The sequence below is a fragment of the Oncorhynchus mykiss genome, chromosome 24, assembly GCF_057628025.1.
Source record: "Oncorhynchus mykiss isolate SJ-2025 chromosome 24, ASM5762802v1, whole genome shotgun sequence".
Lineage (NCBI taxonomy): Eukaryota > Metazoa > Chordata > Actinopteri > Salmoniformes > Salmonidae > Oncorhynchus > Oncorhynchus mykiss.
In genome coordinates this window covers 18,186,454-18,247,401 of record NC_143045.1, presented here as the reverse complement: position 1 = coordinate 18,247,401, position 60,948 = coordinate 18,186,454, and the positions used below count along the sequence as shown (strand labels likewise).

The following is a 60,948-nucleotide window of genomic DNA, read 5'->3' as shown; positions in this document are numbered from 1 at the left end:
GATGGCGCATCCCTGCAGAATGCTGTGGTAGCTATGCTGGTTAAGTGTGCCTTGAATTCTAAATAAATCACTGACAGTGTCACCAGCAAAGCACTCCCACACCATCACACCTCTTCCTCCATGCTTGGCCCAAGCAAGTCTCCTCTCTTATTGGTGTCCAGCAATACGACTATGAAGGCCAGTTGATGTTGAGATGTGTCTGTTACTTGAACTCTGTGAAGCATTTATTTGGGCAGCAATTTCTGAGGCTGGTAACTCTAATGAACATGTACTCTGCAGCAGAGGTATCTCTGGGTCTTAATTTCCTGTGGCGGTCCTCATGAGAGACAGTTTCATCATAGCGCTTAATGGTTTTTGCGACTGCACTTGAAGAAACGTTCAAAGTTCTTGAAATGTTCCGGATTGACTGACAATCATTTTTTGAAGTAACAATGGACTGACCTTGGACCTTTCTCTTTGCCTATTTGATCTGTTCTTGCCATAATATGGATTTAGCCCTATTTGGTAAGACCATCTACTGTATACCACCCCTACCTTGTCACAACACAACTGATTGGCTCAAACGCATTAAGAGTGAAAGAAATTCCACAAATAAACTTTTAAGAAGGCACACCTGTTAATTGAAATGCATTCCAGGTGACTATCTCATGAAGCTGGTTGAGAGAATGCCAAGAGGCTCTGCCCCACCTGCCCTCAATGACGGGTCGCCACTGGCATGATCACACTGCGTGAACTACTGTAGTGTTCCTCGAGAGCTTGGACTGACGATGTAAACTTGTTATCCACTGGCTGTACAGATTGATAGCTACCATACACAACTGGAACAGGTGGATCTCTGGGGACCAGGAGAAATACAGATGGTGGAGGTAAGCTAAACTCGGCCATCCTCGTCGCCAAAATGTTACAAATGCCTGGAGGCTTGTTCTGCAATTAAACTGTCTTTGCAGTTTTACTTACTCCCTCACGCTTTACTTCAGATGAACATGTTAACAACTCGAACAAACACATTTTTCCAATCCTCACACATCAATACATGCACAACATGCCCGATACATTCTTAAAGTAACAGTATTCAACTTTGGTTTTAGAAGTGAGGGGAACAGTATTATTATAATTATTTTATCCAGTTGTATTAACACTCCAAACAGCCTACCCAACCGCTCGGTGGCTTCCGCATGGTCCTAAAGCACACTGTTGCCTTGATTTGTGTCTCATTCCAATGATAAAACTGAGGGGGACAAAATTGCAATTTCAGAATGTCCCCAGTGAAAGTTGCGCACCTGCTGAACACAACAGTGGGAAAAAGTTTTTAAAGACTACAATCTCCTACAAAATTCAAAGTGTGTCTTGGGTAAATGCCCAAAGTATTTATTGTCCATCACTGATTTATTGATTGGTTGATTGGCATTGCTCTGCAGGTCAGACAGCCCTGTATGTGGCCATAGAGAGGAGCTTAGACTTTGTGGAGTTTAATTGATCTGGAAGTGTTGGAGAGACTACAGAAAGATAGGGTGGGTGTTGATCCATCTGATTTGTTTAATATAGACGTCTGGATACTGTGTATCAGGATTTTGTGGCCATTTACACAAATGGTTCAAAAGATCCAAGACCAGAACGTACTGGGTCAGCATTTGTAGTGCAGGAACGTGGGATGGCGATCTGCAAATGTATTACAGATTATCTGGTTGTATATATGGCGGAGCTGATGGCCATACTGTTAGCCTTGCAATGTTTGGAGAAAGTATGCTCTGATTCATGTGCAGTGCTGATGAGTCTGCAGTCCTTTAGCTCACGTAGCAGACAAGACTTGCTTTATGATGTACTACAAACCCATGGCATAGAGAGATGGGTATATAGGTCAGATTTACTTGGGTACCAGCCCATGTGGGGTCGGTGGAGAATGAGGCAGTTGATGTCATGGCTAAACAAGCACTTAGTAGTGGGGATGTTGATGTTTCAATGAGCAAGGCCGAAGCCAAAAGCCTGATATTGACAGTGATGGTGCAGAGATGGCAGGAGAAGTGGAATAGAGATACTACGGGGCAGGCATTTATTTCAAGTACAGAGGAAAGTCGAGGAGGGGAGGACGTCATGTGTTGCTACAGTGTGGGCAGTATCAGAGGGAAAGAGAGAGGCTGAGATCTAGTATGAGGGACAAGGGGATACATGAGTATATTGAGTAGAACCTCATTAGATATAGTCTGGAATATTTTATATTTCTTAAGAGCAACGGGGCTGGCAGGTAGGATTTAGTTTCTCCCTGGGTCTGGTCCACACTCCAGTACAGTAAGTGGCGGTAATGCAAGATAATGTTGGATGCCTACCGCCAATAAACCCCACCGAAGAAGAATACTAAAAAACGTGGAGTTGCTGGTACAGAAAGAAGCAGACGTTCAGCCAACATGGGACCACAGGTTCTTTCTCTGGCCCTCGTCTGGATCAACTTGCTCTAATACTCTAGTGAAATAATTTCGACATGTAAATATTAGATTTTTAAGTTGTATTCAATGATTATATGATTCGTTCCACCAATTCAGTGCCTTTTGAGAAGTGTAACACGGTGAAACAAAAATGTTTGATTTCACCTAATTTTAACATAAAGAGCAAATGTTCAACTTCATAAAAAACATGTTTTCACATCTGAAGACATTAAATAAAAAAATATACAATAGTAAGTGCCTATTAAGTGCCAAATAAAGTAACAGGGTTGAAGATTTCTTCGTAAATCAGACATAAATCCTCTTGTGATGGGAATGTGGAAGTTTGTTGTGTGCAACCGGGACTGGCAATTGAATACAAGCTTCACCCCAAAAATGATATTGTTAAAACAATTCTAGTCTGTCTATCTATGGGTAACAGGGTTGATGTGTTTTCCTCGACCCGCTCAGTTTTCCACCACAAAACACCAGAAAATTGCCAAAAAGAGTAGAACCAGCTCACCTGTTTATACATAAAGAGTAGAACTAGCTCACCTGTTTATACATAAAGAGTAGAACCAGCTCACCTGTTTATACATAAAGAGTAGAACCAGCTCACCTGTTTATACATAAAGAGTAGAACCAGCTCACCTGTTTATACATAAAGAGTAGAACCAGCTCACCTGTTTATACATAAAGAGTAGAACCAGCTCACCTGTTTATACATAAAGAGTAGAACCAGCTCACCTGCTTATACATAAAGAGTAGAACCAGCTCACCTGTTTATACATAAAGAGTAGAACCAGCTCACCTGTTTATACATAAAGAGTAGAACTAGCTCACCTGTTTATACATAAAGAGTAGAACCAGCTCACCTGTTTATACATAAAGAGTAGAACCAGCTCACCTGTTTATACATAAAGAGTAGAACTAGCTCACCTGTTTATACATAAAGAGTAGAACCAGCTCACCTGTTTATACATAAAGAGTAGAACCAGCTCACCTGTTTATACATAAAGAGTAGAACCAGCTCACCTGTTTATACATAAAGAGTAGAACCAGCTCACCTGTTTATACATAAAGAGTAGAACCAGCTCACCTGTTTATACATAAAGAGTAGAACCAGCTCACCTGTTTATACATAAAGAGTAGAACCAGCTCACCTGCTTATACATAAAGAGTAGAACCAGCTCACCTGCTTATACATAAAGAGTAGAACTAGCTCACCTGCTTATACATAAAGAGTAGAACCAGCTCACCTACTTATACATAAAGAGTAGAACCAGCTCACCTGTTTATACATAAAGAGTAGAACCAGCTCACCTGTTTATACATAAAGAGTAGAACCAGCTCACCTGTTTATACATAAAGAGTAGAACCAGCTCACCTGTTTATACATAAAGAGTAGAAACAGCTCACCTGTTTATACATAAAGAGTAGAACCAGCTCACCTGTTTATACATAAAGAGTAGAACCAGCTCACCTGCTTATACATAAAGAGTAGAACCAGCTCACCTGCTTATACATAAAGAGTAGAACTAGCTCACCTGCTTATACATAAAGAGTAGAACCAGCTCACCTGTTTATACATAAAGAGTAGAACCAGCTCACCTGTTTATACATATAGAGTAGAACCAGCTCACCTGTTTATACATAAAGAGTAGAACCAGCTCACCTGTTTATACATAAAGAGTAGAACTAGCTCACCTGCTTATACATAAAGAGTAGAACTAGCTCACCTGTTTATACATAAAGAGTAGAACCAGCTCACCTGCTTATACATAAAGAGTAGAACCAGCTCACCTGTTTATACATAAAGAGTAGAACTAGCTCACCTGTTTATACATAAAGAGTAGAACCAGCTCACCTGTTTATACATAAAGAGTAGAACCAGCTCACCTGTTTATACATAAAGAGTAGAACCAGCTCACCTGTTTATACATAAAGAGTAGAACTAGCTCACCTGCTTTAACTTTATGATTTGACTATTTGATGTTCAATGTTTCTTTTGAAAAAAATGTCACCATATTAAAATGACTGTTCGAACAGGTCACGTAACAGGGTTGACCTTAAAATGAGGGACAGATATGAATAAATCACTAATCACATTATTATAATTATTTTTATTTAATTAACCTTTATTTAACTAGGCAAGTCAGTTAAGAACAAATTATTATTTATAATGACAGCCTACCAAAAGGCTTCCTTTGGGGATGGGGGCCTGGTATTAAATATACAAAATAAATACTATATAAATATTGGACAAAACACACAGCACAACAAGAGAGACAACACAACACTACATAAAGAGAGACCTAAGACAACAACATAGCAAGGCAGCAACACAACATGACAACAACATGGTAGCAACACAACATAACACCAACATGGTTAAATATAACGTATTATTTAAATAATAGTCTTCAGAAATGACTTTGTCAAAGCAACAAAATAACTAAGGCTTTTCAGTAATGGTGAAACTTGGATACATTTTGGGATTGAGTGTGTTCAAATCTTCCTAGAAGTGACACAGTTGACGGCGGAAGGTGTCAATATGCTGCATTTTGGCACTTTAGCAAGCCTTTATTCATATAGAAAATCTGATTTATTGGATTCTCCATGTGGTCTATATTAAATGGCACTTGATTTAATATGACAGGCTTTTAAAATTCAAAATTGGTGCACAATTTCTACTTAAAATATCAAAGGGGTACAAAAAAACACTCATTTCGTGGAACGACCCATATACAGTATAGTATAGGTGTGTTCTCAGAGTGACTTTCTTTAAATGTCCTACCCTGCTTGCACTAGAATCATCTTGACATGCTGATCCTCTTCACAGACTTCTCGAGGAGAAGTGGTACAAGTTTGCCAGTAAGATAAAGGTAACATTTTTATTTATTTTTTATTAAAAATATATTCTTGATGAACTTCCTGACTTACGTGGTATACCTGGGCATCTTCACCAGTGGGCTCCTACAGAAAGGAAGGACAATTGAGTCTCTTACTGACCAAAAATTCCCCAAATATGTATACACCTAATATACATACACCTTACCCCCCCCCCCCCAAACAAATTCTATAACATTTATTTTCTGACAGATACACAATTTCTTTATGCATTGTCTTTGCCAAATTATATATTTATCAAAGACTTCAATGGTTTCACCAAATCCCAAATATAACAGAAGCTGACATTTGATCTATCTGATTTGCAAGCCTATATTTCCTGTTGAGTATACAACACCTGACTACCTGTGTTTCGTTGGCGAGTTCATCAGTGTCATAAGAGCAGTCTACTTCTTCTGGAGAGGGGCGAGAATGTGTGATTTCTAAGCATTACAAAATGAATGCACTAAGTGTAAGTGCCTCTGGATAACAGCAATCATTTTAAATTATTAAAATGTAACGTAAATGGGACAAACTATTTTGAATGCAAAAGCTCCCTGTAGGAAACTATAGGAGAAGATGCCAAGTGATGTTCTCGGTTCTCCTATAGTTTCCTACAGGGAGCGCTCCTCATGGTGTGTGTAGTGTTGTGTGAGTGTAGGGAGTATGTGGGGCCCCTGGTGCTCTCTCTGGCCCTTGCCTGGATCAGCCTCCTCTACTACTCCAGATGCTCCAAACTCATGGGAAGTACAAGGAGTCCCCGTCATGGGAATTGAACGCCGGCCAGAAATACACCACCACATTCACATAGTGGGTCGGTGATTCAAGAAAACACAACAAGAAACCACCCTTCAACAACCTCCAGTTTACCACCCTGGCACTGTTCAAGTTCACCACTGGCATGGGAGACCTGGAGTTCACAGAGCAGATCCAGTACAAAGAGGTGTGTACATGGGACCTGTATTGTGAGACTTCTATTTTGATAGTGAGACTTTTATTACATTTTTTATGGCTCTGGAGTAAAGAGCACTGTTTGTGCTCATTTTGTTATTTTATTTTTGTACTTAATTTTTTTTTATTGAAGACATTGAGTAATCATTCACAGTGCAGGCTGTAAAAGTAAGTGAACCTCTGTGTTGACGACTTCTCCCAAAGCTATTTGGAGTCAGTTGTTTCAATTAAGGAGATGAGATTGGAGGTGTGGGTTTCACAGGTGCCCTGCCCTTTAAATAAAGGCACACAAAGCCAGGTTACTGACAAATCTGTTCTTCTCTAGAAAGATTGGTTAGTGTGAACCATGCCTCGATCCCAACAACCTTTACAGGACCTTAGAAGACGCATTATAGAGATGCACAAAGCTGGAGAAGGTTACAAAAGTATTGCTAAAGACCTTGGTGTTCATCAATCCACGGTAAGACAAATTGTCTACAAATGGAGAAGATTCAGGACTGTTGCTCCTTTCCCTGAAAGTGGGCATCCTGTGAAGATCACTCCAAGAGCACAAAGGGCAATCCTGAAAGAGGTGAGAAAGAACCCAAGGGTAACAGCAAAATACCTCCAGAAAACTCTACAAACAACGAAAGTCTGTGTTCATGTGTCCACTATCAGAAAAACACTGAACAACAATGGTGTTCATGGAAGGACACCACAAAGGAAATCACTGCTGTCTAAAAAAAAAACATTGCGGCACGTCTCAAGTTTTCCCAAGACCACCTGGATGTCCCACAACGCCTCTGGGAAAATGTGCTGTGGACAGATGAGAAAAAAGTTTAACTTCTTGGGAAAAATGCACAACGCTATGTGGGTTTGGCCATCATTGTAAATAAGAATTTGTTCCTAACTGACTTGCCTAGTTAAATAAAGGTTAAATAATTATTTTTTTTAAATACTCTTTACTCAGCACTTTTTTAAGCACTTTTGGCAGCGATTACAGTCTTGAGTATTCTTGGGTATGACACTACAAGCTTGGCAAACCTGTATTTGGCGAGTTTCTCCCATTCTTCTCTGCAGATCCTCTGCCAAAGGTGCTTCAACAAAGCACTGAGTAAAGCATCTGAATACTTATGTAAATGTGATATCAGTTTGTTTTTACTTTGTCATTATGGGGTATTGTGTGTAGATTGAGGGTGGGGGGTACAATGTTTACATTTTAGAATAAGACGTAACAAAATGTGGAAAAAGACAAGGCTGAGTACTTTCAGAATTTTTTTTAACCTTTATTTAACTAGGCAAGTCAGTTAAGAACAAATTCTTATTTTCAATGACGGCCTAGGAACAGTTAACTGCCTGTTCAGGGGCAGAAAGACAGATTTGTACCTTGTCAGCTCTGGGATTTGAACTTGCAACCTTTCGGTTACTAGTCCAACGCTCTAACCACTAGGCTACCCTGCCGCCCCGAATGCACTGTACATGTTTAGAATGACTCATTGTTTGTATATCCTTTGAAAATTCAATACGTTTCAACCTCAAGCCTTGCTGTTACAAATAAAATAAACAGAATCGGTTTTGCAAATGCAAACTTTATTTTGGTTAGGGGAGAATGTTTGTGCAAGGCATAGTTTCTGAAGGATAGGCAAACTGGAATAACACAATTCTACAAAGTAGAGAAACATGAGCTTCCCCAACCACTGCCATTCATGTCACATTTCCACTTATGTGGAGCAGAAACTCTCACAAGCACAATTTAGTCATCACAGTCCCACATGCTGTTCTTACAACTGTCTAGAGGGCAGTAGACAACTTTTGTCACCACCTTAAAATAGCATGAGTCATTAAACTTAATTCAATCCAACCTGCCTAAAGAATGTTTGCGTCCAAAATGGCCCCCTATTTTCTAAATAGTACCCTAGGTCAAGTCATACACTATAGAGCGAATAGAGTGCCATTTTGTACACAGTCTGTATCTAGGCTTTGGGCCATGGTGGTGGGGAAAGTTTGGTGACTTTGGTCAGTGGTTCAGTAGCAATCATTCAGACTCCTAACAGTGTCTGGAAACATTGTGGCACGTGAGAACGGACTTCTGTCTAGTATCAGTAGTTACAGTTAGAAGCTTGGGCCCCCAACAATGGATAGAAGTGCACCACTGTGTAGTGTGCACAAGCACCTAGGCTATGCTTCACACTCTCTCTCTCGGACACACATTCCATATTAAGTCCAGTGGAGGTACTTCATATGAAATAGTAACTGTAAACCTGATTTTCTCGAGCTGTACAACATTATAAAACAGGTCAAATCAGCTAAAATGGAACGACAGGTACATTGCTTGGTTCACTGTAGCAACAGTTGGTCCATTTCCACTGCAAAGATTTACCATCTCACATTTCTAAAATCCATGACAACACAGTATAAATAGTAACCTTTATTCCACTAGTACAACCCATACATCATTACTATACATACACACACACACACACCACACACACACACACACACTATTGTGTGTTCAGACTTGAATTCATTAGCAGCTTCAAGGGCCAGGCACACAACAGTAGTAAGAGCCAAACAACAGAATCTAGCTACCGCCCTCAGGGAAGAAAGCTCAATCCATAAGATTAAAAGGTGCTACAAAGGGGACAAGTTATATCAGGAAGCTTGGTGAATTGCAACAGCATTAGGCTACTTCCAAAACAAAATCTACCCTCTCCCGCAACCCATTTCCCCGTAACGTGGAGGAGACTCACTCTTGAGCCTTTTAGTTTCGGTTTTGGTCCACCAGCTTCGTAACAGCTGTTAAAACGATATTTGTTGTTATTGAAAATATATTTCACTGAGATTTAGATGGTACAATGATTCCCTACACTATTCAGTGCTTATTTTCTCACATACAACTGAAATTGAGGGAACCGTGTGGAATTTTAGCAACCAGGAAATTACGGAGCGATTTTTACATTGGCCGCTTGACCCGATTTCCACTAAATAACACCGCCAAAGTCAAAACAGCTTTCCCATTTCAACAACATGTTGCTCTGGCGGGAGACGAATATCACAGCTAATTGGGCAGGTATGTAATACTATGAAACGATATCATTCCACTATTACTTCAGATATATTATGGCCATTTTATGAAATGACAATGCAAAATCATATGTAGCACCTTTAAGGCTACATAAAATGACTTATGACTTTTCCATCTCTTACTGAATGCAGCTAATTGTGAGACGTCGGTTTGCATTGTTTTGTGTCTGATGATATGCTTTACCTATGGCACCTATGAAGAAAAACCTATGGCTTCAGAATGCAGTGATCAAGGAAATAAATTAGCTAAGATCTAAATTACTGAAGGCTATTTGTCACATAGAAACAACTAAAGAAACGTAGTCTGAAGACCATAGTTACAGCCCAGTGCCACACACACCTATAAAACTCTGCTAAATATTATTCATACTTTTCATCCATTAAAATGAGGATTTTTACTTAGCAATTTAAGTGTCCTTAAATGAAAACATATGCAGAAACAATTGCTAGTATCATAACTATTTGATATCGGACTCTACACCATGCAGTTTGAGGAAATCCAGCATGGTGTATGTAGTAAGTCATACAACATTTAAGGTGTCGAGGGTAACTAATATAACATTTTAAGGCTTTTTTTCAAGAGTTATCAGGGAGGAGGAATGTGGGGCCATCACAAGAGTAAGCCGTTACCCAAGCTAAACTGAGGAAAAAAATGCAGCATGCTAGACCCATAGAAATACAATTACTAGAATAACAGAAGTAAATCTATTTCTATGGCTAGACCCATCTACTAGCATGAGGTAACCTGCATTTAAAAGAACTGGACCTCAGTTCTTCTTTCTAGGTAGTACAGAGACAATATACAATCAGGGTTAGGCTAGCAAGAGAAGGACAGGCGTATCCTACGAAGCAAGCTAGATCTACTCAGGGTTTTCTAAAGCTAGCCAGATTCTGTTAGCGTCACAATCCAGCTCTTATTCGTACTGCGACAGTGGATATTGCTCAGCCGCAGGGTAGGGTAGTAACTGCACATGTATGTCGCACATGGCTGAAACATCAATCCATGGGCGAGTCAGTGCCACATTTTCATTTGTTGTGAAATCAAAAATAAAATCTTTCAAATACCAGACTATGGAATGAAATGGGCTTTTAGAAGCACCATCTTTATTACTTATCGTTGATGCCAACTTGGTGTGCTTATCAATGAACAACCACAAGGACCTTCCCCCCCCACTCCTATCGATAACATTTTATTAAGTTATTAAAAGTGTTACTGGGTGTGAAGTATAAAATCCATTGTCATGACCAAATATGTCATGTTATTAACATTAACATTACTCTTTAGGACAAACAAAAATGTATTAAATATTTAAATCACTAATCTTCCTCAAATGAAAGGGATCATGACGCCATCTTTGCAAGAGGGTGGAAATCTAACTCAGTTGGTCCTCCACTCGTGGCTCAGTCATTTCATTCAGTGTAAGTGGAGTTAGCCTTCCCCAGAGCAGGTTAGTTCTGAAGGATTTGTTGCCAGAAATTTACCTGGCTAAAAAGGTGAGCCACTTTCATATGACCGGTTAACCCGAGTTGAACTCAGTTGATCAAAGTTACCTCTCTAACTCCTCAAACCTGCTTCGTAGGATACCCCTCAGCTTACCAAAACCCCCACAGACAGGCAAAGATCCACAAGGAATTGTTTACAGTAGTGTATAATGGTGAAACAAAGTAGCAAATAACATTAACCCTCTGGTATGTTCAGTTGTACTTGCAAGTGATCAATTTGGTCTTTGCGCACACAGACAATCCCTTTCAAGATCAGGGGATTGATTCTACAGGGTTCACATTATTCTAAGACATTTCATGTTTTTCCAGAAGTGAGCTTTTGTTCCTTTTGTAAATGTTTAGCATAACATCTTGATTCTCCAAGTCTTCATACTGAAAACATCACCGGTGAAATTCAAGTAGAGACAATTAAAGTAACAGCACACGGTAGGGATAAAATAAACCATTAAAAATGACTTCAAAAGCACTCCGTCTTAAGGCCTTACCATATACAAGAGGACAGGACACAATGGCTGTAGCATTACCTTACTGTATATCGGGAGAGATTGAAGTAAGAATATACTTAGACATTGACCTGATTCATATTAGCATACACAAATACCCCTTCAGCAAATTAGTCCCATTGGGGCATTAAAAAGCATGTATCCTCCATCATGTCTATATGGATTTTTTTAGATGCATAATTGTAAATGTAAACATAGGACAGGAAAGAAAACCCCATTTTCAGCCACTGTAAAAGGGAGTGGTTGGTTCCATGACAACCTGGGCATAACTGGCACTTATTATGTGGAAAGGAAGTAGACCTACTATGTTCTCTAACTAGTCCTAGATCACAATAGCGTATCCCAGAAAATACTACAATCAGCAGATGTCGATGTTGTGGTATGAGTAAGTATTCCTCATCACCAGAATAACAATATAAAACCTCTCATCTGGCACTAAGGTTTAACAGATACCATTTTAAAGGGCCGAGGACGCATTAAAAAAAAACTAGATAAGTCAGCGATTGAACACTGAGAGCAGGAGCAACCGACTAGGGAGAACATTCAATTGATCACTTGCAAGATATCTACATGTTTACACCTGATTGTAACCTTGAATCATTCACCAACCATAACACACGACTGGTGAGGTGAAGAGAGATATCTATCTATCTATAGCCTGGGTGGTGAGCATGGATATTTCTACTGTTACCTAGCTCTGGGCTCTGGGCTGGAGCTCTACTCATGGGGGGCCTGTGCATCTTCCCCATGGCGCCTGGGTTCTGCTGGAACGCCTGGAAATCCCCAGACAGGTAATCAGACACATTCTGCTGCATCAGCTTGGTCTGACCCAGGTCTGGGACCCCGGGTCTGGCTCCAGGTCGGTACTGTGATCCTGGTGTGCTGCAGTCTATGGAGGCCCCTGCCGGGCCCCCCTGGAAGGCCATGGGCAAATCCTGTGGGCCTAGACCGTCACTTTTGGCTGCTTGTAGGACACTGCCCCATGGAACCTGCAAGTAACGCCCGTTGGTGTAGCTTGGCATGGTGCCGCCCGCTGGGCCGGTGACGGGTGGCGAGGGGGTTGTCTTGTCTGATGGGTGTTTAATGGGGAAAGATTGTGGCTGCGGGGCCAACAGCTTTTGGGGGTAATTGTGGGTCTTGGCAGGGAAGCCAGGCCCAGAGGGGGCTTCCCTCCTGGGGTTTTTGCAAGGTTGGGCTCCATCAGGCAGATGCTGCATGTGAGCCAGCTGGTGCTGGTTCCAGGAGCGCTGCTGTTGGATTTGCTGCTGTTGGAGCTGATGTTGCTGCTGTAACTGATGATGTTGTTGCTGCTGCTGGTGAACCTGTTGGATCTGCTGTAACTGATGTTGATGCTGGTGAGCCTGTTGTAATTGCTGCTGCTGTAATTGCTGCTGCTGTAATTGCTGCTGCTGTAATTGCTGCTGCTGTAACTGCTGCTGCTGTAACTGCTGCTGCTGTAACTGCTGCTTCGTGTCAGTGTGGAAAGTAGGTGGCATCCGATTCATGACAGCCATGTTGGGCTGTAGGCCATTAGCACCAGCAGGGCCCTGGGACCCTCCAGGGGCTTTCTCTGTGTGGCCCAGCAGGGACGAGGGAAGGAGGCCAAAGTTGTGGGGTGTGTTGACCCTGGAACTGGCATTGATGAGGAGGTTACGGCTGATGGGACTGGGGTTGGCGATCTGGCCCTCGCACACCGAGGTGGCGCCGAGTCCAGCCCGAGCCTGGCAGAACTGGTTGATCTGGTGCACGATGCTGCTCAGGTCGGTGCCCGGCCGGTTGTGGTGCAGGCCGGCCGCCATGGACAGTGGGATGGTGGAGGTAGATACGGTTACGTTTGGTGGAGCGTCTGCATCTGGCAGCTTCCTGGGGCCATAGGGGGGGCCTGGCTGGGGTTGCAGGGCAATGGAAGCAGAGGGGGAGCCAGGGCCAGCACTGGAGGCCTGGGGGAGAGGCTGAGATGGGGGGAGGCCCTGGGAATGTTGCAGACTGGGTTGCTGGGCCTGGGCCACATCAGACAGGTGTCGCAGGCCCTGGGGGAGAGGCTGTGACAGGGGCAGGCAGTGGGGGTGCTGCAGGCCCTGGGAAAGTTGCAGACTAGGTGGAGGCTGGGCCTGGGCTACGTCAGGCAGGTGCCGGAGACCTTGAGCCCGAGCCTGCTGTAGTAAAGCTTGTTGGTGGGGAAGAGTCTGGTGCTGCAGAGTCGGAGGATGAAGAATATGCTGCTGTTGTTGCTGCTGTTGTTGCAAAGTCTGCGTGTGAGGCAAACTCTGCTGCCGCTGGACATTCTGCGGGTGCGCCAGATTCTGCTGTACCGTTTGCAGCTGGGACAAGCTTTGTTGCAGCTGTAAAGTTTGAGGGTGGGCCATGTTCTGTTGCTGTAAAGTTTGCGGCATATTCGGTGGCTGTGAAGTCATGGGGTGAGCCATGTTGTGCTGCACAGCATGCTGTGGATGGCCCTGTTTCTGTGCCAATGCCTGGGGCTGGGTTTGAGACATGCCCTGGAGGTGGGGGACAGGCTGGGGGAGGTTTAAAGTGCTCTGAGCAACGTATGGCCCGCTGTGGAGGTTCATGGATGGTTTGGGAAGCAGATGGGCTCGGCTGCTGTCCGTGTCTGTGAGGACGCCTTTGCCAGGCGAAGTGCGGAGGACGGCCAGGAGGCCCGCTCTGGTGCTGCTGACTTGAGACGGGTAAGAACTCTGGCGCTGGCTGGAGCTGGATGTGTCCAACCCGTTCACAGTGCGGCGGATGTGCTTCCTCTGTGGTACTTTGACACTGTTGGGGAAGATCTTTATGGTCAGAGGATTGTTGGCGACTTTCTTAGCAAAGGCATCCAATTCTGCTGGGGTTGGATAGTTGGCAGATTTCATCTTCTGTGTAGTATCCCCTAGGATGGGAACAAGGATAGAGGGAGGGAACAATACATTTTAGCCTAACCAAAGTTAATTCATTCAACTAATGACTGGAACAGATATACAACTCATTAAGTAGAAATATGAAGAGGAAACTGATTTCTCTGATATTATAGTACTCAACTATATCAAATAAAAACACTTACATTGCTGAAGTCCAGTGTTCATCTGCGTGTGGGAGAGAAATCGGGGGGTAGGTTCACCTGATGATGCTGGCAGACAGGCCAGCATGTCACACTTCCACTAATGCAACATGGGAAACGCTCTCCTCACCATGCTGAGAGAGACACACACATCAGCAGTCAAACACCACATTGACCATGTAAAATGACTCAGCCATGAGGCTATTTATTTACTGTACATTATGTGACCGTTCTAAAATGGCAGTCAGTAGTCAGCAGGCATTTGCACCCCAGCCTTCAACAGCAAACACACTGCCTGCAGCTAGACAGAGATAGCAGCGGGCTTAATATGGAGACGCCTTTTCTCCTTTCTCAGGGCACAGCAGGACAGACTGCATGATGGCTACCGGCTAGAGAGCCTCCAGCTGCCTTCACCAATCTCTGTGTGTGCATCCCAAATTACACCAAATTCCCTATATAGTGTACTACTTTGACCAAGGCCCATAGGGTGGTGACGAGGAAGAGGCACTCCAAAGACCATTAGTGTCCGGAAGTAATTTAGCCATTCATTATAGTCATTGTGATCTGTAGAGCTGATATTTTCCTGTGCCAATTACCTCATGACGTTTCTGGATAGCTCATTATATTAATAAAGTCTTTAATCAACAACTACAATAGTCAGTTGAAAAAAAGGATACAGTACTGTACATATCTGGCTGTGCTGTTAGAATCACAATTAAGGGTGCAGTATTTTAAAACTAGCATTCAGTTAGCCAGCTAGTTTAGCCAGGGAAAACGAGCTTGGGCCAACAGTAGTGTGCATGTGTACCAGCTGGGCGCACATGCACACTAGGCTAATTCAGGAAACAGATAGTAGTTTTTATGCCCTGATATAAGGAACCGGCTGCGAAAAGTTTGATTAAACAATTCAGACTGAAAAGAATAAGTCAGATGACTTATATTTAAGGAGCAAGTCGATATACAATCTCAAAATCAGCTGTAACTGTCAACAGTAGAACAAAACTCAAAAGGATGTTTGAGTGAACCCTGAATACAGAAAATGAATGGTGAATTTCCTTCCGAACACAATAAACTCCTCACCACTCTATAGGGCTCTGGTCAAAAGAAGTACACTATATAGGGAATAGGGTACCATTTAGGTATGTGTGTCAATAGTTTACAATACTAAGCAATGCAGAACAGCTTTGTGTTATGTATGTAATGGTGCCTTGTCACCCAGAACCCTTTTCAGTTCCGAAGCTAAATGTGACAGAATTCAGAAGTCCCAATGACTCAAGCATGATACGTCTTACACTGTAGCTGGTTAGTGTATCCAGCTGACCAGTTCTTGAAAATTATGGGCATGTAGTTAGCTACTAGTTACAATAAATATATTCAGTCAGATGACTGGGTCTACCAGAAATGTTACTGCATCATTGCGTAAATATCAATAACACTAGTCATTCAACGTGGTTGTAGCCTAGGTAGGGCTTCTCTGATCTAGAATACCAGGACATGCATATAACTAGCTCGCTAGTTATGAACAAAGAATTCTTAAATATTATCTAGCTGGTGTCATCTTTGAGCAGCATTGTCTAGTAGTCAATAGACCATTCAAAATGTAAATGAACACTAGCTAGCTACTTAGCTACTGTACTGACAATATTTGCGTGCCAAAAAGTATATATTTTTTCAAATGTATAATATAACCCTGGAATTGTAGTTCTAAATCTGTAACGTTACTTAACTAGCTACCTTCTCGTGTAACTGTAGCCTAAGTTAACCGGTTAATAAAGAAGCAAGCCAATGATGAATGCTAACAAGCTAGTGTTAAATACCTCGAGTCATAGCACCACAAAGCATTGAACACTTCTTTGTACTGCTAGCGATCAGCTAGGCTAACTAGCTAACGTTAGCCAGCTACTGAAGTAACACTTTTGCTAAAGGAAACACCAAAAACAAATAATACGCTAAATACTTACTCCCCGCGAAGTCAAGAGAAAGGCATTTGCGAAAACGTCATTTTAGCGAGATGATCGAACATAGATATTTTGGTTATGTTGTTAGCTCACCGATGCCTTATTTCTGGTATTTGCTTTCTGCAACAGCAACTTTGAGAACACATGCGCAGTGGGCACTCTGTGGGTTTTAGGACCTTTATTACGCATATTTTAGGTGTGCATACTCAATGCCTGACTAATATTCCTTGAGATTCCTGATGAGATGAAAGTCCTGAGATTCTTCCTGCAAGATGCATTAAAAACGAATTATGATAAGGATTGATTGAATGAGTGACAGGCTTTGGCTCAAATTAATAAAGTATCGCAGGACTAACTGGGGCGGTAACCGAAAAGCGTTGGGCCCGTAACCGAAAAATTGCTGTATCGAATCCCCGAGCTGACAAGGTCAAAATCTGTCGTTCTGCGCCTGAACAAGGCAGTTAACCAACTGTTCCCCGGTAGGCCGTCATTGTAAATCGGAATTTCTTAACTGACTTGCCTAGTTAAATAAAAATCGGGATTTACATGCCACGAATGTTGCAGCTGTCCACATCGATGGAAGATACTGAATTATTAGAAAAAGAGCACAACTATTTGTTGTAATTTTATTAGCATGACAGATGAAGACTGAAATATGGTAATATTGTGTAACATTCACAAATATCTAGTCCTGTTGAAAAATAAAAACATCTACATTGACTCAAAAAGATGGGAGTGCATATTTGACACAACAGTAAAGTGATAATTATTTTCACAAAAAGTATCCAAAAAGTAAAAAAGTATCTTTAGTGGATTGTCAAAAAAATAAAAGCTTAGCCAGAACAATGCATTTGGTCATGAAGCCACAATGTAACTCAAAAATCCAAATTACAGCTGTTACACAACTGAAACCTTTTCACAGTATTGGCAAAATTACTTAGATTACAATGGCTGCAATGAAGTAGAGTCAAATCAACTTGAGGGCAGACAAAAATAAACATTACAGTAACAGTCCTTCACAAGTCGTTTTCATTTGACTAATTAAAACGAACATTATGATATGTCTGGGAGGGGGAAAGGACAAGGAAATATTTTTCCAATCCAAACATCATTTGAGCAATTATATTCTTTATAATTTGCTCAGTGCTTTTTTGTAATCTGTCCACTTACATGATAGCTGGGAGTTTTCCCATCTTGATTTACCATTTCCATGATCTCATGTTGAATAGTGCAAGTCTCCAAATCAGTGATGATGGCATCCACATATATATAAATAAATGACCAAGATCTGCCGTTTCCCTGTCCTTGTACAAAGGGCTACTCTCCACCTCGGTTAAGATTACAACGTAAATAGTGATACTAAACAACAAGCAGAAAGTTAGTCTTTTACCTCTACGATGACTAACCACAATACAACAAAAAGCCAATATAAATCAGAGATTGTGATTCAGTCTTGGAATGAGCTCAACAAACAGATCATAAACATGGAGGTCATGTGGAATGACAATAGTGTAGCAGTACATATACCCATTTTCACAATTATAGATGATTAAAAGACAGATAAATGACTAAATACATTGAACAGCATTGTCTAAACGGGAGTGATATCTTTCTCTGACAAGTGTATGATATACAGAGGTATCGTTAACAAAGATTACATCGTGGACAGAACCTGAAGAGCTGTCTTACATGGCTTAAAATGTACTTATATTACTATATAAAACTGCAACAAGTGTCTGTCAATGTTATAATCAAGTCACACTAATCAATTGAAACATGAAATTAAGAAATCAACAGAATAAACAAAATTACTTCTTAAAAACATATCACAGCTCATATTATTTTAAAATACCTATTCCTGTATAATAAAAATGATAAGGTTCAATGACTAGCGTTTGGCTATGAGTTACACCATTTTACTTCTTGGACTCAAAAACCCTTCAATATTTCACATACTGAACTTTCACCAGGACAAAGAGTTCTCAATAAATTACACTACATCATTAGAATCCCACAAAGTACTTAATCTCTCCCTCAAACTTACTTAAAGTCAATTCAGTACTTCAACTTACTTCACACCAATTCAGAAAGATGCATCATAGCCAAAGAACCAAAAGGACTGCCAATCAGGTTTCTGGGATGAGTATAAAAAGCCATTCATGTTGCTATAAATGAAAGTGTGTTTGGAATAATGTACTAAACAATGTTTACAACATAAAATTAAATGAAAACATGATATCTTAAAGAGTGGGAAGAATTCCCAGTTACCCAGAGTTTTGACAAAGTAGAAACCTAAATAAATTATTTGAGGATAGTAAGCAGTGAGCACCTTGTTTCATGTAGCACTTGATACAACTTGTCACCTGATTGTGAAAACCCATAACTCATCATAAAGGACACAAATTAAATCAGTTAAATTAAAAGTTATATACATTAGAGTACAGTAACTTCCATCATCTATAAAATAGTCACATGAGAGCAAGAAGAGATAATTACTGAGTAATAATGAAGTATATAATAGGCACGGTGAGTTACAACTTTGAAAGAAAATCATAGAGGTTGCTCTTCTTGACAGCTGTTCACTGACATGATATGGTAAGGTAGAGACTAGAGAGGTTTATGAGTAAAATCAAAAAGGCTCAGTTCATGCTAAATGATAACAATGTCATGCGATCTACTTATTGTAAAAAGCTTCATGATTCAAAAAGTAGTGAACTCAAAAGATACATAGAGTATATAAAGGAGCAGCGGTACATGCAGATATTCTGGTCCTGTAGAAATTAAGGCACCAGAGGTTTAAAAAAATCCACTTGTTCATATTTAATAAATAAATAATAATTTCAAGGGTATTGAAGGCAGTCTATGAGAGTGCATAAAACAGAGAGTAGAAGGGAAAGATTGTTTTCAGGCCTGAGCATCAGTCATCCTCTGCAGTAGTGGGATCTGTTGAATAGGGAACAAAAAAAAATCAATTTAGGCTAGAAAGAGATATTGTATGCTAACGTTTCATTTCACTACTTCTGAAAAATTGCATGTAGGTTTGAACAAATCCAGCAGCACCAATAAGATTCTGTAGGACATATTGGCTAATTCATAGAATTAGAATTATTAGAACAGACATTACCACTCTATACAAGTCAACGTTCCATGATGGGTGTAATTATATTTCTATGGACTCACTAATCTGTTTTACCTACCATTTTCACCATGCATGTCTGGTGAACAATACTATACTGACGCTAAGTGAAGTTCCACTTCCTGTCCAGCCCCTAATTACCTTTGATAGGTCAATTCCTGTGAGGGCGTTGACAGACACAGGAAGTTCAGCCAGGAGGCGGTTCACTTCCCCCGTCACATGGTTTCCCTCCCCGCTCAGGATTACTATCTCATTGGTCCTGGCCAGCGGCGCCGCCACCTTGGCTGCAATCTAGGAAGATTCGGGCACATTGAGATGTTTTTATTGTGCTCACATCACAAGACACATTTATGGTATATAATGGCATATTCCATCAACAAATCATCGGACTTCTGAGTCACTTTAAGATGGTGTAATCTGACACTTATACATGCAGGCTACCACCTCTTAACACTGGCTGACAAGGATACCGTAGATAACTACTGGCTGATGACTGATACTACTGTACTTTGTCCAGTCAGAAATAAAAAGTCAAACATCGGGCATTATTACGGTTACTAGATTATAACTGTTTATTACTGCTTTATTAGTATCAATGTTACTAGGTTTATCTGGGGGCATGTTAATGAGTATGTCTACTGTACATCTACACATTACTACCTCAATATGAATACATCTGTATGAAGGTCTCGTCAAGGCAGTAGTGATTTAATTTGATCAAATCTAAACCATTCGAATGCACGCATGAATACACTGCATTTAAAACAACCAATTAATTCCATAGTCTGTTACCTTGGGCAGGGCCTCCAGGACAAGAGCAGTCTTGGCTGCCTCTCCATACTGCTGGTAAGCCTCAGCCTTCAGTCTCATCTTCTCAGCCTCAGCCTTCCCTATAGCCTCAATGGAGCCAGCCTCTGCCTCGCCTATTCTCCGGATCTTCTCTGCCTCTGCCTGGGCCGTCAGAACCTTCTTCATCCTGAAAGACACAACACACTTGTATCAGAACAACTGGGAAACTAGATTGTTTTCCAAAATAAACAATTTAATTCATATGCTATTATTGTGTAATTACCATTTAACTGCTAACTTGTTAAAAAACAACCTTTTTTTCACAGTTAAATGAAGTGCTACCAATCTACATGTGTAGAAAATGTTTTTGTGATAGAAGACAATGCACATAAAGTTGAGTGGAATCACTACTGAACGACAGTTTGTATGTTACAGCTAGGTAAGCGTATAACGGTACTGTGGATATGCTCTGTTATGATATAAAAGCTGTTCCCACTTCTGTCCCTCAGCCAGCTGTTGCATCTTGTATGCCTCTGCCTCGGCAGGCCTCTTCACCATGGCGATGAGCTCCTTCTCTGTGCGGAAAATCTCCTTCTCCTCAATGGTGATCTGCTTCTTCCTCTGAACCACCTCAATCTCCATCTCCTCCAGCCTGATCTTCTGCTGTTCTTTAGCTGCCTGCAGCTCATAGGCCAGCTGGGCTTCCGCTTTCTGGAGACACAGGGACAGAGAGAGACATGACCAAGACGTCCATGTTGAAGCACACAGACAGAGAGACAGGATCATGTTGATAGAGGAGTTTTTAATGTTGAGGTTGGCTGGAGGGAGCGTTTGGCTGCTTAGGGCTATATTTAATGTTAATTCCGGGCTCTCTGATCGCGTAAAATGTCGCATTTACTAAATTACTAACGCCTACTGATAATTTAGACTCAGATGGACCAACATCATAGAATAATTTAGTAGACTGGAATTTCTATCGCACTGTACTCATTTAACTGACATTCAAAAGTGGAGTATGGATTTCATGCAGACCTTGGTGTTGACTTCTTGGTTGAAAGCAGCCTTCTGCAGTTCAAGTTCTCGTTTGGAGTCTGCCATCTTTGTGTCAGCCAGGAACTTGACATCCATCATCTCCTTCTTGCACTCTGCTTCCTGGTGAGAGAGAGAGAGACAACGAGAGAGAGAACGAGACAATGAAAGAGAGAGAGAGATTTGAATGTACATGAGAGAGAGAGAGAGGGCGAAAGGATGAGGAGAGAGAAACGTATGAGGAGAGGAAAAGGGGAAATTAATAAAATTAACTTACAAACCTTTCAAATGAAATGTATGTACATTAATACAGACAAACATAACCCTAGAAATAATTGCCCCTCTGGAATTATTACATTTATTGAATTGAATCTTACTCTTATCCCAGCATCCCTTTCTGCCTCTGCCACACCGATGTCTGCATCCCTCTGGACTGCTGCTGTCTGAGTCTTCCCCAGTGAGCTCAGGTAGTCCACTTTATCATAGACATCCTACAACCCACACACACAGTAGCTCAGATTACCATACACTACCAGACTTACTTGAGGGAACAAAAATGTAAATAAAATGTCCAACATCAACACGTAATAACATCTAATTGATTGGCGCACTTGCAGTAAAGAGCTTGTCATGACGTGGCCCTTTCTGGGTGTAGATTATGGCTTCTACCCTCTCTCACACTATCTCCTAACCCAGGTTTATCACCTCCGGTTGTAAATACCGGGTAGAAACTACCATGCAGTATTGAGGGAGAGTGTCTCCCAGAACAGAGACTTGGCCAAACTCCTAATCCCCAAAATGAGAGAATTAAACCATATTGCTACTTTTGAGAATAATCCGTGGACACTTAAAGGACAGTTATGACGAGTGTGTTTCATTTGATGATCTCATGAAGAACAGGAAACACACATAACGGTATCTCTTAAAGTGTATATTTCCCAGCTGCCAGGTTAACATCTAAAGATGAACTAGTCAGTAGCCACACCCCCATGAGCCTAGACATCACATTACGCGCCATGGACCGCCCTTTTCTACTGTTACGTATAAAACCAACTCCTGATGAAATTCACATCAGACTAAGCAAACCCCAGCGTGAGCTAAGGTTGCAAATGGCTGAATCTCTAAGACCAAAACATGTCTTAGAGATGCTGGTGTGTGAAGTGGTTTAAACTACAACTCTACCAAAGGACAGGACTATACCACATGGAGCATTGGCTACATGGCTGGGAATAGTTAAACTCTGAGACTATCGATCCCTACAGAATAAGAGCAAATCTTAGATGTATAATTACTAGTCCGCAGCTAAAAATGATGTAAACCTAGAACGAGAATACCAACAACCGCCGAAACATCTATTCTATGAAAACATTCCCGAATGGTACTCTTTAGTATCCATTCTAACAACCACAAAATACTTTAATCTTCAGGGAAACGCAACCAGAGAGACTCTGATGAACTCTACAGCAGACGGACCGGATTCCAACAGAGAAGACAACAACGACATACCGGCGTAAATATATACTTGCAATTATTCTCGAATGAGCAGCCGTTCATGTGCAAGGATTAGCATTTCAATTAATATAAATGTATACTGTGTAATTAATCTATTTTGTCTTTCCTGCTCTCAGTCTCACCCTTCCCTTTTGTCTACCAAACTGTCATATCGGCTTTACCCACTAGGGACTTTCCTATCATTGTTAGTAAACAATATCTACTGTTTGTTATGTATTTCTGTGATTTGATTAGTTAGTAAATAATTAATGCCAATTTGTATATCGCTGATTCATAATTTATGCTAGTGTTCGTGACGATAACCAATAATTTATCCAACGTTCAGATGAGACTGATAATGTAAAGAATAATTAATGATTGATTGCTATTGATATAAAAGATCTTCAGATCTTTAAGAGTGGATTCGGGAGATAGCCGCTCTATATAAACTAATGCTTCAGTGGTGCTCCAACTTCCTAGTTAATTAAGTTTACATGATTAGCTTAATCACGTAATAATAATTATACATAGGGAATTGATTTGAAAATAGCATGTAATCTCATTTAACCATACTAGAGACACGACAAGCTGATAATAAAAAGTGGATCTCATTGACGGGGACTGTGACAGTCTAGGCTAACTCACAGCTATTAGAACTACTAATAATCCATTACTCAATCCTAATCAACAACGGTGAAGACTAGTTAAGTGGAGTCACCTCCCAATCAACAGGTTTACATCATCCATTAAATGCCATAGGATAAAACACACCAATAAAACAAAAACATAAAAATAAAAACGTGTGTTTAACTGCATTTACCCTCCACACTTCATGGCACCACCAATTGACTCACCTTGATAGTGAAGCTGAGGATCTCAATGCCCATCCTGCCCACGTCAGGTGCTGCCACCTCCCGCACCAGCTGGGCAAACTTGTCCCTGTCCTGGTAGATTTGCTCCACTGTCAGTGTACCTGGGGAGAGGGAAGAGCAGAAGAGCCTGTCAGTCTCTACAACACTGGATATAGACCTACTTCACTTAATTAAGGCTATCCCACATGGTAGTCAAATAATCACTGAAATTCATGGGTATTTACAAAGATAAAATGCATTGATAAAAACACATAGATCTCTAAAGTCATCATCATCATAAAGTAAAACATGAAAATCTCATAATACAGAACATATAACGTTTACTTTTCAATAGTGCAGTCTATATTCTCAGATTTCAGTTTTGTGGTTTTAGAAGTTACCCTTTCACACATTCAGGCTCTCATTACATTGACTGTCATTTCTACTTTTTTCTAAATTATTTTAATTTAGACAGGCTATATTTAGTACAAAGCTTGAACAAACTGTTTGAAAAGCTACCCATCTGCAATTCTTTGTTGTTAAAAAACTACCCATCAGCAAAACCCATGTGTATGTGTGACGCTGAGGTTTAGCCACTGATTTACATCAGCTAACAGAGAACCAAGCTGACAACAACCAACTGAAATCAACAGAAGACCATAATATAAAAAAATTATATATTTTCCTTTGGAGAGATTCTCCTCACCTAGAATTGAGCGTAAATGTCCCTCCAAGGTTTGCAAAACCACTCCTTTGATTTCAGGGACGGATTTGCCCAAAAACTGCTCGCAAGCAATTGCCAAAAGATCATGATCTGTCATCACTTTGATCTGGAGAAGAGATGAAGGAGAGATTCATAAAGACAGACTGTGGCCTGGTTGCATATGCAAATATGAATCACTGTGATTTAAAAACTTGATCTACGGCTGTAAGTTAGTTTACACAAAGAGCTCGCTACAGCTGCAGTTTGTAATTAAAAGATATTCAAATCAATAACAATTAAAATTACAAATAGGTAAGACATTTTCCAATGGTGTCGGTTTCATACAACTGACGAAATATATATATTTTTTACCTGTGCCACCCCAGTGACAGTGATGGCGACCCCCTCTGCAGTCTCAACATCCTCACACTTGGGTTGGAGTGTCATAATCTCCAGTGTAATCCTATATGAGGGGAAAAAAATATTTTTGTTAATGCAGACCTTAAAGGGGCAACCTGCAGTTGAAACAATAACGACACGTTCTCTCCCCACTGTTTCGGGAAAAAGCTAAGGGATGTGGCTGTAGAAATGCAACCACTCAAATACATAGACAGAGCTATGGATACAAGGAGTGACCATCCATGATTTCAAAATGATAGTTTTAACAATCTTGTGAGGCTGTAGTATACAGTGTTTGTTTACATTCGATTTGTTTACAAACATAGTAAAACAAGCTTATATTTTGCGTTCTGATGGAGTACGACAGTTGAACTAAGCTCATGCGGCCTTTATAAGTTAAATTATTCAAGAATCAATGGTTACATATCATTAACCAAAAATGGATATAGCAACTGCAGATTGTCCCTTTAACAGCACAATAACAGAGGGAGAGGAGAAAAACACTCTGCATCAGTATTATGTGACAATGTCACTGACAACACATCAGGAGCAGAAGTAATGGCATAATTTGGAGGCTCAGCTGAAATATTGTTATCTTATTTCATCATTGAATAAATATCATTGGGAAGTCACATGAGGAGTTTCACAATGGCAACATTTCAGTGATGGAATATTTCTGTAGTGGAATGTTTATTGTTTCTGGAGATTTATTACTTCTATTGCCACCACTTCCTTGACACGCCCCAAATGACTAGTTACTGGCTATTGAGCAAAAATACCCCGAAGAAACCCTAAACAAAACATTGCATGCTTTCATGTAAACCCAGGAGAGAATGCCTTACAGTCAGTTAATAAACAGAGGACAGCACCTAACCTACTGTGAAAAAGGGTAAGAATGGGGCCAAGTGACACACGGGGAAAAAAGGCAGAATAGTGAATGTGTACTGTAGTTTAAGGTGGGGCCAAGTGACACACGGGGAAAAAAGGCAGAATAGTGAATGTGTACTGTAGTTTAAGGTGGGGCCAAGTGACACACGGGGAAAAAAGGCAGAATAGTGAATGTGTACTGTAGTTTAAGGTGGGGCCAAGTGTCCTTTGCCATGTTTCCATTTGAAACATCCAGAATTCATTAACACAATGTAGGTCAGTCAGGAAAGTGTGGCAAAGAATAAAATAATAGTCTTCCACGCACACACCTCCTGGCTGATTCTTAGTCCGCAGATGATTGGTGCGTTTACTGAATTATAGGCTATCATTGTGGAAATCTACGATAGCTGAAAAACCTGTTGGAGCTGTGTCCATAAATGATTGTGGGTTTCTAAACCTCAGGCAGCCCTTTTATCCAATTTAGTATTTGTATGGAAACATTGTCTTATTTATCCATTGAATAAATAAAACAAGCCTCCTCCAGACCATTTGCAAAACAACCCATGATTGCTGATAGACTGATGTAGACAATTCTATAGCATAACATGGCATCGTCGGTCTCACCTTTGAATGTCAGTGATGAGCCACCAGGCCCAGGCCCAGCCCCCCACCATGTAGGTCTTCTCATCTGAGCCACAACAGGCACCTGAGAAATGAAACAGACAAGGCGTGAGTGAGCAGTGGCACAAGATCTCCATCAGGGAATGACTATTATTCATCAGCACTCATTACAGATGCTCAGTGGACACCCTTTTTAGTTGTTACCACAACAATTCCTTTGTCTTGGTGCCATGCAATAGCTAGGTTACTACAGGGCCAAATGTAAAACATGTAGGTATAAGCTACTCATAGACTTCTATAAGGGTAGGCTACATGATTACATAGCCTTGTGTATAATTTCCCTGCAAGCTTAGAAATCTCTTGGCCTTGCGCTTGGTAGCTAAGTGAGGAACATATTACAGTGTACATAGCTAAGGATGTAGTAACTCAAACAATCAAAACATGGAAGTGTTGGTATGACTTAGCTCATTCAAAACTAGAATTTTGACCTGAAATATTTTTGTCCCTCATATAGGATTACACCGGAGATTATGATGCTCCAAACCAAGTGTGAGGATGTTGAGACAGCGGGGGGGGGGGGGGGGGGGTTCGCCATCACTGTCACTGGGGGGGGCACATGTAAAAAAAATAACCTGTCCATAGCCTCGCTTCTCAAGCATATTGCATGACTGTTATTTGGAGTTGTGGTAAAGGCCACCAGCTGGAAAGAGACTAGTTGCCACATTGCATTATCAAGGCTCGCATCCCAGTTGAGCAACATTAAAGTGACTGTGTTTCCAGAATTCAAATCAAATTGTATTTGTCACATGCTCTGAACAGGTGACCTTACAGGTGTAGACCTTACCGTGGAATGCTTACTTACAAGCCCTCAACCAACAATGCAGTTCAAGAAATATCCTGCTAAGCATTCAAAATGTACTTTTTGGTTGTCAGAGAAAATGTATGGAGTAAAAAGTACAATATTTTCTTTAGGAATGTAGTGAAGTAAAAGTTGTCAAAAATATAAATAGTAATGCACAGATACCCCCCCAAAACGACTTAAGTAGTACTTTAATGTATTTTTACTTAAGTACTTTATACCACTGCTATCTTCACAGGTAGACTGGCCCTGGCAGCTAAATCAATCAAATAATCAATCTATCGATTCACAAATACCTTTACTTTCATATCACATCTACATTTCACAAATGCAAAATACACACTTAATGTACACTGTTTTAACCGGCTTTACCATAGTTGCAGCCGACAATATTTTTCAATGACAATATGTTTCTGGCGACCTTCGGAGCACGCAAGTTAGTTAATTAGTACAGGTTGTCCCTCTGTCTTCCGTAAACAGTAAACACGTGTTTTAACATAGAGATATGACTGTGTGGGAACAATAACCCTATAAAAAAAGGTGTGTATCAACTTAACATTTTCCTTTTTGAAAATAGTTTCTTTGATATGAAAGATCAAGTCCTTATGCTTCTAAAATCCTACCACAATCAATGGTAATGTTCAGACAGAGTTGCTTTCAACAAAACTCCCCACAGAAGACGCCTTCCTCCAATGACTCTTATGTGTAATGTAATAGAACTGAGAGACATGATAAAGGACTAGTAACAACCTAGCTAACTACGTTAGTGAAGCGATATGACTTGTTATGAGCAAAATCAATGCAATGACCGTATCATTAACTAGTTAACGTAAACTCACCCCATTCCGTACAAATGTGCACAACCGCAACATTCAAACGAGGCTACAAAGAAAACGAATGGGACTGTAGCGACTGTGTTGACGTCAAAATCTGGGGTGAGAACTGTTTCTATTCAAGCGTTGATGACATGGTAATGTAACAGACCCTCCGTTACATTGTGACGTGTCGTAACGTACAGCACGCATAAAGCAACTATTTCTGTCTTACAATCTCTCTCCACCAGGTGAAGCACTTCTTAGAAACAAGAAATGGACAGTGGCGGGGGTAAGGGGGATACCTCGTGATTTTTTGCTTCATCATTGCATGCATCATTCTCAAATCTGCTGTTTACTTCTAAGATCACTTAAAAACCCGATTCAAATTTGACACAAACCTTCAAATAGGTATGTAATGACACATTATATAAACTCTTTATAGTGTTTTATTTACATTTGAGGTGAAAAGTTGGACAGATCGAGTGAAAAAAAAAACTATTTTCCCACATGTAACGGATGTGAAACGGCTAGGTTAGTTAGCGGTGCGCTTAGCGGTTCAATCGGTGACATCACTTGCTCTGAGACCTTGAAGTAGCGGTTCTCCTTGTTCTGCAAGAGCTGCTGCTTTTGTGGAGCGATGGGTAACGATGCTTCGTGGGTGACTGTTGTTGATGTGTGTAGGGCCGTGGCTTTTGTGGAGCGATATACGCTTCGTAGGTGTCAGTTGTTGATGTGTGCAGAAGGTCCCTGGTTCGCGACCGGGTATGGGCGAGGGGACGGTCTAAAGTTATACTGTTACACACATCTCTCCTTCTGCATTAGTTTTGCTTCCCCACCCGCCATTTTTAAAAAGACCCGACGGGGCTCATTGCCTGCTTGAATTATGCAGATGTAACAGTATAAATTTAAACCGTCCCCTCGCCCATACCCGGGCGCGAACCAGGGACCTTCTGCACACATCAACAACTGACACCTACGAAGCCACGGCCCTTGCAGAACAAGGAGAACCGCTACTTCAAGGTCTCAGAGCAAGTGATGTCACCGATTGAACCGCTAAGCGCACTACTTCAAGGTCTCAGAGCAAGTGACGTCACTGATTGAAACGCTATTTAGCGCCCACGCTAACTAAGCTAGCCGTTTCACATCCGTTACACTCACCCCCCTTTTGACCTTCCTCCTTTTTCCGCAGCAACCAGTAATCCGGGTCACGGCACCAATGTAACAGTATAAATTTAAACTGTCCCCTCACCCATACCCGGGCGCGAACCAGGGACCTTCTGCACACATCAACAACTGACACCTACGAAGCGTCGTTACCCATCGCTCCACAAAAACCGCGGCCCTTGCAGAACAAGGGGAACTACTACTTCAAGGTCTCAGAGCAAGTGACGTCACTGATTGAAACGCTATTTAGCGCCCACGCTAACTAAGCTAGCCGTTTCACATCCGTTACACAGAAAGGGGCGGCGTTTAGGTAATGTAATTGATTCTGTTGGAAAGGAGATAAATTGTGCTTTACAATGGTATTGACATTAGTTGATCTGGAAGTATTACGTTTTTGGGGCGCTAAAATAAGGGCAATTGTACGGACCAAGGCGATGTACGAGTTTACGTTATACAATCAATCAATCACATTTATTTATAAAGCCCTTCTTACATCAGCGGATGTCAAAGTGCTGTACAGAAACCCAGCCTAAAACTCCAAACAGCAAGCAATGCAGGCGTAGAAGCACTATACATTAACTGAACCGTTGGTAAACGAATAGGTTAAAATAACCGTATATTAACAATTAAGCTTGTATGATAGAAAGCTATCTACGTTAGCTTCCTAGCTACAGTAGCATGGCAGGAAGGGGGGACACCTACCAGAGACAACCACGGCTTCATTTGGTCCAACTGTAAGGCAGCTACCCATCTTCGTCTGGCGATATAATCTCTCAAATATACGTGAAACCCTTCTGTATTGTAATATATATTGGTTGTGTGGTTAAATGTCTCTCAATTCGATTAAAAACAGTAAACATTCACAGCGTCTTTGCCACCTTCCTATTAAATCTCCTGCAAGCCCCCGCCCCAAATCAAGACGGTGACGTAGCCTAGCTAGAAGCTACCGTTTGTCAACACGACATGCCCTGCCCACTTCATGGGGCTCTCTCCCTTCGCATGCAGTGTACTAGTAGCCAGTAGGTAGTAGCAGTTTCTATTGATAAAGAAGGAAATATACTCTCTTACAGAAAGTTCTTAGAAACATAACTTCACAATACATTATAAAGAATGTCATTCTATATGCAAAGCAATACCTTCAGGACTTACTCAATTAATATAATATAATTTGTGTTTTGTGTTTTGGAGAACATGTCAAGATAGACGGGGCGGCAGGGTAGCCTAGTGCGTTGGACTAGTAACCGGAAGGTTGTGAGTTCAAACCCCCGAGCTGACAAGGTACAAATCTGTCGTTCTGCCCCTGAACAGGCAGTTAACCCACTGTTCCCAGGCCGTCATTGAAAATAAGAATTTGTTCTTAACTGACTTGCCTGGTTAAATAAAGGTAAAATAAAAAAATGTACATTTTATGTTAGAAGATTGCCCCCTGCCGGATAAGAAATGTAATAATACCTTAATGAGAACTTTTTTTAAATTATTTTTATTTCAGCTTTATTTAACCAGGTAGGCCAGTTGAGAACAAGTTCTCATTTACAACTGCGACCTAGCCAAGATAACGCAAAGCAATGCGACAAAAACAACACAGAGTTACACATGGGATAAACAAACGTACAGTCAATAACACAATAGAAAATCTATTAGCAGTGTGTGCAAATGTAGTAAGATTAGGGAGGTAAGGCAACAAATAGGCCATAGTGGTGAAATAATTACAATTGAGCAATTAGCAATTAGTAATAGATGTGCAGATGATGATATGCAAGTAGAGATACTGGGGTGCAAAAGAGCAACAACAAAAAATAACAATATGGGGATGAGGTAGTTGGGTGGGATATTTACAGATGGGCGGTGTACAGGTGCAATGATCGGTAACGCCAAGAACAAGATATCTTCTAGGGAAATTCTTCTGGAATGCATATTAACTTAGCAAAAAGGAAATGTCCTTTCACTGTCAACTGCGTTTATTTTCAGCAAACTTAACATGTGTAAATATTTGTATGAACATAACAAGATTCAACAACTGAGACATAAACTGAACAAGTTCCACAGACATGTGACTAACAGAAATGGAATAATGTGTTTGTGAACAAAGGGGGGGAAGGGTCAAAATCAAAAGTAACTGGTGTGGCCACCAGCTGCATTAAGTACTGCAGTGCATCTCCTACTCATGGACTGCACCAGATATGCCAGTTCTTGCTGTGAGATGTTACCCCACTCTTCCACTAAGGCACCTGCAAGTTCCCGGACATTTCTGGGGGGAATGGCCCTAGCCCTCACCCTCCGATCCAACAGGTCCCAGACGTGTTTGATGGGATTGAGATCCGGGCTCTTCGCTGACCATGGCAGAACACTGACATTCCTGTCTTGCAGCAGAATGGCTGGTGGTATTGTCATGCTGGAAGGTCATGTCAGGATGAGCTTGCAGGAAGGGTACCACATGAGGGAGGAGGATGTCTTTCTTCCCTGTAACACACATCGTTGAGATTGCCTGCAATGACAACAAGCTCATTCCGATGATGCTGTGACACACCGCCCCAGAGCATAATGGACCCTCCACCTCCAAATTGATCCCGCTCCAGAGTACAGGCCTCGGTGTAAGGCTCATTCCTTCGACCATAAACGCGTATCCAACCATCACCCCTGGTGAGACAAAACCGCGATTCATCAGTGAAGAGCACTTTTTGCCAGTCCTGTCTGTTCCAGCGACTGTGAGTTTGTTGCCTGTGCTGTCTGGTGAGGACCTGCATTACAACAGGCCATTAAGCCCTCAGTCCAGCCTGTCTCAGCCTATTGCGGACAGTCTGAGCACTGATGGAGGGATTGTGCTTTCTTGATGTAACTCGGGCAGTTACATTTTTTTTTTTTTTAATTAAGGGGTGGATCAGCTTAATAATTTCCAATCTCCCATATGTTTTTGGTAAATATATATATCCATACACACATACATACATACACATACCTATATAGACATACATACTTTTTAAAAATAATATACCTTTATTATTATTCCCTGCAAACCCTACCGCCGATCCCCCAATTGGAGTAAACTAATAAACACTTTTACCTTCAATTTATACATTGTATACACATTTTACAGACACAGTCTTCTTTACAATAGTTCTCTCTTGTTTGTTCTTAGTCCTTCCTCTATTTCTGATGTCCATCCAGTTTGATTTCTATTTGTAACTATGCTATTTCACAAAAGTTCCAAACCTATATACATTCTACAGATCCCGTATGCTTTACATTGTTTATCTTGTTATTAGTCCCACCCTTCAGCTCCATTCAACCTTCCCATCTATCTCTCAACATCATCCATTTCGGATTTCTATTTGCCATATATTATTAAACTGTGCTGTGATGCTTCACAAAATAATTGAACCTTCCTATTCTCATAGCTTCTACAGATTGTAAATTAAAAATATATTTTTTTGCTAAAATAATTATTATATTATTGATTGATTGACTATGGCTTTTCAAATCACCCAGTATTGCTATCTGTAGCATTAGTTCTAGGCAAATGTTGCAATTCTTCAGCCATTCCTGGACCTGTGACCAAAAACAAGCTACATATGGACAATACCAAAATAAATGATCTAATGACTGCCTCCTCACAGTAGAATCTGCAGAGCTGGGAAGATTGTTTTATATATATATATATATATATATATATATATAGCGGACACATTCTATTAGTTGCAAGAATTTTGTATAGTAATTTAAATTGAAAAATTCGAAGTTTTGAATCCGGCGTTGTTTTGCGTATCAATTCATAAACCATGTGCCATGGAATGGGTACATCGAAAATCTCTCCCCAACTATTTTGCAATTTATATGGCACAGCTGTCAGTTTTTTGGTCCTTAAATGAAATTGGTATATGTTTTTATTTATCACACTTTTCTTTAACCATTTATGTTCTTTAATACAGGGACGACGTACAAGTTCCTTACTTTTTTCCCCTTCTACTTGCCTCTTCCATTTTTGTAGTAATGCTGCAATTAATTGGTTGTAATTTTGGGTAGAGCAGACATTTCCATGTGTCTGTGTTAGCTGCATGTGTGACATAACTCCACCAGTCCTATTTATGATATCATTCACTAAAATTATACCTTTTTTAAAAATGTATTCGATAAATACCGTTTTTTTTTAAATCAACTAGTATATTTGAACTTAACCACAATATTTGTTGTACTATTTGTTCCGTCCTTTCAGTTGGATTAAACTGAAATTGCAACCAACTTTCTAAGGCTTGTTTAAAAAATAAAGATATTTTGGAGATTATTTCCTTTTCAAACAACCGAAAGTGAGCAGGTGTAATCTGAATAAAGGGGAAAAGGCCCTTCCTGAATATAGGATGAGACATTCGTACCAATTGACTAGAGAACCAGTTTGGATTTAAGTATATCTTTTTTTTGACTGACCCCTTTAGTGAGAGGTCTAATGCTTTAATATTTAATCATTTCTGCCCACCAAATTCATATTCGTTATATAAATAGGCCCTTTTAATTTTATCTGGCTTGCCGTTCCAAATAAAATTGAATATTTCTTGTTCATACAGTATAATTTAAAAAGCAGGTCACTAGGTGTAGGCAAAACCATAAGCAAATAGGTGAACTGTGATATAACTAAAGAGTTTATCAGGGTGATTTTTCAGGTATTTTCCTTTCCATGGTAGCAAGATCTTATCTATTTTTGCTAACTTTCTATAAAAATGTGTTGGAGTGAGATCATTTCTTTCTTTTGGGATTTATATACCGAGTATGTCCACATCTCCGTCAGACCATTTAATTGGTAAACTACATGGTAATGTAAAATGTGCATTTTTTAGTGATCCAATACGTAATATGTATGGTACATTTATCATAATTTGGTTTTAATCCAGAGAGGATAGCAAAAGTATCTAGATCCTCTAAGAGGCCTTGGAGAGACTCTAATTGTGCTTTTAAAAGAAAACATGAATCATCAGCGTACAATGACCCCTTAGTTTTTAAGCCACGGATTTCTAATCCCTTAATATTATTGTTTGATCTAATTTTAACAGCTAACATTTCGATGGCAATAATAAATAGATATGCCGATAGTGGACAACCTTGTTTTACTCCTCTAGATAGTTTTAAACTTTCTGAGATGTAGCCATTATTTACTATTTTACACCTAGGGTTACTATACATAACCTTAACCCATTAAATAATTGAAATGTTCTAGGCATTTATATATAAACTCCAGTCGTACTTTATCAAAAGCCTTTTCAAAATCAGCTATGAAAACCAGGCCTGGTGTCCCCAATATTTCATAGTGTTCTATTGTTTCCAGTACTTGTCTTATATTATCTCCATGTAAAAAACCTGTCTGATTAGCATGAATAATATCTGACAATACTTTTTTAATTCTATGTGCCAAGCATTTTACTAGGATTTTTGCATCACAACACTGAAGTGTAAGAGGTCTCCATTTTTTTAAATGGACTGGATCTTTATATATACAGTGCCTTGCGAAAGTATTCGGCCCCCTTGAACTTTGCGACCTTTTGCCACATTTCAGCCTTCAAACATAAAGATATAAAACTGTATTTTTTTGTGAAGAATTAACAACAAGTGGGACACAATCATGAAGTGGAACGACATTTATTGGATATTTCAAACTTTTTTAACAAATCAAAAACTGAAAAATTGGGCGTGCAAAATTATTCAACCCCTTTACTTTCAGTGCAGCAAACTCTCTGCAGAAGTTCAGTGAGGATCTCTGAATGATCCAATGTTGACCTAAATGACTAATGATGATAAATACAATCCACCTGTGTGTAATCAAGTCTCCGTATAAATGCACCTGCACTGTGATAGTCTCAGAGGTCCGTTAAAAGCGCAGAGAGCATCATGATGTACAAGGAACACACCAGGCAGGTCCGAGATACTGTTGTGAAGAAGTTTAAAGCCGGATTTGGATACAAAAATATTTCCCAAGCTTTAAACATCCCAAGGAGCACTGTGCAAGCGATAATATTGAAATCAGACCACTGCAAATCTACCAAGACCTGGCCGTCCAAGACCTGGCCGTCCCTCTAAACTTTCAGCTCATACAAGGAGAAGACTGATCAGAGATGCAGCCAAGAGGCCCATGATCACTCTGGATGAACTGCAGAGATCTACAGCTGAGGTGGGAGACTCTGTCCATAGGACAACAATCAGTCGTATATTGCACAAATCTGGCCTTTATGGAAGAGTGGCAAGAAGAAAGCCATTTCTTAAAGATATCCATAAAAAGTGTTGTTTAAAGTTTGCCACAAGCCACCTGGGAGACACACCAAACATGTGGAAGAAGGTGCTCTGGTCAGATGAAACCAAAATGGAACTTTTTGGCAACAATGCAAAACGTTATGTTTGGCGTAAAAGCAACACAGCTGAACACACCATCCCCACTGTCAAACATGGTGGTGGCAGCATCATGGTTTGGGCCTGCTTTTCTTCAGCAGGGACAGGGAAGATGGTTAAAATTGATGGGAAGATGGATGGAGCCAAATACAGGACCATTCTGGAAGAAAACCTGATGGAGTCTGCAAAAGACCTGAGACTGGGACGGAGATTTGTCTTCCAACAAGACAATGATCCAAAACATAAAGCAAAATCTCCAATGGAATGGTTCAAAAATAAACATATCCAGGTGTTAGAATGGCCAAGTCAAAGTCCAGACCTGAATCCAATAGAGAATCTGTGGAAAGAATTGAAAACTGTTGTTCACAAATGCTCTCCATCCAACCTCACTGAGCTCGAGCTGTTTTGCACGGAGGAATGGGAAAAAAATTCAGTCTCTCGATGTGCAAACCTGATAGAGACATACCCCAAGCGACTTACAGCTGTAATCGCAGCAAAAGGTGGCGCTACAAAGTATTAACTTAAGGGGGCTGAATAATTTTGCACAACCAATTTTTCAGTTTTTGATTTGTTAAAAAAGTTTGAAATATCCAATAAATGTCGTTCCACTTCATTTTTGTGTCCCACTTGTTGTTGATTCTTCACAAAAAAATACAGTTTTATATATTTATGTTTGAAGCCTGAAATGTGGCAAAAGGTCGCAAAGTTCAAGGGGGCCGAATACTTTCGCAAGGCACTGTATGTTGTGTAACTGGGAGTCTCGTGAGTGAAAACATCTAAAGATCATCAAAGGTAAACGATTAATTTGATTGCTCTTCTGATTTTCGTGACCAAGCTACCTGATGCTAAGTGTACTTAATGTTTTGTCGTGCGATCGATAAACTTACACAAACACTTGGATTGCTTGGTTTATTGGATATTTCAATTTTTTTTAACAAATCAAAAACTGAAAAATTGGGCGTGCAAAATTATTCAGCCCCCTTAAGTTAATACTTTGTAGCGCCACATTTTGCTGCGATTACAGCTGTAAGTCGCTTGGGGTATGTCTCTATCAGTTTTGCACATCGAGAGACTGACATTTTTTCCCATTCCTCCTTGCAAAACAGCTCGAGCTCAGTGAGGTTGGATGGAGAGCATTTGTGAACAGCAGTTTTCAGTTCAAATCTCCGTCCCAGTCTCAGGTCTTTTGCAGACTCCATCAGGTTTTCTTCCAGAATGGTCCTGTATTTGGCTCCATCCATCTTCCCATCAATTTTAACCATCTTCCCTGTCCCTGCTGAAGAAAAGCAGGCCCAAACCATGATGCTGCCACCACCATGTTTGACAGTGGGGATGGTGTGTTCAGGGTGATGAGCTGTGTTGCTTTTACGCCAAACATAACGTTTTGCATTGTTGCCAAAAAGTTCAATATTGGTTTCATCTGACCAGAGCACCTTCTTCCACATGTTTGGTGTGTCTCCCAGGTGGCTTGTGGCAAACTTTAAACGACACTTTTTATGGATATCTTTAAGAAATGGCTTTCTTCTTGCCACTCTTCCATAAAGGCCAGATTTGTGCAATATACGACTGATTGTTGTCCTATGGACAGAGTCTCCCACCTCAGCTGTAGATCTCTACAGTTCATCCAGAGTGATCATGGGCCTCTTGGCTGCATCTCTGATCAGTCTTCTCCTTGTATGAGCTGAACGTTTAGAGGGACGGCCAGGTCTTGGTAGATTTGCAGTGGTCTGATACTCCTTACATTTCAATATTATCGCTTTCACAGTGCTCCTTGGGATGTTTAAAGCTTGGGAAATATTTTTGTATCCAAATCCGGCTTTAAACTTCTTCACAACAGTATCTCGGACCTGCCTGGTGTGTTCCTTGTTCTTCATGATGCTCTCTGCGCTTTTAACGGACCTCTGAGACTATCACAGTGCAGGTGCATTCATACGGAGACTTGATTACACACAGGTGGATTGTATTTATCATCATTAGTCATTTAGGTCAACATTGGATCATTCAGAGATCCTCACTGAACTTCTGGAGAGAGCTTGCTGCACTGAAAGTAAAGGGGCTGAATAATTTTGCACGCCCAATTTTTCAGTTTTTGATTTGTTAAAAAAGTTTGAAATATCCAATAAATGTCGTTCCACTTCATGATTGTGTCCCACTTGTTGTTGATTCTTCACAAAAAAATACAGTTTTATATCTTTATGTTTGAAGCCTGAAATGTGGCAAAAGGTCGCAAAGTTCAAGGGGGCCGAATACTTTCGCAAGGCACTGTATGTTCCTTTTGTTCCATAAAGATGATTTTTATATCCAAAATACCTCCGTTTGTTTGTCGCGTTATGTTCAGAAATCCACAGGTAAGAGAGGTCACGACAACGCAGACGAAAATTCCAAATAGTTTCCATAATGTCCACAGAAACATGTCAAACGTTTTTTAGAATCAATCCTCAGGTTGTTTTTAAAATATACAATCGATAATATATCAACCGCAAATGTCTTTCACAGTAGGAGAGGGAAAAGCAATACCTGTCCAAACTCTGTTGCGCAAGCAAAACTCATGTGACCACTTGACGCAATGTTATCGTTCTGGCTCATTTTTCAAAATAAAAGCCTGAAACTATGTCTGAAGACTGTTGACACCTTGAGGAAGCGATAGGAAATCTGGTTCATATCCCTTTAAATCCAGCAAAGGGAGGCTATGGAACATGGGGATTTCAAAATAAAAGCCACTTCCTGTTTTGATTTTCCTAAGGGTTTCGCCTGCAATATCAGTTCTGTTATACTCACAGACAATATTTTGACAGTTTTGGAAACTTTAGAGTGTTTTATATCCAATACTAATAATAATATGCATATATTAGCAACTGAGACTGAGGAGCTGGCCGTTTACAATGGGCACCTTTTCATCCAAGCTACTCAATACTGCCCCTGCAGCCATATGAAGTTAACTGCCAAATGCATTTCCATCGCCATCACCTAGATTTGTATTATACACTGCTCAAAATAATAAAGGGAACACTAAAACAACACATCCTAGATCTGAATGAATGAAATATTCCTATTAAATACTTTTTTCTTTACATAGTTGAATGTGCTGACAACAAAATCACACAAAAATTATCAATGAAATCAAATTTATCAACCCATGGAGGTCTGGATTTGGAGTCACACTCAAAATTAAAGTGGAAAACCACACTACAGGCTGATCCAATTTTGATGTAATGTCCTTAAAACATGTCAAAATGAGGCTCAGTAGTGTGTGTGGCCTCCACGTGCCCGTATGACCTCCTTACAATGCCTGGGCATGCTCCTGATGAGGTGGCGGATGGTCTTCTGAGGGATCTCCTCCCAGACCTGGACTAAAGCATCCACCAACTCCTGGACAGTCTGTGGTGCAATGTGGTTGTGGATGGAGCGAGACATGATGTCCCAGATGTGCTCAATTGGATTCAGGTCTGGGGAATGGGCGGGCCAGTCCATAGCATCAATGCCTTCCTCTTGCAGGAACTGCTGACACACTCCAGCCACATGAGGTCTAGCATTGTCTTGCATTAGGAGGAACCCAGGGCCAACCGCACCAGCATATGGTCTCACAAGGGGTCTGAGGATCATCTCGGTACCTAATGGCAGTCAGGCTACCTCTAGCGAGCACATGGAGGGCTGTGCGGCCCCCCAACGAAATGCCACCCCACACCATGACTGACCCACCGCCATACCGGTCATGCTGGAGGATGTTGCAGGCAGCAGAATTTTCTCCATGGTGTCTCCAGACTCTGTCACGTCTGTCACATGTGCTCAGTGTGAACCTGCTTTCATCTGTGAAGAGCACAGTGCGCCAGTGGCGAATTTGCCAATCTTGGTGTTCTCTGGCAAATGCCAAACGTCCTGCACGGTGTTGGGCTGTAAGCACAACCCCCACCTGTGGACGTCGGGCCCTCATACCACCCTCATGGAGTCTGTTTCTGACCGTTTGAGCAGACACATGCACATTTGTGGCCTGCTGGAGGTCATTTTGCAGGGCTCTGGCAGTGCTCCTCCTGCTCCTCCTTGCACAAAGGCGGAGGTAGCGGTCCTGCTGCTGGGTTATTGCCCTCCTACGGCCTCCTCCACGTCTCCTGATGTACTGGCCTGTCTCCTGGTAGCGCCTCCATGCTCTGGACACTACGCTGACAGACACAGCAAACCTTCTTGCCACAGCTCGCATTGATGTGCCATCCTGGATGAGCTGCACTACCTGAGCCACTTGTGTGGGTTGTAGACTCCGTCTCATGCTACCACTAGAGTGAAAGCACCGCCAGCATTCTAAAGTGACCAAAACATCAGCCAGGAAGCATAGGAACTGAGAAGTGGTCTGTGGTCACCACCTGCCGAACCACTCCTTTATTGGGTGTGTCTTGCTAATTGCCTATAACTTCCACCTGTTGTCTATTCCATTTGCACAACTGCATGTGAAATTTATTGTCAATCAGTGTTGCTTCCTAAGTGTACAGTTTGATTTCACAGAAGTGTGATTGACTTGGAGTTACATTGTGTTGTTTAAGTGTTCCCTTTATTTTTGTTGAGCAGTGTATATAGCTGTGGATCATCCTCTATTGTCCCTAACATCTTTTACTCCTTCGCAACAGTTGTGGGATACACACATACAGTCACACACACTCAACCCATACCCCCACACAACCATAAGCTCACTTACTCAACAATTGCACCACCCCAGAGCCCAACTCAAGATAGGTCTTGATTTACAAATGCAGTTGCAGTTGCATGAGAAGGCCTGCAAGACCGGAATTTTTTTTTCCAAAATGTAGAGATTTTATTTACCATTGTCACATCCTAGATGATGCAGGTCAAATGTACACCTTTCCCTGAAACACCCACAATACGGTCACCCGTATTGACCATATTCCCAAGCATCTCCATGCAGGCAGTTGTTGCCATCCTGTACCTGTCCCGCAGGTCTGGTGTTCGGATGTACCGATCCTGTGCAGGTGTTGTTACACGTGATCTGCCACTGCAAGGACGATCAGCTGTCCGTCCCGTCTCCCTGTAGCGCTTTTCTTAGGCGTCTCACAGTACGGACATTGAAATGTATTGCCCTGGCCACATCTGCAGTCCTCATGCCTCCTTGCAGCATGCCTAAGGCAAGTTCACGCAGATGAGCAGGGACCGTGGGCATCTTTCTTTTGATGTTTTTCAGAGTCAGTAGAAAGGCCTCTTTAGTGTCCTAATTTTTCATAACTGTGACCTTAATTGCCTACCATCTGTAAGCTGTTAGTGTCTTAATGACCGTTCCACAGGTGCATGTTCATTAATTGTTCATGGTTCATTGAACAAGCATGGGAAACAGTGTTTAAACCCTTTACAATGAAGATCTGTGAAGTGACTTGGATTTTTACTAATTATCTTTGAAAGACAGGGTCCTGAAAAAGGGACTTTTCTTTTTTTTGCTGAGTTTATTACTGAAATTGAATGGAAGAAAGCTAGGTTGCTCCCTCACAAATTTTGGATATCAAATAAAGTAAAAGAAATTCACTTTCAAATCTTGCACAAAATATACCCTTGCAATAACTTGTCTAAATTCATCTGTATAATAGTTTCCCCTTATTTATTACAGAAAAGGCACATGTCCTCTGAGTGTGACTCTGAAGTTATTTTGGAGCAAATTAAGTATTTACATTTTTTATTTAATCAATAAGACCCATGTATTTACAATGAAAGATGTAATATGTTATTATTCAAATGCAAACAAAACTACTAAATTAGTTCTCTCTGGTAAATGTTATATACACAAAAACAAATATTTGAAGTCTGTCCCCAAATGCAAAATATTTTTGTCTTGAAATTCAATATTTAATAGAATCTCTAGAATTAGTCAATAACAAAAAAACACTGTATTCTTACAACTCTATCATACGTTTGTACAACTGTAACCCCTGGCCTTTATTTTATTTAAATACGTGTAGTGATGTCCTATGTTGGTATTGTATTGTAATTTGAAATGTTATAATAATAATATAAAAATATTCCCAAAACATTTTTTTAATAATAATAATAATAGTAGCAGTGGCCAATGGTAGTAGCGAGCATCTACTGTCTACTATCTGACTGACATTTGTCCCTGCCTGTCTGTATCATGAACCGCCAGATCCTTACATTTGTTTTTGTTTGTTATGAAAAGTTAAACTTTTTTTTGCCAGAGAGGAAGAGTTACAAACTCTTCCTCTCTGGGAGTACGAACACAGATTTGGTGTTTTCAAGACAACTGGGAACTTGGGAAAAAAATGTCAAATCCTGATGTCAGTGATCTTCAGCTCGTAAAGGCGGAGCTCTAGAAAGATGCCAGAGTTTCCTACTTGGAATTAAAAGTTGGATGACCATTCAAAACTATTTTTCCAAGTCGGAGCTAGTTTTTTCCTGAGTTCCCAGTTGTCTTGAACACACTGAAGTCAGAAGTCAGAGATTTCCGAGTTCCCAGTTGTTTTGAACGTGTCAATAGAACAAGGCAACAGTAAACATGTCATCCCCCACGAATGATGCAGCACCACCCTTAGGGAAAAATAGATTGTGTCTGAGATGTCCCCTGTGACTAAAGTATGTACAGCTGAGTACCAATTTTGTAAATACCAGATCTCTATGGCAAGACGCATCATTCACCCAAGTTTCGTTAAAATTGGGCCAGTGGTATCTTAGATATAGCATGGGTTAGTTAGACTCATATGCCAAATTCCATCACTCTGTGTTAAACATATTACATATTAAGAGATATAAACATGTGCCCAGCATAGCGCCACCTTGAGTTCGATATGAATGTTCTTGCATATGTTGAGTCTTGACAGTGTTTGCAACATGTGTACGATTTTTTAAAACATTACGAATGACGATTCATTGACTGATTTATGTGACAGACCATGCCCACGTGAATGTTTATTGGTCGATAGCGGCCATGTTGTTTTCGGTACTAGTCTAGAAAATATAGCATTGAGAGACCTTTGTCCATAGATGCTAAATATCAAGTTTCGTGAAGATCGGTCATTTGGTTCCAGAAGAGTAGCATTGTAAGAGTTTTTCACAAAATTCTAAATATCGGAAAATACATAATGGCAGACCTTATGGGTCACTATAAGGAGAGGGACCTATGTAAAGAATTCCATTACTTTAGGTCAAACAGGGTGAGGGGCATGACCTTTCATTTCTGCATTTTCAATCTCTTGTTATAGTGCCACCATCTGGCCAATCAGTGTAATTTAATACACTATGGTAGTTTACTGCACATACAGTGCCTTGCGAAAGTATTCGGCCTCCTTGAACTTTGCGACCTTTTGCCACATTTCAGGCTTCAAACATAAATATATAAAACTGTATTTTTTTGTGAAGAATCAACAACAAGTGGGACACAATCATGAAGTGGAACGACATTTATTGGATATTTCAAACTTTTTTAACAAATCAAAAACTGAAAAATTGGGCGTGCAAAATTATTCAGCCCCTTTACTTTCAGTGCAGCAAGCTCTCTCCAGAAGTTCAGTGAGGATCTCTGAATGATCCAATGTTGACCTAAATGACTAATGATGATAAATACAATCCACCTGTGTGTAATCAATCTCCGTATAAATGCACCTGCACTGTGATAGTCTCAGAGGTCCGTTAAAAGCGCAGAGAGCATCATGAAGAACAAGGAACACACCAGGCAGGTCCGAGATACTGTTGTGAAGAAGTTTAAAGCCGGATTTGGATACAAAAATATTTCCCAAGCTTTAAACATCCCAAGGAGCACTGTGAAAGCGATAATATTGAAATGTAAGGAGTATCAGACCACTGCAAATCTACCAAGACCTGGCCGTCCCTCTAAACTTTCAGCTCATACAAGGAGAAGACTGATCAGAGATGCAACCAAGAGGCCCATGATCACTCTGGATGAACTGCAGAGATCTACAGCTGAGGTGGGAGACTCTGTCCATAGGACAACAATCGGTAATATATTGCACAAATCTGGCCTTTATGGAAGAGTGGCAAGAAGAAAGCCATTTCTTAAAGATATCCATAAAAAGTGTCATTTAAAGTTTGCCACAAGCCACCTGGGAGACACACCAAACATGTGGAAGAAGGTGCTCTGGTCAGATGAAACCAAAATTGAACTTTTTGGCAACAATGCAAAACGTTATGTTTGGCGTAAAAGCAACACAGCTCATCACCCTGAACACACCATCCCCACTGTCAAACATGGTGGTGGCAGCATCATGGTTTGGGCCTGCTTTTCTTCAGCAGGGACAGGGAAGATGGTTAAAATTGATGGGAAGATGGATGGAGCCAAATACAGGACCATTCTGGAAGAAAACCTGATGGAGTCTGCAAAAGACCTGAGACTGGGACGGAGATTTGTCTTCCAACAAGACAATGATCTAAAACATAAAGCAAAATCTACAATGGAATGGTTCAAAAATAAACATATCCAGGTGTTAGAATGGCCAAGTCAATGTCCAGACCTGAATCCAATCGAGAATCTGTGGAAAGAACTGAAAACTGCTGTTCACAAATGCTCTCCATCCAACCTCACTGAGCTCGAGCTGTTTTGCAAGGAGGAATGGGAAAAAATGTCAGTCTCTCGATGTGCAAAACTGATAGAGACATACCCCAAGCGACTTACAGCTGTAATTGCAGCAAAAGGTGGCGCTACAAAGTATTAACTTAAGGGGGCTGAATAATTTTGCACGCCCAATTTTTCAGTTTTTGATTTGTTAAAAAAGTTTGAAATATCCAATAAATGTCGTTCCACTTCATGATTGTGTCCCACTTGTTGATTCTTCACAAAAAAATACAGTTTTATATCTTTATGTTTGAAGCCTGAAATGTGGCAAAAGGTCGCAAAGTTCAAGGGGGCCAAATACTTTCGCAAGGCACTGTACTATTGTCCTTTAAAAATTGTCAAAAGATTTTTACGTTACAGCCTGAATTCAAAATTTAAAAAATAAAATGTTTTTTTTACCATCTACACACGATACCCCACAATGACGATGTTAAAACATGTTTTTAGAAATGTCTGCTAATTTATTGAAAATTAAATACACAAAAATCTAATTACACGTATCTGCCCTCTTATTGGCTAGAATGGTCCCACCTGATCTTGCCTCCTTCCGACTGCCTTCTAGTCTGAGTAGCAGTTTCTTGAGCTAATATTCCACTCCATGCCACTCCCAGAGAGGCTGGTACCCAGGCTAGCTGCCTTCCATTTTGAAGACATTTATTTTAATTGTTAGAGCGGCCACATGAGTATCTGATCAATATAATGGATAACTGAAATTTGTTTGTAACACAGGATATCTCAATTGGCCCAAGGGGGGACAACGACAGCATAATTAGTCGGGGATGACATTTTTTATTTTTTTATTTCACCTTTATTTAACAGGTAGGCCAGTTGAGAACAAGTTCTCATTTACAACTGCGACCTAGCCAAGATAAAGCAAAACAGTGCGACACAAACAACACAGAGTTACACAAGGGATAAACAAACGTATAGTCAATAACACAATAGAAAAATCTATTTACTGTGTGTGCAAATGTAGTAACATTAGGGAGGTAAGGCAATAAATAGGCCAAAGCGAAATAATTACAATTCAGCAATTAAACACTGGAGTGATAGATGTGCAGAAGATGAGTGTGCAAGTAGAGATCCTGGGGTGCAAAGGAGCAAAAAAACTAAACAATATAGGGATGAGCTAGTTGGGTGGGCTATTTACAGATGGGCTGTGTACAGGTGCAATGATCGGTAAGCTGCTCTGACAGCTGATGCTTAAAGTTAGTGAGGGAGAAAAGACTCCAGCTCCAGTGATTTTTGCAATTCGTTCCAGTCATTGGCAGCAGAGAACTGAAAGGAAAGGCGGTCAACGGAGGAGTTGGCTTTGAAGATGACCAGTGAAATATACCTGCTGGAGCGTGTGCTACGGGTGGGTGCTGCTATGGTGACCAGTGAGCTGAGATAAGGCGGGGCTTTACCTAGAAAATACTTATAGAGGACCTGGAGCCAGTGGGCTTGGCGACAAATATGAAGCGAGGGCCAGCCAACGAGAGCATACATGTCCCTCCCTATCTGTGGTGAGTTGGTACAGCCTATCCCGACTCCCTGTGATCCCTGCTTACCACCTACAGAGCGATATTCGTATATAACGCTAATGTCGGGAAGGGTGCTCTTCTGGGCTACAGCAGTTTGGGAACAACAACCTGCCATCTGGAGGAATTCATGGCAGAGGTGAGAAGTTTGAGTCTCCGGTATCCAGGAGAAAGGCAGCCAGCCAACTGCTTGAATTACGTCAAAACTCCCATAGTGTGGCAGACTACGTGGTGGGCTTTCGCACGTTGGCCGCTGAGACTGACTTGAAATCCGGAGTCTCTTTTTGATACTTTTCTGCACAGATTATCTGAGGAGGTTAAGGATGAGCTAGCTGCTCAGGAACTGCCGGGGGACCTCGACTCACTTATCGCCTTAACCATGAGAATTGATTGACGCCTAAGGGAGCGCAAGAGTGAGAGGAGTTATGGTCTCAGGCACACTCGTGCACCCGATATGGCGCATTCACCTCCTATGGAATCCGGAAGTTTCCGAATGCAGCTCTTTTGAGAGGAGTCGAAGCCACCCGAGCTCTCTCGTGAATCTACAACGGGTGAGTTGGATACTCCTGAGCCTATGTAGTTGGGAAGAACTGGGCTATCAGTTTGGGAGCGCTTACGGAGGATGAATAATAACTGTTGTCTGTACTGTGGAGGGGCAGGACATTTTATAGCTAACTGCCCTATTAGGAAACCCTTGTCTCTAGTGGGTACCAGTACTATGGTGAGTCAGACTGGGAGTTCCCTAATTCCCATCACCCGCACACCCCTTTTTGCTCTTGTGCTGTGGTGAGACCAATCTAAGTCTCTCTCCGAGAGAGAGAGAGATTTTCATCTGGGGCTGAAGAAAATCTAATGGATGCTTCGGTGCTTGGTATTCCCACTCAGCCTCTCTCTGTGCCCATGGATGCTAGGGCACTGGACGGCCCACAGTACCCATAGTACTGTGCCCGTTCAATTACGCGTTTCTGATAACCACAGTGAGACAATACAGTTCCTCCCCATTACCTCTCCTCATGTTCCAGTGGTTTTGGGATTTTCCTGGCTTCAAAAGCACAATCCGATGATTGATTGGACCACAAGCTCCATCATGGGTTGGAGCCCATTTTGCCATTCCCACTGCCTTCAAGCAGCACAGCCTTCCTCACGTGCTACTTCCCTTCCCCCGCACCATCCTTATTATTGTGCCAGTGATATTCTCCCAGGCACTACACCACCTCGGGGTCGATTGTATTCTCTGTCCGGACCAGAGACCAAAGCTATAGAGGAGTCTCTGGTCGCTGGGGCCGTCCGTCCATCTGCATCTCCTGCCAGCACAGTGTTTTTCTTTGTGGAGAAGAAGTACAAGACCCTGCGTCCGTGCATTGACTACCGGGTACTTAATGACATTACTGTCAAGAATTGTTAACCCCACTACCTCTCCTTGGCGTTTGAACCTCTCCAGGGGGCCACCATATTTTCCAAGTTGGACCTTCGAAATGCCTACCACCTGGTTTGAATACGCGAGGGGGATGAGTGGAAGACAGCCTTCAACACAGCCAGTTGACATTATGAGTACCAGGTCATGCCCTTTGGACTCACCAATACCCCTGCTGTTTTCCAGGCTTTGGTCAATAATGTGCTTCGGAACATGCTAAACCTGTTTGTGTACCTTGACGACATCCTTTTTTTTTCAGCCGATCAGCAAAGAACATGTCCTTTATGTCAGACAGGTCCTTCAGCGCCTCCTGGAGAACCAACTGTATGTGAAAGCCGAGAAGTGTGAGGTCCACCTCTCTACTATCACCTTTCTGGGATAAGTCATTGCTGAGGGCAATGTTCAGATAGATCCTGGAAAGGTGAAAGCAGTGGTGGATTGGCCTCAACCAACGTCCAGGGCGCAGTTGCAACGGTTTCTTGGGTTTGCAAACTTCTACCGCCGTTTCATTCAGGATTACAGCCCCCTGGTGGTCCCCCTCTCGGCACTCACCTCTCCCAAGGCATCGTTCAAATGGTCTCCAGCTGTCAACAAAGCCTTTGTGGACCTGAAGCATCGGTTCACAACAGCACCCATCCTCTTCCATCCAGACCCCTCGCATCAATTTGTGGTGGAAGTTGATGCTTTGGATGTTGGAGTGGGGGCCATCCTGTCCCAGCGATCTGCCCAGGACCAGAAGCTTCATCCCTGTGCCTTCTTGTCCCATCGTCTCAATCCTGCTGAAAGGAACTACGATGATGGAAACCGAGAACTCCTGGCGGTGACTCCTGGCGGTTGGAAGAGAGGAGGCACTGGCTGGAAGGAGCAGAACAGCCATTCCTGGTCTGGACCGACCATAAAAACCTTGAATATCTCTGTACAGCCAAGCGCCTCAACTCCAGGCAGGCCTGGTGGGCCTTCTTGTCCACCAGATTTAACTTCACCATCTCCTGCTGCCCAGGGTCAAAGAATGTGAAGCCTCACGCACTCTCCCGCTTATACAGTTTCTCTGTCACACCCTTAACCTCTGAAACCATTCTCCCTACCTCATGCCTTGCTGCCGCTGTGGATTGGGGTATTGAGAACCTGGTCCACGAGGCACAATGCTCCCAGCCTGGACCTGAAGGGGGCCCGGCTAACCGGCTGTTTATCCCTAATCCAGTCCGGTGCTGGAATGGGCTCATTCCTACAGGCTGACCTGTCATCCAGGGTCCCGTCGTACACTAGCCTTCCTTCGACAATGTTTCTGGTGGCCCACAATGGTCCCTGACATCTCTGCCTTTGTCACCGCATGCACTGTGTGTGCTCAAAACAAGACTCCACGGCAAGCTCCCACTGGCCTCCTGCAGCCACTACCGGTTTCTCATCGTCCCTGGTCTCCTATATCTCTGGACTTTGTCACTGGGCTCCCTCCGTCTGATGGCAACACTGCCATTCTGACTGTAGTCGACTGGTTCTCCAAGGCCGTCCATTTCATCCCTCACCCCAAACTACCTTCTGCCAAGGAGACAGCCCAGCTTTTGGTGCAGCATGTCTTCCGGATCCATGGACTTCCAGTAGACATGGTCTCAGATCGGGGTTCTTGTCTCAGTTCTGGAAGTCATTCTGCACCCTTATTGGGTCGTCGGCCAGTCTGTCATCCGGATTTCATACCCAAACTAAAGGTCAGTCAGAGCGAGCCAACCAAGACCTGGAGACCACCTTAAGGTGCCTGGTCTCAACCAACCCCACTACCTGGAGCCGTCAACTGGTCTGAGTGGTGTATGCCTGGAACACTCTTCCCAGTTCTGCCACGGGACTCACCTCATGGAGAACTCAAAACGGGAATCAGCCTCCACTCTTCACTGAACAAGCGCATGAGGTCAGCATACCCTTGGCCCAGATGTTTGTCCACCGCTGTAAACATACCTGGAGAAGAGCCAGGGCGGCTATTCTCAAAACCAACTCCAGGTATCGTCGACAAGCGGACCGTCGCCGGACCCCAGCTCCCTGCTATCGCATTGGGCAGAGGGTATGGCTGTCCACACAGGACCTGGCCCTTCGGGTAGAGTCCCGCAAACTGTCCCCTCATTTCATTGGTCCATTTCCCATCTCCAGAGTCCTGAGTTCCACTGCTGTCCGTCTTGTGATACCCCGTACCCTCCGTATTCACCCTACCTTCCATGTGTCTAAGATTAAGCCCGTGTCTCAATGTTCTTTGTCTTCTGTCCCTAGCCCCCCCCCCCCGTGTCATTGATGGCCATCTGGCCTACACAGTAAAACGTCCCCTGGGTGTTCGACCACGGGGCAGGGGTTTCCAGTACCTGGTTGACTGGGAGGATTACAGCCCGGAGGAGAAGTGCTGGGTTCCCGCTAGAGACATCCTGGATCCAGCCCTCACCACTGACTTCCACCGCCGACACCCTAGTCAACCAGGTATGCGCCTAGGTAGGACGCCAGGTGGCGTCCCTAGAGGGGGGGGGGGGGTACTGTCTCACACCCTGATCAGTTTCACCTGTCCTTGTTATTGTCTTCACCCCTCCAGATGTTTCCTGTCTCTCTGTGCCAGTTTGTCTTGTATGTTTCCAAGTCAACCTGTGTTTTTTCTCATTCTCCTTTTTCTAGTCCTCCCGGTTTTGACCCTTGCCTGTTTCTGGACTTTGTACCTGCCTGCCTGACCATTCTGCCTGCCTTGACCACGAGCCTGTCTGCCACTCTGTACCCATGGACTTTGATCTGGTTTTGAATTTTTGCCTGTACACAACCATTCTCTTGCCAACCCCTTTGGAGTAATAAACATTGTAAGACTCCAACCATCTGCCTCCTGTCTGCATTTGGGTCTCGGGCATGAAAAGTGAGTCCCCTACTGTGCATGTTGTAGGGGCCATTTCCGTCTGCTTATGTCGATGGCTTATGTGCTCATTTAATCAAGTGTTGTGAATATATTGTCTGTCTAGGGCTGTTTTAACTTTGTACTGTATGTCTTCCAGGACAGGTATTAAAAGAATCCCAGCGCTCTTGAGAGAGAAGAGACGAAGCAGAACCTGATCTGGCGTTGTTCTCCTTTTTGTTAAAGCCCACAACAATACGTCTGCTACTCTTCTAATGTGCGGTGTTCACAGTCGGTTTGGTTGCCTTGCCTGCCTTCTCTCACAGAAACAGAGAGAGGAGCAGGAGCTCTCGGATAAATATTCACCATAATTACTTTCACTCCACCACCAAGAGAGAGAGAGGGAAAGATGGCAGCCAATGTTGCATTAACGACCACTTGTGCAGTGGCAGCAATTATCAAGTGCAACACTGCAGTTATGGGCCTATCCACCATCATCAGGATTACACAGGCACTTACATGTATTTCCTGGAGGAAGGGAGAATGGCGTATCTGTCCCTGTGGAAACCTTTTAGAGATGTCATTATTTATTTATTTGCAGTGCACAGAGCTGTGGGATTGATTCATGGGATTTTCATTGCAGAGACACTATACAAGTTGCCTGGATGCAACATCTAGCTAGCTCTTGTTCCCACTGTTTGAATGTCCTAGACCCCCCCCCCCCCCCCCAATACACACACACACACACACACACACACACACACACACACACACACACACACACAGACACACACACACACATTCTAAAACACCCCACACACATTTGAAAGTTTCCACCCCTACAACCACAGTACATATCCAATCTGTTGTCCTCAATGCTGCAGTGTAGTATGTGGACACCCATTCAAATTAGTGGATTCTGCTATTTCAGCCACACCCGTTGCTGACAGATGTATAAAATCGAGCACACAGCCATGAATCTCCATAGACAAACATTTCCAGTAGAATGGCCTTACTGAAGAGCTCAGTGACTTTAAACGTGGCACTGTCAAAGGATGCCACCTTTCCAACAAATCAGGTCGCCAAGTTTCTGCCCTGCTGGAGCAGGTAAACTGTAAGTGATGTTACTGTGAAGTGGAAATGTCTGGGAACAACGGCTTCTTGTGCTGAAGCACGTAGCGCGTAAAAATTGTCTGTCCTCGGTTGCAACACTCACTACCAAGTTCCAAACTGCCTCTGGAAGCAAAGTCAGCACAAGAACTGTTCGTCGGGAGCTTCATAAAATGGGTTTCCACGGCTGAGCAGCAGTACACAAGCCTGAGATCACCATGTGCGATGTCAAGCATCGGCTGGAGTGGTGTAAAGCTCGCCGCCATTGGCCATCCACCAAACTGGGTTTGCCCCAATGCATAGTGACAACTGTAACGTTTGGTGGAGGAGGCTGTTGGTCTGGGGCTGGCTGTTTTTCATGGTTCAGGTTATACCCCTTAGTTCCAGTGAAAAGAGATCTTAACTCTACAGCATACAATGACATTCTAGACGATTCTGTGCTTCCAACTTTGTGACAACAGTTTGGGGAAGCCCCTTTCCTGTTTCAACATGACAATGCCCCCATGCACAAAGCGAGGTCCCTACAGAAATGGTTTGTCGAGATCGGTTGTGGAAGTACTTGACTGGCCTGCACATAGCCCTGACCTCAACCCTATTGCATACCTTTGGGATGAATTGGAACGCCGACTGGGAGCCAGGCCTAATCGCCCGACATCAGTGCACAACCTCACTAATGCTTTTGTGGCTGAATGGAAGCAAGTCCCTGCAGCAATGTTTCAACATCTAGTGGAAAGCCTTCCCAGAAGAGTGGAGGCTATAATAGCAGCAAAGGGGAGACCAACTCCATATTAATGCCCAGGATTTTGGAATGAGAAGTTCGACGAGCAGGTATCCACATACTTTTGGTCATGTAGTGAATCTTTCCTCTCTAATACTCAGGCTACTCCATACTGCTGCATGGGAACATACTTCTAAGAGCATTGTCGTGTCTTTTATCAAGTCCATTCTCAATGTGTAATTATTATTACGTGATTAACCTAATCATGTCAAATTTAATTAACTAGGAAGTCGGGGCACCACGGGAAAATATTTAGAGTCTCTATTTCCCGAATTGACTCTTCAGATATTTTCATATCTCAAAACAGTCGCTTATTAATGAATTATTATTACCTCATCAGTTCTCATTACTGAATGTTGCAAACCCTTGGATATCTGCACGAACGCTAGCCTAAATGATGAATCAGCGATATGCAAATCGGATTAATTATTTATTTACTAGCTAACTAAATAAGCACAGAAATATATAACAAACAAACAGTAGATATTTGGGTTACTACATGACACAAAGAAAAAGTCCCCAGTGAATGAAGCCGATATGACAGTTTGGTCGACAAAGAAAAGGGGTGGGGCCTGAGAAAGAGCGGGAAAGACTAAATGGATTCACTACACACAATTGATAATTATATTAATTGAAATGCTAATTCTTTGCACATGAACAGCCGCTCATTTGAGAATAATTGCAATGTATGTATTTACGCCCATATGCCGTTGTTGTCTTCTCTGTTGGAATCGCCGGTCCGTCTGCTTGAGAGTCAGCTCATCAGAGAGTCTCTGGTTAACTTCCCCAGAAGTCACAATGTCCTTTGTGGTTGTAGCTTTCTCCGCGGCTCTGGATAGTGTCTGTTGTAATGGATACGTCAGGTCTAAAGATGGTCGTTGCTGTCACGCCCTGGCCATAGAGAGGCTTTTATTCTCTATTTTGGTTAGGCCAGGGTGTGACTAGGGTGGGCATTCTAGTTTCTTTATTTCTATGTTTTCTGTTTCTATGTTTTGGCCGGGTATGGTTCTCAATCAGGGACAGCTGTCTATCGTTGTCTCTGATTGGGAATCATACTTAGGCAGCCTGTTTTTCCACCTTAGTTGTGGGTAGTTATCTGTGTTAGTGGCCTGTATAGCCCTAGTCAGCTTCACAGTCGTTTTTTGTTGTTTGTTGTTTTTGTTGGAGACATTCAAAATAAAAATAAATGTACGCTCACCACTCTGCACCTTGGTCCGGTCATTTCCCTGACGACGTTCGTGACAGAACTACCCACCACAAACGGACCAAGCGGCGTGGCCGGGAGGAGCAGTGTTTTCTGGAGGAATGGACATGGGAGGAAATCTTGGAAGGCAAGGGACCTTGGGCAAAGGCTAGAGAGTATTGGCCTCCAAGGGAGGAGATAGAGGCGGCGAAAGCAGAGCGGTGACAGTACGAGGAGTTGGCACAGCGGAGCAGGCACAAGAGGCAGCCCAATTCTTTTGGGGGGAGGCACACGAGGAGATTGGCTGAGTCAGTTTGGAGACCTGAGCCAACTCCTCGTGCTTACCGTAGGGAGCGTGGTACTGGTCAGGCACTGTGTTATGCGGTGGAGCGCTAGGTGCCTCCAGTGCGCAATCACAGCCCGGTGTGCTACATTCCAGCTCCCCGCATTGGACGGGCTAGAGTGGGCATCCAGCCAGGACGGATGGTGCCGGCTCAGCACACCTGGCCTCCAGTGCGTCTCTTCGGCCCAGGATATCCTGCGCCAGCTCTGCGCACTGGGTCTCCGGTGCGTCTGCACAGCCCAGTGCGTCCTGTGCCAGTGCCCCGCATTTGCCGGGCAAAGGTAACCATCCAGCCAAGACGGGTTGTGCAGGCTCTACGCTTGAGACCTCCAGTGCGCCTCCACGGCCCAGTGTATCCGGTGCCTACTCCAAGAACCAGGCCTTCTGTATGTCTCCCCAGCCTGGTGAGTCCTGTGCCTGCCCTCCTGTATGTCTCCCCAGCCTGGTGATTCCTGTGCCTGCTCCCAGAACCAGGCCTCCTTTATGTCTTCCCAGCCTGGTAAGCCCTGTGGCAGCTCCACACACCAGGCTGCCTATACGTCTCCTCCCTCCATGGATGATCCATGGCACGAAGCCTCCAGGGATGATCCATGGCACGAAGCCTCCAGGGATGGTCCATGGCACGAAGCCTCCAGGGATGGTCCATGGCACGAAGCCTCCAGGGATGGTCCATGGCACGAAGCCTCCAGGGATGGTCCATGGCACGAAGCCTCCAGGGATGGTCCATGGCACGAAGCCTCCAGGGATGGTCCATGGCACGAAGCCTCCAGGGATGGTCCATGGCACGAAGGCTCCAGTGATGATCCACGGTCCGAAGCCTGCAGCGACGGTCCCCGGTCCGGAGCATCCAGCGACGGTCCCCGGTCCGGAGCATCCAGCGACGGTCCCCGGTCCGGAGCATCCAGCGACGGTCCCCGGTCCGGAGCATCCAGCGACGGTCCCCGGTCCGGAGCATCCAGCGACGGTCCCCGGTCCGGAGCCTCCAGCGACGGTCCCCGGTCCGGAGCCTCCAGCGACGGTCCCCGGTCCGGAGCCACCAACGAGGGCCCCCAGTCCGGGGCCTGCAGTGAGGGCCCCCAGTCCGGAGCCTGCAGCGAGAGTCCCCAGTCCGGGGCCTGCAGCGAGGATCCGCCATCCAGATGCGCCACCAAAGTGGGGGGAGCCAGAGGTGGAGCGGGGTCTTTGCCCCGCACCGGAGCCACCACCGAAGTAGATGCCCACCCGGACCCTCCCCTATAGAGTCAGGTTTTGCGCCCGGAGTTCGCACCTTTGGGGGGGGGGGGGGGTGTTGTCTCTGATTGTTAACTATACTTAGGCAGCCTGTTTTTCCACCTTAGTTGTGGGTAGTTATCTGTGTTAGTGGCCTGTATAGCCCTAGTCAGCTTCAGTCGTTTTGTTGTTTCTTGTTTTTGTTGGCGACATTCAAAATAAAAAGAAATGTATGCTCACCACGCTGCAGCTTTGTCCGTGACGACGTTCGTGACAGTTGCATAGAATAGACGCTTCCGCGGTTGTCGGTATTCTTGTACTAGACTTACATGTACGTCATTTCCAGCTGCAGACTAGTAATTATACGTCTAGGATTTACTCTTATTTTGTAGTGATCGATAGTCTCAGAGTTTAACCATTTCCAGCCTTGTAGCCAAAAATACATCTCTATGGTCTCCGTGGCCTATAGAGTTGTAGTTCTTAACCATTTCAACATGTAGCCTCAGCTCCATATTTTCTGGTCTAATGTACATTTCGTCAGGAGTGGGTTTTAAACACTTCTGAGAAAAGGGCGGTCCATGACGCCAACGTAATGTTTATGCTCACGTGGGCGTGGCCATTGATTTGGTTAACTTTATATGAAAACCCATATTTTCTCATTTAGAAGGTTAACCTCTCGAAGCTAGGGGGCACTATTTTTATGTTTGGAAAAATAACATTCCCAAAGTAAACGGCCTATTTCTCATGACCAGATGCTAGAATATGCATATAATTGACAGATTAGGATAGAGAACACTCTAAAATTTCCAAAACTGTCCAAATATTGTCTGTGAGTATAACAGAACTGATATAGCAGGCGAAACCCTGAGGAAAATCCAATCAGGAAGTGCCTCTTATTTTGAAACCCTTCTGTTCCTATGCATGCCTTTCCTCCATTTAGAGGGATATCAACCAGATTCCTTTTTCTACGGTTTCCCTAAGGTGTCAACAGTTTTATACATAGTTTCAGGCTTTTATTTGGAAAAATTAGCATGAAAGATCACATTGCGTAAGTGGATAGGTGGGGGCTCTCAGTGAGTTTTTGCGCTACAGAGTAAAGCCGCCATTGTTCCTCCCGCTGTTATTGAAAAACCTACACACTCGGTTGATATATTATCGAATATATATTTTAAAAACTACCTGAGGAATGATTATATAAAACGTTTGACATGCTTCTGTGGACATTATGGAGACTATTTGGAATTTCCATCTGCGTTGTCGTGACCGCTCTTTCCTGTGGATTTCTGAACATAACGCGACAAACAAACAGAGGTATTTTGGGTATAAAAATAATCTTTATGGAACAAAAGGAACATTTGTTGTGTAACTGGGAGTCCCGTGAGTGAAAACATCCGAAGATCATCAAAGGTAAACGGTTAATTTGATTGCTTTTCTGATTTTTGTGACCAAGCTTCCTGATGCTAAGTGTATGCTAGGCTATCGATAAACTTACACAAACGCTTGGATTGCTTTCACTGTAAAGCATAATTTCAAAATCTGAGATGACAGGTGGATTAACAAAAGGCTAAACTGTGTTTTGCAATATAGCACTTGTGATTTCATGAATATGAATATTTTTTAGTAATATTATTTGACTGTTGCGCTATGCTATTCATGATTCCACGACAGGGATGGGTAGCGTCAAGAAGTTAACATCACATTACATATTTTCACAAATAGTTTCATGTTTAATCACATGCGTTTCACAATATTTAGATGTAAACCTGAAAGCTGGGAAATGTACACTTTAAGAGATACAGTTATGTGTGTTTCCTGTCCTTCATGAGATAAACACACTCGTCATGACAGTCCTCAAGTGTTCACGGACCACTCCCACATTCTCAAAAATATAAATATTGTTTAATTATTCAAACTTTTGATGTCCAAGTGTCTCTCTGTGTTCCACAGACTACACTCCAATCTCGAACACTAAAGAGCATAGGGGCAGCGTATTTTATGACTGACCATAAAACAGCCGACTTCCCGCTCTCCCCCTCTATGAGAGAGAGCATGCTGTAGAGTGGACCCACTGTAACCTGATCCTTCAGATCGTCACAGGAGAGTTATGACAGCATCATTGGCTCTCATTACCTTGAAGCCTTCAGGCATGGCAGTAACTAGGGCAGGCTAAATGAGAAAATGAAGTACATCTGTAGCCCCACACACACAGGCCCAACAGGACCCGCTGCTGTTTTCTCCATTAGCCCAGAATGTTTTTTGTGTTATTACATACAGCTGGAAATAACTTTGGATATCAGAGTGGCGGTAATTCACCAGCATTACGACCAGGAATATGAATTTTCCGAATTGGATCCTTTGTTCGTGCCACCCAGGGCAATTGAACTCCAAGACGCCGCCGGGGGAGAAGAGGTATTCTGAGTAAACGTCTAGTCTGACTCAGGAGGCGGGCACACCATCCACCGCTTCCAAGTATATTACTCACTAATGTTCAGTCTCTGGACAATAAAGTAGACGAGCTCGGGGAGAGGATCTCCTTCCAGAGAGACATCAGGGACTGTAACATACTCTGTTTCACAAAATCATGGCTCTCTCGGCATATACTGTTCCCATCCATACAGCCAGCTGGGTTCTCAGCAGACAGGAATAAATAACTATCCGGGAAGAAGAAACTCAAGTTATTTTGTTCACCCAACCTAGAATAGCTCACAATCAAATGCCGACCGTATTACCTCCCAAGAGAATTCTCTTCGGTTATAGTCCCAGCCATGTATATTCCCCCTCAAGCCGATACCACGATGGCCCTCAAGGAACTACACTGGATTTTATGCAAACTGGAAACCACATATCCTAAGGCCGCATTTATTGTAGCTTGGGATTTGAACAAAACAAATGTAAGGAAAACTCTACCGAAGTTGTATCAACACATTGACTTTAGTACTCGCTTAGAAAAAAACACTAGACCACTGCTACTCGCCTTTTGAAGATGCCTACAAATCCCCTCCCCCACCCTCCCATCGGCAAATCAGATCACAACTCCATTTTGCTCCTCCCTTACTATAGACAGAAACTCAAACAGGAAGTACCCGTGCCATTCAACGCTGGTCTGACCAGTCAGAATCCATGCTTCAAGATTGTTTTGATCACGTAGACTGGGAGATCATGCAGCCTCTGAGAATAACATTGACGTTTACACGGACACAGTGATTGAGTTCATAAAGAAGTGTATAGGGAATGTTGTCTCACGGTGACTATTAAAAACGACCCACACCAGAAACCATGGATAGATGGCAGCATCCGCGCAAAACTGAAAGCGCAAACCGCATTTAACCATAGCAAGGTGACTGGGAATATGGTTGAATACAAACAGTGTAGTTATTCCCTCCTTAAGGCAATCAAACAAGCAAAACATCAGTACATAGACAAAGTAGAGTCACAATTCAATGACTCAGACACAAGACGTACAGTATGTGGCAGGGTCTACAGACAATCACAGATTACAAAGGGAAAACCAGCCACTTCGTGGACAACGACGTCTTGCTCCTAGGCAAGCTAAACACCATCTTCGCCCGCTTTGAGGATAACACAGTGCCACTGACACGGCCCGCTCCTAAGGACTGTGGGCTCTCGTTCTCCGTGGCCGACATGAGTAAGACATTTAAGCGTGTTAACCCTCGCAAGGCTGCCGCCCCAGACGAAATCCCTAGCCGCGTACTCAAAGCATGCACAGATCAGCTTGCTGGAGTGTTTATGGACAATTTCAATCTCTCCATATCCCAGTCTGCTGTCCCACTTGCTTCAAGATGTCCACCATTATCCATGTACCCAAGAAAGCAAAGGTAACTGAACTAAATGACCATCGCCCCATAGCACTCACTTCTATCATCATGAAGTGCTTGAGAAGCTAGTTAAGGATCATATCACCTCTACCTTACCTGACACCCTAGACCCACTTTCATTTGCTTACCGCACCAATAGATCCACAGATGATGCAATTGCCATCGCACTGCATACTGCCCTGGACAAGAGGAAAACCTATGTAAGAATGCTGTTCATTGACTACAGCTCAGCATTCAACACCATAGTACTCTCGAAGCTCATCATTAAACTTGAGGCCCTGGGTCTCAACCCTGCCCTGTGTGATTGGGTCCTGGACTTCCTGACGGGCCGCCTCTAGGTGGCGAATGTAGGAAACAACATCTCCACTTCGCTGATCCTCAACACTGGGGCCCCACAAGGGTGCATGCGTCAGAAAAGGCTTAATAAAGTAATCAATGTACTTAGAGATGGGTTCTGTCAGACTTTCATTACCACTAATGACTGGTCTGCCATCTCTAAGCACATTGATTACTTTATTAAGCCTTTTCTGACGTCACTCCCAGCCTATCTTCAAGATACCACAGATGTGTTGAACAAAATTAAGGAATAGAACAATATAGGTACAGCTTCCTTTTTAGTCACCATGGATGTGGAGTCTATACACACCACCATTGAGCATGAAAAAGGTTTGGCAGCTATGTACCATTTCTTGAGTACCCGATCTGAAACTGAGATGCCTCCTACAGAATTCATTGTCTCACTGACTGAATGGATTCTTAATCATAACATCTTTATCTTTAGGTCAAAGGGTGTGCCATGGGAGCTACAGCCCTTCCTATGCTGGTTTGTACTTGGGTAAACGGGAAAATGACTTCATTTAATTAAAATAACCATTTCTTTGACGGATTGTATGGTGGGGACGCTATATTGATGATGTTTGTCTGTTTTGGTCCGGCTCAGAAGATGAACTTATTTCCTTCCACCAATACCTTAACATTAACCCTAACCTCAAACTAACAATGGAGTATAGCAAGGATAACATTAATTTTTTGGACCTCGACATTAGTAAAAATGACAAAGGTTGTTTACACACATCAATCTTTAGGAAGCCTACAGATGGGAATACCATTCTGAGGGAAGACAGCTTTCACCCCAGAAGGTTAAAAGAGAATATTCCATATGGCCAATTCCAAAGAGTCCACAGAATTTGCAATCAGGAAACAGACTACAGTGTCAAATCTGCTGAATTGGAGAATCGCTTCTTGAATCGGGGCTACAGTGTTCAGGTCCTGAAAGATGCCGGTATAAGGGCTGGATTACTTGACAGAGAGAACTTTTTGTGAAGGGGAGCGCCTCGTGATACATCAGAGAGAGTGTATTTTGTTACAAAATACAGCACTGAAGCAGAGAACATTAAAATAATCAATAAAAACAATTGGGGAATCATCCAAAGTGATACGCTACTACACCAAGTCGATGTAGTAGCCGAGCTTTAAGAGATGTCCTACCCTAAATGACAAATTAATCCACAGTTATCTTCCGGGTGACTCTCAAAAAAACTTTGCTTGACCACAAACCCAAGGGCTCCTTTAAATGTAACCATTGCAGTAATATATATATTTTTAACTAGGCAAGTCAGTTAAGAACAAATTCTTATTTTCAATGATGGCCTAGGAACAGTGGGTTAACTGCCTGTTCAGGGGCAGAATGACAGATTTGTACCTTGTCAGCTTGGGGATTTGAACTTGCAACCTTCCAGTTACTAGTCCAATGCTCTAACCTCTAGGCTACCCTGCCACCCTAATTACTGCACAAATATTGCACAGAAGAAGTATTTTGTTGACACAGCTTCCAAAATGGAGTATTACGTCAAGCATTTAATTAATTTTAAAACCACTCATGTCATCTATAGATTGGAATGTCCACAGTGCAAGGTGTTCTACATTGGACGGACAAAGAGACGCCTTCAAGACCGCTTAGCGGAACACAAGTACGCCGTACGGGTAGGCAATGAAGACTACCCCATGGCAAGGCACTACAAGTCCCTACACCATGGCAACCCTGCCTCCCTACAAGCTATGGGTAATGATCATGTTCCAGCCTCTATTAGAAAAGGGGACCGTCTTAAACAGTTAAACCAAAGGGAAAGTTTTGGGATTTACAAACTACAGGCCACTAAATACCCTGGTTTAAATTAAGATATGGATTTCTCACCCTTCCTGTAGGGTCGTGATGGGTCCATTTGCTGTCATCCAGTGGACATGTTGCTCAATTGCCCTCAGCTATGGTTAGACTGTTGTTGTTCATGTTTTGCTGTGTTCTAGTGTACTATGGAATATATTGCTTTCTTATTTTTGACACTTCTCCCAGTCATATTTAAGGTTAGAACTACCTTTTAGTCTTCTGATATTTCTAGCTTGGAGTTGTATTTTTATGATAACTTAGCTACAGTATTTCACCCTTTAATATGTATAGTATTGCTTACTAGGTGTGTCCAATCAATTTTGTAACCACTCCCTCTTCCAATTAGGGCTAATTGGAAAAGCTGTTCAAAAGAGGACATTATATTCTTTTTTTTTTTTTTGTACTCCCTGACGAAGGCCATGCAGCCGAAACGCGTCGGTTTAAAAAAAACGTTTCTATTGAACATGCCATACTAATAAAGGCATTTAAATTAATTATATGAAGAGTGCCTTGGTCCTCCTTTCCTTTTGATAACCAATTTACCC

At 42.5% G+C, this 60,948-nt stretch overlaps 2 protein-coding genes across 3 annotated transcripts; both read right to left on the bottom strand.

Moving 5' to 3' along the window:
* Positions 1 to 7,809: 7,809 nt before the first annotated feature.
* LOC110503893 (protein FAM222B) lies at positions 7,810 to 16,514 on the bottom strand. Of its 2 annotated transcripts, none has more exons than XM_021582515.3 (3): positions 16,430 to 16,514; positions 14,382 to 14,512; positions 7,810 to 14,210 (listed from the first exon to the last, which is right to left on the bottom strand). In XM_021582515.3, the coding sequence occupies exons 2-3, from the start codon at positions 14,464 to 14,466 to the stop codon at positions 11,974 to 11,976; spliced, it is 2,322 nt and encodes a 773-aa protein (XP_021438190.3). In that variant the 5' UTR covers positions 14,467 to 14,512; positions 16,430 to 16,514; the 3' UTR covers positions 7,810 to 11,973. The 2 variants fall into 2 exon arrangements, with proteins under 2 accessions (XP_021438190.3, XP_021438189.3); XM_021582514.3 differs by having other exon boundaries at positions 16,340 to 16,496.
* Positions 16,515 to 16,948: 434 nt separating this feature from the next.
* Positions 16,949 to 30,018, bottom strand: LOC110503894 (flotillin-2). The gene is made up of 11 exons (XM_021582516.3): positions 29,763 to 30,018; positions 26,226 to 26,307; positions 24,708 to 24,798; positions 24,339 to 24,462; positions 23,636 to 23,754; positions 21,668 to 21,781; positions 21,294 to 21,413; positions 20,758 to 20,972; positions 20,265 to 20,448; positions 19,614 to 19,763; positions 16,949 to 19,279 (listed from the first exon to the last, which is right to left on the bottom strand). The coding sequence occupies exons 1-11, from the start codon at positions 29,809 to 29,811 to the stop codon at positions 19,241 to 19,243; spliced, it is 1,287 nt and encodes a 428-aa protein (XP_021438191.1). The 5' UTR covers positions 29,812 to 30,018; the 3' UTR covers positions 16,949 to 19,240.
* Positions 30,019 to 60,948: the final 30,930 nt, after the last annotated feature.

Bases quoted from the DNA above. Each gene is read 5' to 3' on its own strand.
- LOC110503893 (XM_021582515.3), bottom strand. From the start codon at position 14,466: ATGCTGGCCTGTCTGCCAGCATCATCAGGTGAACCTACCCCCCGATTT. The intron at 14,211-14,381 runs GTAAGTGTTTTT...TTCCCATCCTAG, and splicing joins GAACACTGGACTTCAGCAAT to GGGATACTACACAGAAGATG.
- LOC110503894 (XM_021582516.3), bottom strand. From the start codon at position 29,811: ATGGGTAGCTGCCTTACAGTTGGACCAAATGAAGCCGTGGTTGTCTCT. The intron at 24,463-24,707 runs GTAAAAAATATA...TCTCTTCTCCAG, and splicing joins CTGTCACTGGGGTGGCACAG to ATCAAAGTGATGACAGATCA. The intron at 23,755-24,338 runs GTGAGGAGAATC...CCCTCTCCCCAG, and splicing joins ACATTTACGCTCAATTCTAG to GTACACTGACAGTGGAGCAA.